The 59,121-nt window shown below is 41.0% G+C and overlaps 4 protein-coding genes and 1 long non-coding RNA gene across 7 annotated transcripts; 2 read left to right on the top strand and 3 right to left on the bottom strand.

Moving 5' to 3' along the window:
• Nucleotides 1-3,379: 3,379 nt before the first annotated feature.
• LOC142372685 (tubulin alpha-1B chain-like) lies at nucleotides 3,380-6,653 on the bottom strand. The gene is made up of 4 exons (XM_075455631.1): nucleotides 6,543-6,653; nucleotides 4,771-4,993; nucleotides 4,523-4,671; nucleotides 3,380-4,425 (listed from the first exon to the last, which is right to left on the bottom strand). Exons 1-4 carry the CDS (start codon nucleotides 6,543-6,545, stop codon nucleotides 3,445-3,447), a joined length of 1,356 nt encoding a protein of 451 aa, XP_075311746.1. The 5' UTR covers nucleotides 6,546-6,653; the 3' UTR covers nucleotides 3,380-3,444.
• A 660-nt stretch (nucleotides 6,654-7,313) lies between these two features.
• c22h18orf54 (chromosome 22 C18orf54 homolog) lies at nucleotides 7,314-27,828 on the top strand. 3 transcript variants are annotated; one of them, XM_075456181.1, is made up of 15 exons: nucleotides 7,314-7,567; nucleotides 8,684-8,819; nucleotides 9,886-10,042; nucleotides 10,854-11,021; nucleotides 14,524-14,674; nucleotides 15,434-15,488; nucleotides 15,575-15,770; nucleotides 16,752-16,828; nucleotides 17,093-17,195; nucleotides 17,278-17,364; nucleotides 19,633-19,696; nucleotides 19,787-19,838; nucleotides 23,378-23,542; nucleotides 26,195-26,241; nucleotides 27,567-27,828. In XM_075456181.1, the coding sequence occupies exons 2-15, from the start codon at nucleotides 8,685-8,687 to the stop codon at nucleotides 27,718-27,720; spliced, it is 1,611 nt and encodes a 536-aa protein (XP_075312296.1). In that variant the 5' UTR covers nucleotides 7,314-7,567; nucleotide 8,684; the 3' UTR covers nucleotides 27,721-27,828. The 3 variants fall into 3 exon arrangements, with proteins under 3 accessions (XP_075312296.1, XP_075312295.1, XP_075312294.1); XM_075456180.1 differs by having other exon boundaries at nucleotides 7,314-7,679; nucleotides 8,681-8,819; XM_075456179.1 differs by having other exon boundaries at nucleotides 7,315-7,679.
• A 1,146-nt stretch (nucleotides 27,829-28,974) lies between these two features.
• On the bottom strand, nucleotides 28,975-30,664 carry LOC142372848 (tubulin alpha-1B chain-like). The gene is made up of 3 exons (XM_075455839.1): nucleotides 30,427-30,664; nucleotides 30,179-30,327; nucleotides 28,975-30,071 (listed from the first exon to the last, which is right to left on the bottom strand). Exons 1-3 carry the CDS (start codon nucleotides 30,545-30,547, stop codon nucleotides 29,091-29,093), a joined length of 1,251 nt encoding a protein of 416 aa, XP_075311954.1. The 5' UTR covers nucleotides 30,548-30,664; the 3' UTR covers nucleotides 28,975-29,090.
• Nucleotides 30,665-35,854: 5,190 nt separating this feature from the next.
• Nucleotides 35,855-58,863, top strand: wdr91 (WD repeat domain 91). Its single transcript, XM_075455289.1, has 18 exons — nucleotides 35,855-36,046; nucleotides 36,612-36,771; nucleotides 37,742-37,921; nucleotides 37,992-38,199; nucleotides 40,394-40,476; nucleotides 41,463-41,566; nucleotides 45,971-46,142; nucleotides 48,876-49,079; nucleotides 50,318-50,505; nucleotides 50,593-50,647; nucleotides 51,619-51,714; nucleotides 51,850-51,944; nucleotides 52,425-52,578; nucleotides 54,016-54,124; nucleotides 56,005-56,117; nucleotides 56,242-56,349; nucleotides 56,580-56,669; nucleotides 58,527-58,863. The coding sequence occupies exons 2-18, from the start codon at nucleotides 36,649-36,651 to the stop codon at nucleotides 58,689-58,691; spliced, it is 2,247 nt and encodes a 748-aa protein (XP_075311404.1). The 5' UTR covers nucleotides 35,855-36,046; nucleotides 36,612-36,648; the 3' UTR covers nucleotides 58,692-58,863.
• LOC142372402 (uncharacterized) lies at nucleotides 44,367-46,137 on the bottom strand. The gene is made up of 3 exons (XR_012768235.1): nucleotides 45,948-46,137; nucleotides 45,687-45,835; nucleotides 44,367-44,491 (listed from the first exon to the last, which is right to left on the bottom strand). It is a non-coding gene; the product is annotated as an uncharacterized LOC142372402 (long non-coding RNA).
• Nucleotides 58,864-59,121: the final 258 nt, after the last annotated feature.

Below are 59,121 nucleotides of genomic sequence, written 5' to 3'. Positions count from 1 at the left end.
GCTATTCTTTTATTGTTTTTATTTGTTCTTACTTATTCTTCTCTTTATTTATTACCTGCTGTAAAACACTTTAGTACATCGTAATGATTGTTTGTAAAGGGCTGTATAAATAAAGTACAAAATAAAATACATATATATATATATATACATACCTTTACATATATCTTTATATATATATATAATATATATATATGTAAAGATATAATTACACATCTGTGTTTCAGGTGTTGGAAAACATCTGAAATGAAAATGATGACCTACAACGGGATTCTACATATCTAAAATCATAAATCTATATCTTTAAAATCTGTTTCAGATGCCCATGTTGCTTATTCCAGATATAAATGAGCCTGACTGTGGTGTGTCCTGGGACAAAAAGAGCATCGAAGACAGAAAAGTTCACTTTTCTAATGACAGATATCTTCCACACATGTGCAGCTGAGCTGTTGAATGTTGCAGCTGACACTTTTATAGCTTTGGCTGCTTTAGTGAAACGTTTGACACTGCAAATGTAATTTCTTTCTGTTCTGCTTTAGAGGGTTAGGGTCCTTGTACCGGACTATTTTCAGCTTTTATTTCCATTGTTTAGCCACTTATTGCTGACCTATCAGTTATTAAAGCATTATTAGGCGCTAACCGCAGAGGATGAACCAGTGCTGCATCTACACAGATGTTTCCCCTTTTCATCAGTTGTAGCTCTGAGAAAAAGCCAAAGCAAACACAGTTTGACCCACATTAAAGAGCTTTTAGCTGAAATCCTGGCCCATCTCAGCATGGTGGACACCAGCCGACATCCAAAGAAGAGCTTTGGGATGTCCTTCAGGAAGCCTGGACAACTATTCCTGAAAGAAATTACACAAAACAGACGTCCAAGCTCCATTTGTAGTCCTTATATACCACATTTCCAGTTATCTTGCCCCATTTTCCCATCATTTCCTGCATCCGTGTCCTGCAGAATGTGAAGGTGTCCAAAAGGAAAACACAAGTCAGGTTGGATTTAGGTGTAAAAGGGTTTAAACACCAGCTGCCTCTGGGCGCGTTTCTGGTGTCTGGACTTGGAGGCAGAGTGATCCCTCCCTACTCCCTACCCCCTCCACCCCCTCACCCTGCACTGACGTCACCTGCTCCGTTTTAAAGGGGCCTTCTGCAGCCAGGAAGCTTAATCTGAAGTTTTCACATGGCTTCATGGGAACGCTGTCAGTGGAACTCTTTCTCCTGGTCGCCTGCCTGCTCTGTGCACACCACAGGAAGCAATCTGTCATGGAGAACCGCTTCAGTTTTAAAGAGTCGAATGAACAACTGAACGAATAAATGTTCAGTATTTTAAACAAGGCATCTTTATTTATAAAGGGCATTTCATACCACAGGCAACTCAGTGTGCTTTACATAAAGACAAGGCATTTAAAAGAACAGCATAAAAACAAGCAACTTAAAGATAATTTTAAAACATTTAAATTAAATTAAAAAAAAAATTTAAAATAAAATTTAAAAAAATAGAATAAAAATTAAAACAGTTAAAAGCAATCAAAGAAGAGGGAAAAAGAAAAATATAAACTGAACCCAGATTTCTCCTCTTTCAGCAGCATCTACCTGATTATTAAAGCTCATCAGGAAACACGAAGAAAAACTCTATATATAGTAATAATGTCCGTGGTGTGGAGGTCCCCCTCAGCTGAAAACAACCCTTTTCACCTTGATAACACGTCCATTGGGTGTGTTTTATGCTGCTTATCAGGGCCTCTGCTCTGAACCTGCAGCGCCTCCATCAGCCTCTGGAGGACGAGGTCAGACGGACGCCGTGTGGAGGCACCAGCCGGGTGGGGCTCACTCGGCGTCGGAGCCAAAATGGCCGACACAACCAGTTCTGTGTGTGACTGTTTTGCATGAAATGAGATTGTGTACACCTCCGTGTCTCGGTGCTGAGATGTGTGCTTATCCGAGGTGATCAGTCACTCCTGAACCTGGTAACTCTTATGGGCCCGATCCAAACTCTCACCTTCGTTTTGCAGAGATACCGCGTCTCTTTTTCTGATAAAAGCTCAGGAGTGGTGATCCTCCAGCCCTTCAGATGATCTCTGAAACACAAGCAGAACCCGATCCATGTCCTTAAAAACAGAAGGAACAGGGCTGATGGTGAGGAACTGGCTCAGGCCTTCCTGAGGTTCAGCAGGCTGCATCAACACTTTAAAAACTGGAACCTTTCCACACAGACGGACTCCTAACTCAGATTACTGCAGCAGGGTTCTGTGCTGTAAATCAGAATAATACAATAATAAATAAATAATAAAATCAGAATAATCCCACTAAATAAAGATGGTCTGAATTGCATTAAAACAAAAGCAGTTTTATATGCTGTGTACTGGTTCCTGGAAGAGTTAAAGGACCCAATAAACCAGGAGGTGGGGTGCAGATGAGTCCACATTCAGGTCCCAGTGGGGCTGCAGGAAGGAGCTCACAGGAGGAGGCAGAAGAAACCACTGATGGTGGATATGTGAAGGAAAATTAGAAAGCTGTAAATGCTTGTTGTTGCTCACTTCTTTTACTGGTCTGAGGCTCCCAGCGGGCCTCCCTGAGGCTGGTTCTGTGGGTGAAATCACTGATTAAAGTCTGGAATGAATGCGTAAAGGGGAAGCTAATAACTTTCTGCCTTCAGTGACTCATTCTGAAGTCGCGGCTCAGATAAACGTCCGGTCGGAGAAGGCAGAACGGATGATCAGAAACACATTATTTCATATTAAAAACAGTCACATGACTGAGCTTCTCTCCAGAGAGTTCTGGGAACCATGACAACCAGTTTGGAGGAATCAGCTGTGAAGGATTTCAGAGCTCAGTGAGATGGATGAGGGACAGAAAGTCTTCAGCAGAACTTTGTGGTTCCCCTCATTAAGCACCCGGATGAGGTCATGTGCTTCGTGCTGCCTGGCACTGAACTCCAGAGTTTAACCAGAGACCGACGGGTCAGACCAACTTTGTTATTTCTAGTTTTATCAGAGATTACAGCAACGCTGGAACCTTTAACTGTGGAGTAAAATGTTCTGTTTCAGAGTGAACCGATAGATGAGGAGAGGTTTTATAAAGTTAGTTTGAAATCAGCCTGTTGGCCGTTAAAAGTCTTTTTGTCCACTTACCGAGACTCAGTTCTGGGTCCATCTGCAGAGACTTCCATCCATCTTCAGGGGGTTCATGTAACCCCAGATGTTGGCTTTTAAATATAAACTGAAAGTCTTTACCTGAGGTGTTCTGCAGAGAATGCAGCAGAGCAGGTTTTAGACCTTACTGAGCAGAGATGTTTCATCGTTTGAATAAATGAGATCAAACTGAGACAGAATGAACATGCTTTAAATAACATTTATTACCAACTCTACAGAAGACTGAGCCGACATCTGGAACCGAAGCGGCAAACATCTGAGTCCAGAACACGTTTCAGAACATGTGGAAAGCGTCCTAATACTCCTCCCCCTCCTCCTCCCCTTCCCCTTCAGCAGAGTCCAGGCCCACCTCTTCGTAGTCCTTCTCCAGAGCAGCCATGTCCTCCCGGGCCTCAGAGAACTCCCCCTCCTCCATGCCCTCCCCCACATACCAGTGGACGAAGGCCCGCTTGGCGTACATCAGGTCGAACTTGTGGTCCAGGCGAGCCCAGGCCTCAGCGATGGCGGTGGTGTTGCTCAGCATGCACACGGCTCTCTGCACCTTGGCCAGGTCTCCTCCAGGAACCACAGTGGGGGGCTGGTAGTTGATGCCCACCTTGAAGCCGGTGGGGCACCAGTCCACAAACTGGATGGTGCGCTTGGTTTTGATGGTGGCGATGGCGGCGTTGACGTCTTTGGGCACCACGTCGCCGCGGTACAGGAGGCAGCACGCCATGTACTTACCGTGGCGAGGGTCGCACTTCACCATCTGATTGGCCGGCTCGAAGCAGGCGTTGGTGATCTCGGCCACGGTGAGCTGCTCGTGGTAAGCCTTCTCGGCGGAGATGACGGGGGCGTACGTGGCCAGAGGGAAGTGGATCCGTGGATACGGCACCAGGTTGGTCTGGAACTCCGTCAGGTCCACGTTGAGGGCGCCGTCGAAGCGCAGAGAAGCGGTGATGGAGGACACGATCTGACTGATCAGCCGGTTCAGGTTGGTGTAGGTGGGACGCTCGATGTCCAGGTTCCTGCGGCAGATGTCGTAGATGGCCTCGTTATCCACCATGAAGGCGCAGTCCGAGTGCTCCAGGGTGGTGTGGGTGGTCAGGATGGCGTTGTAGGGCTCCACCACCGCAGTGGAAACCTGCGGAGCCGGGTAGATGGAGAACTCCAGCTTGGACTTCTTCCCGAAGTCGACGGACAAACGTTCCATCAGCAGGGAGGTGAAACCAGAGCCGGTGCCACCACCAAAGCTGTGGAACACCAGGAAGCCCTGAAGGCCGGTGCACTGGTCCGACTGAGGAAAGGACGGAGCAGACAGCAAACATTACTTACAGGAATGGGATTCACTTTCATGTTCTAATGATCAGCTTTGAAATTAAGAGTTCACCCACCAGCTTCCGGATCCTGTCCAGAACCAGGTCAATGATCTCTTTTCCGATGGTGTAGTGCCCACGGGCGTAGTTGTTGGCAGCATCCTCCTTGCCAGTGATCAGCTGCTCTGGGTGGAACAGCTGGCGGTAGGTCCCGTTGCGCACCTCATCTGGGCAGGGGAGAGAGGAAAAAGTTAACCGCGAGTTTCAGACATATTTAGAGTCAGAAATGTGTCCAAATCAGTTTCAGACCATGAAATGACACTTACCAATGACAGTGGGTTCCAGGTCCACAAAAACAGCTCTGGGGACATGCTTCCCAGCTCCAGTCTCACTGAAGAAGGTGTTGAAGGAATCATCTCCTCCTCCAATGGTCTTGTCACTGGGCATCTGTCCATCTGGCTGGATCCCGTGTTCAAGGCAGTAAAGCTCCCAGCAGGCATTGCCAATCTGGACCCCGGCCTGTCCTACGTGGATGGAGATACACTCGCGCTGGAGGAGAGAACATTACATCAGTGAATCAGGTTCCTTCTTCATTTGGAAAAAAAAAAAAAAAAAAAGCAGATATATACTAAATTAAGTAAAAAACATGATGTTTTATGACAGTTACATTGCTTTGATCTAAAATGGACAATTATAGAAGCATAACCAGTTTGAAACTGCTCTCTCTCAACAGCTTTGTGACGTCTTCCCGGTAGTATTGCGATAACAGTCAAATTTAGGGGCGTAGCACCAAATTTGGGGCCCCAAGAACAACCACTACCATGTCCATGCATATTTGAACCAACATCGACCCTATGTTAGGCTTTTGGGACACTTGTATAGGCTAATAGTTATTATGAAAATAAATTTAAGACAAATATGGCTTCTATATCACAATTACGTGGTAGCCAACAAAATGAGAGATTATTTTTTAATTATTTGACTACGGCTGCTATCACAGTGGTATGCAACGGAATGGGAATAGTATAATCAGTTACCTGTAGGCTGTAATTTTGACATTTGGGCTCACCTTTCTTGGGAAAGAAATCAGTCAGCAGTTGCTTTCCTTCATTTTTTTTCCCTCCATCTCTCTTTTGCTGCCTCTGCCTTTCTTTTCTCAAAGCCTGATTTTTTTTTTGGATGACATCTTTCAAGTACCGGCTTCTGCTTAATGCCTAATAATGAAGGGAGTGAAATTTATTGCGCATGTACAATCAAAAGTCCGCCAGAAGGCGGACTAAACCAATGCGCATTGATAATGGGGGCGTCTGATATAGATTATTGCCTATTTGCAGGCTGGAATATACATTTCAACAGATGTATTTCCAGAGGACATTGGATTTCCATAAATTTCCAACATATAACATTAACATTATCTCAAAAATGATTTTTAAAAAACGAAAGAAGAAAATTTCCTTTAGGGCCCCCGCTGTAGGCTGGACTCTGTGAATCAGTCTGACTTTTATCCCCCGTTCGACGCCGCTGGTCATATTCAACGGTGGTTTCTATGGTTTCAGGCGCCATCAGCAACTCAACTGTCAGGTTGAAACACAGGCTTCAACCAATCAAAACCCCTCAATTGATCGCGTGCCAGGTCTCGTGACCAACTGCCGCAATGCAGACAGTTGGGCCCGTTCACATTCAAACTTGAGGCCGCCGCGTTCGAAGTGAGACCGTTGACCCCCTTTATCACCAAAGTGTGAATCCTGCTTAAAGTGATAACCGTTAGCTACTAACCAGCCTAACCATCGAAAAACGGTTACTACCATCGATTCATGACGTCATCAGCCAAAGAGTGTCCCTTACAAACATGTTTTTTTTCATCCTCCCATTCATTCAATAAGGCCATCGTTGCTGCCAACTGCCGTAACGGCCATTGCTCACAGGGGTATAATCATTTGCAGCTAAAATGCTGACGAGCCGGCGGTTGGACTGCAAACTCCCTTTATTCCGCCCGTTTTTCAATCCCTGAAATCTGCTTTCGTTCATTCTTCTCATCTGAACTAAACCTAAACCGATCAAAATAATTTGAAAATAAAAAAAAATCATTTGTACTTACCATTTTTTGTTTAATTGTAGTCGTATTAAATAGCAACAGAAAAAGCTTTGATGTGATGTCTTACAGAGCGACGTTTATGATGTCGATGTAAGAAAAATGGCCAAATCGCAGCGCGTTCGCGCTTTTTTGTAGGCAGAAGATACCACTACGCTGGCGGGGGAGTTGGCCTAAACCACTACGGACAATACAGGGGAACAAAGTTAGCTAGAAATACATGTTAAATACCTGATCAAAAGTGAAATAATTCTCTTGTCAATATCCGTTTGCTATTTCTGAATGGGACTGTGTGGGGAGAAATTTTATGTTTGAAAATGTGTTTTCAGTTCCCGTGAACTTCCGGTTTGTCTGGCAGTTTTAAAATATCAAAAATAAATATCAACAAAAAAATCAACAACTGACAGACAAGTACATGAAGCCATGAAGCTAGGCTAATTCTTCTTCTTCTTGTAATTTATTGGCGGTTAGCATCCGTAATGTTGCATTACCGCCACCAACGGTACAATTATGTAACTGCGGGTGTGCAGCGTCGACGAAAGAGTGACAAAATCAAATAAAAAAATAAATAGACAAATAAATAAACAATTCACTAAATAAAAAATAAACTAAATCAAGCCAGGCTAATGTTTGGCAATAACGTTTATTTTGATTTTTTTTTAAAGGGAAAAAAGGAGGGATGTTATACGCATGCGTAGTGTGAAAATAGAAATATAAACTTCCGCTCTATAGGTGACGTCAGTTTCAACGGAGACGGAGCATTTCAGTTTAGAAGCCTTCAAAAGATGTTCGAATTTAATTAAAAAAGACAGAAAGAAAACTTAACCAGGAGTTAAAAGAATACTTGAAAAAAAAAAACACTGAGTGGAGACTGCGTCTGTTTTTTTCCCCTTTTTCCTCCACCATCTTGTCTGCAGGCATGTTTTACTTGTTCCAACTGATTTCAGACCAGCTAAATGTCTAACTTCCCCCGGGAGCCTTAAATTCACCGCTTTTTCAGCAACCCTTGTTGCAGAGGACTGGAAACGGATGTAAGACATTTTGAACTACAAGACGTTGGCATCTTATTTTCGTTAGATAGTTATTCACTTGTTGTAACTGCTGCGTCCGAACACTTTTAACCCAGCTAGGTTAACGGCAGTGGTGAGTGAACTTTTTGAGATTTTATTTAGTCAGCTCACTTCTGAAGAAGATCATTATTAGAAACTGTATTGTTTGCTTTAGCCAGTTTCTAAGCTACCTGGTTGTTATGGCTATGCGATAGTTTATTTCTTAAACTAACTATTCTGAAATTTAAACAGCTTTGTCTCAAACGGAGATATTAACAAAGTAGAAAATATTTGGCACGTATTCATAGAGGCTGTAACTTCTTAGTTAGCTATTAAACCATGTATACTTCATGTATACTTTGGGATGTGCATATGATGACAGAAGGACCTCATTTAGGGGAGGTCAGTTGTTGAAACGCCTTATTTGATGGATTTATACTTTCTCCATAAGAATACAAGCTTCTAAATGTACTATTATTACTGTTGTTTTTATTAGAATTAGTAGTAGGCAAGGCAATTTTATTTGTAGAGCACAATTCGTACACAAATCAAATCAAATTTATTTATATAGCACATTTCGTGTACAGAACAATTCAAAGTGCTTTACATAAAATAAAAGCATTGCAGCAGGGAGTGGAAGAAGCATTAAAAATACATAAAAGAATATAAAGAGAAACAAATAAAATATTTTAAATGAATTTAAAAACAAGCAACAGTCTAGATAAGTCAAAAGATATTTCATGCATAGACACATGAGAACAGGAATGTCTCTAACCTGGATTTAAAAATGTCTCCATTTGGTGAAAGTTTAATCTCCACTGGCAGTTTGTTCCACTTGACACAAGGCAATTCAAAGTGCTTTACAGCTACATAAAATCACAAGAAGGCAATAAAATAATCCCAAAAAAAACCCCAAAACATAAAAAATTAATTAATTAATTAATTTAAAAGCAAAGAGTGCAGATGTAACACATTTCAGGTGTCATATGCACGGCTAAACAGAACTGTTTTCAGCCTGGATTTAAACATGGTCAGAGCTGAGGCCTGTCTCACATCTTCTGGACTGATATTGACGTGTTATTCTTGTCCTGTAAGCAGCATGGAGTCCAGCAGCACGGTTGGTGATTCTCTGTCTCCGGAGTCAACCGTTACCTCCCTGATGTCGAGCTCGGGCCATCTGAGGAGCAGCCTGCGGCCCCCTGAACACGACACCAGCTTCAGATTCAGAGACAAGGTTCACAGTGCTCCTGGTGCCTCTGTTGACGAAGTTCTTCCCACCTAAACACCTAAATAGTGATTTATTTTTTTATTTTTTTATTCTGAAAGCCACTGTGGGAGTTAAAATCCCTCAAAGTTGACAGATCAGATTCTGCATGTGGTTTTTCATAAAAAAAATTATAATATTATTTCATATATTATTATTATTATTATTATTATTATTATTATTATTATTATTATTATTATTATATTAATATTATTGTAATTATTATATAATTATAAATATATTATTATTATTTTATATTATATTATTATAACAATAAATATTATTATAATTATTATATAATTATAAATTATAATTCTCCTACTTAATTCAGTGTTTCAGTCTTTTTTTCCTCCTGTTTTAAAGTCAGCCGTACACCTGCCTCTTTGCTTCTTGTCGTTAGGGAGGGACGATATGCTTTGGTCACGATTCGATTTGTATCACGATTCTTGATAATTGCGATTCGATATAATCAGTAATTGCAATTTTCTTCCTCCTTAAAAAAACAAACAAGTTGAATCATAGACTTCTAGAATGAATGTCGTTCCCATAAACGATGCACATCAGTCTGTGTCAGTCAGTCCAGCAGCCGACATTTATTTCAACTGAGACAAAAAGAGGCATTTTTTAAAGTTTACAGTTACAAAATGAATTGAAATGTCCACACAGCACAAATGTGGGGTAGTTTTTTTTAAATGCTAGTTTTAAAATGTAGCACTCTGAGGTCATTAAATTGATGTAAAGTGCTTTGTAAATAAAATATATTATTATTAGTTTTAACATAACTTAATGTGATGAATTGATGAAGTTTATCTGGACACGGATATGACGTAATATAATCGATTCCGGGGAGAAAAATCGATTTTTAAAATCATCCCATAAAAAAATCGCGATATGTCCATGAATCGATTTTTTTCACCCACCCCTGCTTGTCGTGCTTCCTTTATGCTTCCTTCTCATCATATGGCACACATCTCATCCTGTTCCTTTTAGTGATGTGAAATACTCAAACAAACTTTTGTTTCTGTGTTAACTGCAGGACTACGATTCGGCCTCGGCGGCGCTTGACGCCTACATCGCTGACTTTGAGCGGAGTTGTCAGAACAGCAGAAAGTTGACAGGAACACTGGTCCTGCCTCATATCCAGCCCTGCACACCCAGCAGGCCCAGATTAGCGACGCCACGGAACAAGGATGGTGAGACGTCACTTAGATCGGGTGGTAAATTAATCACAGTAATGCTGTTTCTGCCCGTACCACCCTCAGTTAGTCCCTACATGACTGCTCTATGTCTTCATAAAACCACACTTTGTGCAGCATACAGCTAAAGTGATCATCACCATCACTGTAATCTCTGCTTTGGATTTGAAGTACAGTGAAGTTGGCCACTGAAAATCATTTCCTTTGTCGCTCATTTAAAGACAAAGTGAAAAACCTTTTGGTTAAAAAACTAAAAAAGTGAATTTTTTTGATTTTACCAAAGTTGATTATGCTGTTTAGTAATTAAACACGACACACTCTGTGATAAAAGCTGTTCAAGACTTTAGGTCACACCTTTAATATGGCTGGAGTTGGAGAATATGTATAAAAAGGATGATTTAGGCCATGTTAGTGACCTGCTGTGCACATGACTCAGTGTTAGAACATCTGCTTTGATCTGCTGAAATCAGGTAAAGTAATAAAAAAAAAGTTTTAAAAAAAACAGCAGTAGTGCTGTTACTGTCATAGTTATTTATTTTCTGAAGCATTTAAATGCAAAATTCTGCTTTCAGTTTGTCAAGCTGCCAGATATGAAGAATTCAGTTCAACCTTTAGATTATCCATCCATTTTCTATACCCACTTAACCTAACTTATGGTCATGGGGGGGGGCGGAAACTCAGTCACATGGTCAGTGAACAGTTTGTTTTATTTTTCGCAGAGTGGTTATTTCCATATTTTCTGCCTGGGATAGAAATCCAGCCGTACGATGTCCTGAGTTTTTCAGCTGATGTTTGTTTCCGTCTGTAGTTCTCAGGGAACGTTTGACGGACAGGGAGCTGGACTTCCTGCATCTCCCTGTGAGCTCCCTCCATCACCATGGCAACCGTGACAGGCTCTCCATGACGACGGACGAACTGTTGACCATCCCTAATGATGGCTCAATGCCCGTCACCCACACCTCTGCCTTCATACAAGGTCTGCAAACCTCTGTTATCATCCAGATGTTTTCCTCTGTTATCGTCCAGATCTGTTATCATCCAGATGTTTTCCTCTGTTATCATCCAGATGTTTTCCTCTGTTATCATCCAGATCTGTTATCATCCAGATGTTTTCCTCTGTTATCATCCAGATCTGTTATCATCCAGATCTGTTATCATCCAGATGTTTTCCTCTGTTATCATCCAGATGTTTTCCTCTGTTAACATCCAGATCTGTTATCATCCAGATGTTTTCCTCTGTTAACATCCAGATCTGTTATCATCCAGATGTTTTCCTCTGTTAACATCCAGATGTTTTCCTCTGTTAACATCCAGATCTGTTATCATCCAGATGTTTTCCTCTGTTATCATCCAGATCTGTTATCATCCAGATCTGTTATCATCCAGATGTTTTCCTCTGTTAACATCCAGATCTGTTATCATCCAGATGTTTTCCTCTGTTATCATCCAGATCTGTTATCATCCAGATGTTTTCCTCTGTTATCATCCAGATGTTTTCCTCTGTTATCATCCAGATCTGTTATCATCCAGATGTTTTCCTCTGTTATCATCCAGATCTGTTATCATCCAGATCTGTTATCATCCAGATGTTTTCCTCTGTTATCATCCAGATCTGTTATCATCCAGATGTTTTCCTCTGTTATCATCCAGATGTTTTCCTCTGTTATCATCCAGATCTGTTATCATCCAGATGTTTTCCTCTGTTAACATCCAGATCTGTTATCATCCAGATGTTTTCCTCTGTTAACATCCAGATCTGTTATCATCCAGATCTGTTATCATCCAGATGTTTTCCTCTGTTATCATCCAGATCTGTTATCATCCAGATGTTTTCCTCTGTTATCATCCAGATCTGTTATCATCCAGATGTTTTCCTCTGTTATCATCCAGATCTGTTATCATCCAGATCTGTTATCATCCAGATGTTTTCCTCTGTTATCATCCAGATCTGTTATCATCCAGATGTTTTCCTCTGTTATCATCCAGATCTGTTATCATCCAGATGTTTTCCTCTGTTAACATCCAGATCTGTTATCATCCAGATGTTTTCCTCTGTTATCATCCAGATCTGTTATCATCCAGATGTTTTCCTCTGTTATCATCCAGATCTGTTATCATCCAGATGTTTTCCTCTGTTAACATCCAGATCTGTTATCATCCAGATGTTTTCCTCTGTTAACATCCAGATCTGTTATCATCCAGATGTTTTCCTCTGTTAACATCCAGATCTGTTATCATCCAGATCTGTTATAATCCAGATGTTTTCCTCTGTTATCATCCAGATCTGTTATCATCCAGATGTTTTCCTCTGTTAACATCCAGATCTGTTATCATCCAGATGTTTTCCTCTGTTATCATCCAGATCTGTTATCATCCAGATGTTTTCCTCTGTTATCATCCAGATCTGTTATCATCCAGATGTTTTCCTCTGTTATCATCCAGATCTGTTATCATCCAGATGTTTTCCTCTGTTATCATCCAGATCTGTTATCATCCAGATGTTTTCCTCTGTTATCATCCAGATGTTTTCCTCTGTTAACATCCAGATCTGTTATCATCCAGATGTTTTCCTCTGTTATCATCCAGATCTTTTATCATCCAGATGTTTTCCTCTGTTAACATCCAGATCTGTTATCATCCAGATGTTTTCCTCTGTTATCATCCAGATCTGTTATCATCCAGATGTTTTCCTCTGTTATCATCCAGATCTGTTATCATCCAGATGTTTTCCTCTGTTAACATCCAGATCTGTTATCATCCAGATGTTTTCCTCTGTTATCATCCAGATCTGTTATCATCCAGATCTGTTATCATCCAGATGTTTTCCTCTGTTAACATCCAGATCTGTTATCATCCAGATGTTTTCCTCTGTTAACATCCAGATCTGTTATCATCCAGATGTTTTCCTCTGTTAACATCCAGATCTGTTATCATCCAGATGTTTTCCTCTGTTATCATCCAGATCTGTTATCATCCAGATGTTTTCCTCTGTTAACATCCAGATCTGTTATCATCCAGATGTTTTCCTCTGTTAACATCCAGATCTGTTATCATCCAGATGTTTTCCTCTGTTATCATCCAGATCTGTTATCATCCAGATGTTTTCCTCTGTTATCATCCAGATCTGTTATCATCCAGATGTTTTCCTCTGTTAACATCCAGATCTGTTATCATCCAGATCTGTTATCATCCAGATGTTTTCCTCTGTTATCATCCAGATCTGTTATCATCCAGATGTTTTCCTCTGTTAACATCCAGATCTGTTATCATCCAGATGTTTTCCTCTGTTATCATCCAGATCTGTTATCATCCAGATGTTTTCCTCTGTTATCATCCAGATCTGTTATCATCCAGATCTGTTATCATCCAGATGTTTTCCTCTGTTATCATCCAGATGTTTTCCTCTGTTATCATCCAGATCTGTTATCATCCAGATGTTTTCCTCTGTTAACATCCAGATCTGTTATCATCCAGATCTGTTATCATCCAGATGTTTTCCTCTGTTATCATCCAGATCTGTTATCATCCAGATGTTTTCCTCTGTTATCATCCAGATCTGTTATCATCCAGATGTTTTCCTCTGTTATCATCCAGATCTGTTATCATCCAGATGTTTTCCTCTGTTATCATCCAGATCTGTTATCATCCAGATGTTTTCCTCTGTTAACATCCAGATCTGTTATCATCCAGATGTTTTCCTCTGTTAACATCCAGATCTGTTATCATCCAGATCTGTTATCATCCAGATGTTTTCCTCTGTTAACATCCAGATCTGTTATCATCCAGATCTGTTATCATCCAGATGTTTTCCTCTGTTATCATCCAGATCTGTTATCATCCAGATGTTTTCCTCTGTTAACATCCAGATCTGTTGTCATCCAGATCTGTTATCATCCAGATGTTTACCTCAGATATAATCCAGATGTGTACCTCTGTTATCATCCAGATGTTTACCTCTGTTATCATCCAGATTTGTTATCATCCAGATGTTTACCTCTGTTAACATTCAGGTGTTTAACTCTGTTATAATCCAGATGTTTTACTCTGTTGTCATCCAGATCTGTTATCATCCAGATGTTTACCTCAGATATAATCCAGATGTGTACCTCTGTTATCATCCAGATGTTTACCTCTGTTATCATCCAGATCTGTTATCATCCAGATGTTTAACCTCTGTTAACATCCAGGTGTTTAACTCTGTTATAATCCAGATGTGTACCTCTGTTATCATCCAGATGTTTACCTCTGTTATCATCCAGATGTTTAACCTCTGTTAACATCCAGGTGTTTAACTCTGTTATAATCCAGAGGTTTACCTCTGTTATCATCCAGATGTTTACCTCTGTTATCATCCAGATGTTTCCCTCAGCTCTGCCTCCATTCGAGCCCTCAGACATAGCGCTTTGGGTTCATGAACCCGTTGTCTTCACATAAGTCCTCGTCTCTAAGTTCCTGTCTTGTCCCACCTGCTGTTCCAGGCCTCCTGACCCAGTCTGGAGCCTCCAGGTCCAGCCCCCCCTCCACCTGTCCCGCCCACAGAACCTGCGCTGGGCCCAGCGGTGGCCACGCTGCCCCCCCCCACATGAGCCAACACCACGCTCTGCCTGCCAGGACACCCAGAAGTCACAGGTTCGTGCTGCTTCTTATCTAATTTATCTCCAGTCCAGGCTTACCCAGGATCAGCCCCACCCAAACAAAGTGGCAGCAGCCGGCCACAGATTTATAACTATTATATTATATTATTATAGATTATATTATTATTTATAATTTATAATCCCTAATTCAATACGAGTCCCATTCATATAAAGCCAATTAAAAAACCTTGCCTAGCTGAGGAAACCTGCAGCTTTCCTTGGATCTGAACTCCCATCTGAGCATGCACAAGCTGACATTTCTACTTATGTTGATTATTATTCAGCTGAACCATAAAAATGATGAATATTTGGTGTGAGGAGAGAGAGCAAAATAAAGGATACGTAACATAAGATGAACCTTCCTTCGTCCCACAGAGGGGAAACTCACAGTACTTCTCAGTATGAGCACGCCTTCATTTTGGTTTCAAATCTTTTTTATTATTATTTCCACAATGAATATACAAGTAACAGTGATACATTGAAGATGAGTATCACAACGATAACAATAATACCCTCCACAAAACAACCCCAAGGTTGGGCTAGTGTAATTCTAAATGGTATCAAAGTTTTGTAAAAGTACAACATTTACATATAAGAAGAAAAAACATTTACAGAAATCTTGAGGTAGAACATTGACCCGACTACGACTTGTGATTCTTTCTGTTATCTGACTGCACACATTGTCCTATTCCTATTATCTTCTTCTTCTAGTTTTAATTGGCAGTAATCCAACTTCCTTTCTCTTCTTCTTCAGGTGCAGAGGAAGACCGAAGGTGGCCACTTTCAAACCGACTGCGGACACCTCTTCTGTATGTTGTTTTATTCATTTTTCCTTTAACATATGGAGCAAACATGTGGAGAATAATGAGCCATATGATCCTTTTCCATCCGGCAGGCTGCACACAGAGCGGCGAGGCCAGCGTGGACAGGCTCAGCGCTCCACCTTCCTCACTGGTTCACCAGTAACAAGGCTGACATGGACTGCTCTGACATCAGCAGCGTGCCTGACCTGATGTATCCAGCCTGGATCCAGAGCTGTGGTGTCAGTGAACCGACTCTGGCCCCCCCGTCAGAGCTCTGGGATGACCACGGTATGATGCTGCAGCTCCAAGGTGGTGGTGTTTCTGCTGCTGAGGTGCCCCATGAATCGGCTTCATGCCTCATAAAAAAAGCAGACCCTCTTTTAGTGGCACCCAATCCTGGTTGTTATCAGAGTTTATGCTAACATTAGCATCACTGGCTTTCAGAAAGACTTTCTTTTTGTGAACAAACACGCATACAGAAGCACAGTACGCCTCATGTCAGATTCTTTCTTTGTTTTTTTATATGTTCTTATTAACCTGAGTCCTTTAACACATTATATTCAGCCTTAAAATGCACATTTAAAACTTTTCAGATGCTTATTTCACAATTAGATGGATTGATGGATGGATAGATACATGGATGGATGGATGGATAGATAGATAGATAGATAGATGGATGGATGGATGGATGGATTGATGGATGGATAGATGGATGGATGGATAGATAGATAGATAGATAGATAGATAGATAGATAGATAGATAGATAGATAGATAGATGGATGGATTGAAGGATGGATGGATGGATAGATAGATGGATGGATGGATGGATGGATTGAAGGATGGATGGATGGATAGATAGATGGATGGATGGATGGATGGATAGATAGATGGATTGAAGGATGGATGGATAGATAGATGGATGGATGGATTGAAGGATATATTGATGGATAGATAGATAGATAGATAGATAGATAGATAGATAGATAGATAGATGGACACTTTCTTCATCTGGAGAGAAATTCTGGGTATGGCCAAAGTTAACTTAGCTTAAATTAGCTAGAAAGCTCTGATTTAAAGATAAATAAATTAAAAAAGGTGTCAGGAATTAGTATCAGTAATTTTCTGCCTTTATTCTGAACACTTTTCACCTGAAGAAGCTTTTTTCAGTAAAGTGTGTTCTCATTGAAAAGAGTTTTCAGTGGAAAAGCTGCTCAACAAAGCTGGAAAAGCATCGTGTTCTTTTCTGATGATGTGTTTTGCTCCTCCAGGTGCTTCTAGAATCCGAGCTCCATCCTGGTTATCTGACCTGGAGAAGGACGGTGATGCCCACCAGACACCTGCGCAGGTGAGGGGGCAGCACTTCAGCAGCTGGTATCAGTTACTAACTCCTCTGGTCTCAGAAATCATACCTGAGGAGGAAGCAAAGTGATGCTGTGTTCACATAGCTGAAGGCCTGCTGACCAGCTTTTACAGAGTTTCTCACCAGCAGCCTTCAGAGGTTTCATTTCAACGATAACAACCTTGAAATGTGAAAGAACTTTGGCCTCCAGGTCCAAATGATCTTCTGTGCTTGGGTCATAATACAGTTATCTGTGTGATGTGTGCTCAGGGCCAGCAGACGCTCAGAGACCTGAGGCTTCAGCTGGCTGAACACATTTCTCTGCTCTCTGCAAAGAGAAGCAGCTCTGACGTCCTCACAACCCTGTTCAGAGGTGAAGAAAACAACAAAATGATTCAGAATGTGAAATAAAACATACAACAGGTCATGCATGTGACAGGCGTGTCCTCTCACAGATAACAAGATCGAGTCACTGATTCAGAAGGCGGATCAGGTGTTGAACTCACTGAGTTCTGGAGGACCGGAGACTCTTCCAGGTCCAGGTGAGTCTAACTTTTATTTTTTTACATTTAACTGGAAAATATTTAACTGGAAAACATTTAACTGGAAAATATTTAACATAAAATATTTAATTGGAAAATATTTAACTGGAAAACATGTAACTGGAAAATATTTAACTGGAAACATTTAACTGGAAAATATTTAACTGGAAAATATTTAACTGGAAAACATTTAACTGGAAAATATTTAACTGGAAAATATTTAACTGGAAAACATTTAATTGGAAAATATTTAACTGGAAAATATTTAACTGGAAAACATTTAACTGGAAAATATTTAACTGGAAAATATTTAATTGGAAAATATTTAACTGGAAAATATTTAACTGGAAAACATTTAACTGGAAAACATTTAACTGGAAAATATTTAATTGGAAAATATTTAACTGGAAAATATTTAACTGGAAAACATTTAACTGGAAAACATTTAATTGGAAAATATTTAACTGGAAAACATTTAACTGGAAAATATTTAACTGGAAAATATTTAACTGGAAAATATTTAATTGGAAAATATTTAACTGGAAAATATTTAACTGGAAAACATTTAACTGGAAAACATTTAACTGGAAAATATTTAATTGGAAAATATTTAACTGGAAAACATTTAACTGGAAAATATTTAACTGGAAAATATTTAATTGGAAAATATTTAACTGGAAAATATTTAACTGGAAAATATTTAATTGGAAAATATTTAACTGGAAAATATTTAATTGGAAAACATTTAACTGGAAAATATTTAACTGGAAAATATTTAATTGGAAAATATTTAACTGGAAAACATTTAACTGGAAAATATTTTACTGGAAACATTTAACTGGAAAATATTTAACTGGAAAATATTTAACTGGAAAATATTTAACTGGAAAACATTTAACTGGAAAATATTTAACTGGAAAATATTTAATTGGAAAATATTTAACTGGAAAACATTTAACTGGAAAATATTTAACTGGAAAATATTTAACTGGAAAACATTTAACTGGAAAATATTTAACTGGAAAATATTTAACTGGAAAACATTTAATTGGAAAATATTTAACTGGAAAACATTTAACTGGAAAACATTTAACTGGAAAATATGTAACTGGAAAATATTTAATTGAAAAATATTTAACTGGAAAATATTTAACTGGAAAATATTTAATTGGAAAATATTTAACTGGAAAACATTTAACTGGAAAATATTTAACTGGAAACATTTAACTGGAAAATATTTAACTGGAAAATATTTAACTGGAAAATATTTAATTGGAAAATATTTAACTGGAAAATATTTAACTGGAAAATATTTAACTGGAAAATATTTAACTGGAAAATATTTAATTGGAAAATATTTAACTGGAAAATATTTAACTGGAAAATATTTAACTGGAAAATATTTAACTGGAAAATATTTAACTGGAAAACATTTAACTGGAAAATATTTAACTGGAAAACATTTAACTGGAAAACATTTAATTGGAAAACATTTAACTGGAAAATATTTAACTGGAAAATATTTAACTGGAAAATATTTAATTGGAAAATATTTAACTGGAAAATATTTAACTGGAAAATATTTAACTGGAAAATATTTAATTGGAAAATATTTAACTGGAAAATATTTAACTGTAAGACCAGTAAAATGTGAAAAAGACATTTTATCCTTTTCCGGTTCTGTGATTTGGCGTCAGCCCGAGGATCTTACAGCTAGCAGCTGCCATCTTGGGATCTTTTACAACTTTTTACTGAAATACTTTATCGAGTGCTTCAAAACTCTCATCCCATAATAGTTTCAGTTCAGGACAAAGTCTGTGGGTGTGGTTACCAATCTCTGGTGTCCTAAAGAATCTTCTTGTTAACTTCCACCTGAACCATCTCCTATTGGTGTTGCCATGACAACGCCCATTTCACGTCCCCATCCGTCTTTAATCTGAAGAGTTTCATTAGGACGGCCGATGATTTTCCTCTTTCCACAAACAATTTGTCATTTTTATCAATAATCCGGGACTTTTGACCACTTTGTTACAGAATTCCCTGATTTGGAAGAATCTGAAAAAGTCTGTTAAAGAGTATAAATTCCTTTCTTAGACATGCAAATGAACTGAAATACCCATCTGTGCATAGTCAGCGTCTGTGCTCTGACTATTCAAAGTATTTCCAGGATGTTTTGGTGTTGATGCTGCAGTTGGAATGAGATCAAACGGAGATTTATTTATCTGAAGGCGCAGCAACACAAACTGATGCAGTTGTTTTTGTTGTCAGTGAGGAGTCCGGTCAACACCGAAGACCTGCTCTGCTCACCCCCACACTGTCCTCCACTCACTCCGTGAGACTCCTTTACAATCCCATTCTGTTAGTTTTGACCTCCTTTCACTTCCCTCACTGACACACGTGTGATGATGTGTTGAACCTGCAGAGACTCGGCAGCAGGGGGCGCCACTGAGGCTCCGGCTGACACAGAAGAGCAGGTGGGTGTTCTGCTGCTCCCATTTCACTCAGTGGCTGTGTTTCAAACCGCATACTACATACTACATACTGCATACTACATACTGCATACTGCATACTACATACTACATACTACATACTACATACTGCATACTGCATACTGCATACTGCATGCTACCTACTGCATACTGCATACTACATACTGCATACTGCATACTACATACTGCATACTACATACCGCATACTACATACTACATACTACATACTACATACTACATACTGCATACTGCATACTATATACTGCATACTGCATACTGCATACTGCATACTACATACTGCATACTACATACTGCATACTGCATACTACATATTGCATACTACATACTGCATACTGCATACTGTATACTACATACCGCATACTGCATACTACATACTGCATACTCCATACTGCATACTGCATACTGCATACTACATACTGCATACTACATACTGCATACTACATACTACCATACTGCATACTGCATACTACATACAATATACTACATACTGCATACTACATACTGCATACTACATACTGCATACTGCATACTACCATACTACCATACTACATACTGCATACTACATACTGCATACTACATACTGCATACTACATACTACCATACTACATACTGCATACTGCATACTGCATACTACATACAACATACTACATACTGCATACTACATACTGCATACTACCATACTACCATACTACATACTACCATACTACCATACTACATACTACATACTGCATACTACATACTGCATACTACATACTACCATACTACATACTGCATACTGCATACTGCATACTACATACTGCATACTACCATACTACCATACTACATACTACATACTGCATACTACCATACTACCATACTACATACTACATACTGCATACTACATACTGCATACTACCATACTGCATACTGCATACTACATACAACATACTACATACTACATACTGCATACTACCATACTACCATACTACATACTGCATACTACATACTGCATACTGCATACTACATACTGCATACTACCATACTACCATACTACATACAGCATACTACATACTGCATACTGCATACTGCATACTACATACAGCATACTACATACTGCATACTACCATACTACATACTACCATACTACATACTACATATTGCATACTACATACTGCATACTACATACTACCATACTACATACTGCATACTGCATACTGCATACTACATACAACATACTACATACTGCATACTACATACTGCATACTACCATACTACCATACTACATACTACATACTGCATACTACCATACTACCATACTACATACTACATACTGCATACTACATACTGCATACTACCATACTGCATACTGCATACTACATACAGCATACTACATACTGCATACTGCATACTACATACTGCATACTACCATACTACCATACTACATACTGCATACTACATACTGCATACTGCATACTACATACAGCATACTACATACTGCATACTACATACTGCATACTACATACTGCATACTGCATACTACCATACTACATACTGCATACTGCATACTACCATACTACCATACTACATACTGCATACTGCATACTACCATACTACATACTGCATACTGCATACTACATACTGCATACTACCATACTACATACTGCATACTACATACTGCATACTGCATACTACATACTGCATACTGCATACTGCATACAACATACTACATACTGCATACTACATACTGCATACTGCATACTACCATACTACCATACTACATACTGCATACTACCATACTACCATACTACATACTGCATACTACATACTACATACTGCATACTACCATACTGCATACTACATACTGCATACTGCATACTACCATACTGCATACTACATACTGCATACTGCATACTGCATACTACCATACTGCATACTACATACTGCATACTACATACTACATACTGCATACTACACACTACATACTGCATACTACCATACTACCATACTACATACTGCATACTGCATACTACATACTGCATACTGCATACTGCATACTACATACTGCATACTACATACTACATACTACATACTGCATACTACCATACTACATACTGCATACTACATAAAACATACTACATACTACATACTGCATACTACATACTACATACTGCATACTGCATACTACCATACAACATACTACATACTGCATACTACATACTGCATACTACATACTACATACTGCATACTGCATACTACCATACTGCATACTACATACTGCATACTGCATACTACCATACTACATACTACATACTACATACTGCATACTTCCATACTGCATACTACATACTGCATACTACATACTGCATACTGCATACTACATACTGCGTACTGCATACTACATACTACATACTGCATACTGCATACTACCATACTACCATACTACATACTACATACTGCATACTACCATACTACATACTGCATACTGCATACTACATACTGCATACTGCATACTGCATACTACCATACTACATACTGCATACTTCCATACTGCATACTGCATACTACATACTACATACTGCATACTGCATACTACCATACTACATACTACATACTGCATACTTCCATACTGCATACTACATACTACATACTACATACTGCATACTACATACTCATCGATCAGACAGTATGCAGAGCGTTTACCCACAATGCATTTCGCTCCTGCCCGAGCCGAAATCAGCCGGCCTGAAGCTGATTTCGCTTAAGCTCTAAACTCTGTAAACTTTAGCAACATTTGAAACATTTTCAGGTGAGAAAGTAGTCGTTTAGATCCCCAACGTGTTGAAAACCTGACAAAATACCGGCTGTTTACCATTTTGTTCCCACGAATTCGGCGCTACTAAAGCTAGCCGCAGTGAGCAACGCACTTCCTGTTATTTTCACAAAATAAAATACCCGTTGCCTTTTATCACAGGGAAAGCCATTACCATACAATTGGTGCTTTTGTTTTGAAAACAGGAAGTGAACCTACCCTCGTTGCAGCTAGCTTGAAACTGACGTTTTGACAGGAAATGACGATCGGCGACGTCACGGTACGTTGCATCTTGGGTAGTTTGAGTATGAGTAGTAACCTCATGATGCATACCCAACATTTCGGAGAATCTAGTATGCATCCGAGAACTTAACAAAAGTTAAAGTTAGTAGGAGTAGTGGGAGAAGTGGGCGGTTTCGAACACTGCCAGTATGTTTGCATGAACTGTTGAGTTGTTTATTTGGACCCCCGTCATCGCCCTACTTCTGTACCGGACTTCGATGATGATAAAAGTTTGTTCGACACCATAACGCTGTGGTCTGTGTGGGAAAAGATTGAAGACTTTCTGCTGCTTCTGACTTTTTCTGAAGGGGATCATTGTACATTTAAGTGTATTTGCCAATCTTATAAAAGAAATATGGAAATATGTGAAGAGGAGCAGCTTTATTGAGAAGTTGGCTGGGTTAATATACACTTACTTTTTTTTCATTCCCAGGCGTGGGACTGTAGTTCCCATGGAAACAGCTTCTGGAAGCAGCCTGGACCAGTGGAGGCTCTGAAGCAGATGCTGTTCAAACTGCAGGCTGTGGAAGCAGAGCTTCAGAGGAAGCAAAGAGAGCCGGCAGCCGTCTCTGAGAGCCTGCAGACACCAGTGAAACAGGTCGGAGAGATAATCTGATCACCGCCTTTTTTTTGGGTTCCAATCCGATTCCGTTACCTGAATTCAGATGTCTGCCAACATTTGGTCTTTGGCTTGAAACAATAAGATTCAATCATTCTTTAAAAGTCCCGGAAAGTTACCAAGTTATATCTGTGTCAGAATGGAGGGGGCGAGGCGTGGAAAAGGACACGGATGCGGACCTCAAGAAAAGGAAACTTGATTTATTTTTCAAAAACAGGTCAACATAAAGCGCGGCTGAGCCGGATAACAAAACTAGACTGTGGAAAAATGACATGACTAAGGCTGAGACAAAAAACAAAAGACTTGACATGAAAGTACTTAACTTGGCTTGGCTGTGACCGTGGTGAAGGGTGCAAGGATCTCACAAAGGCTGTGTTCGAAACCGCATACTACATACTACATACTATATACTGCATATTCATAGATCAGACAGTATGCAGAGCGTTTACCCACAATGCATTTCGCTCCTGCCCGAGCCGAAATCAGCCGGCCTGAAGCTGATTTCCCTTAAGCTCTAAACTCTGTAAACTTTAGCAACATTTGAAACATTTTCAGGTGAGAAAGTAGTCGTTTAGATCCCCAACGTGTTGAAAACCTGCAGAAATACCGGCTGTTTACAATTTTGTTCCCACGAATTCGGCGCTACTAAAGCTAGCCGCAGTGAGCAACGCACTTCCGGTTACAGTATTTTCACAAAATAAAATACCCGTTGCCTTTTATCATTGGGAAAGCCATTACCATACAATTGGTGCTTTTGTTTTGAAAACAGGAAGTGAACCTACCCTCGTTGTAGCTAGCTTGAAACTGCCGTCAGAGAGTCTCTATTATGAGGAGAGGGAAAACTGGCGGCTTTTTCCGGGTGGTACTGCACTCTAGGGGCGCCAACGAAGCAGTGCAGAGCACGCCGAACTCTATGGTGGTACTATGAAATCCACCTTAGATGCAGCCATTGCTTTTGATAGAATTTTTTATATTTTTTTATTTTAATTTTCCTAAAGACAGGATAAATTATCCTTTCAAACGGCACTTGGTTTGATTTTTTAGACTCACTAGATTTGTTTAAAATATACATTTATTGTCAGTATTGCATCCCGAGTGACGTCACGCATGTGGCATCACTTTACGGCATGGTCAGTCCTAGCGCTGAGCTAGCAGAGAGGTGTTAGCTCAAATAGTTACAGATTTCAGCACAGCCCTTTTACATACTCTCTGACTAGCCTCTGGTTTAGCTTTGGTTGTTGTTAGCGGCACCAGGTTAGCACTCTGGCACAGTGGACGAGTGCCGTAAAGCAGCCGGTCGTAATCTGCCGTGCGTTCTTCAGATTCCGTTAGCTAGATGCTAGCGGAGACTGACTCGCAAATGCCAGACCTGTAAGAAAACAGAAAGCTGTAACTCCCAGGTTATTGTACTTTTGATATAAATCTACATCCCTCTGTCAGAAATCACAGTATTATTTTCAGGTTTCAGCCGCTAGCGGGGACATTTTTTGAGTTATTAGCGCCAGCCCTATGGCCAATGGTCATTCTGCACTCGCTCGCCAGCGCCCCCAGAGAAAATCAACTGAACTGCAGCCAAATTTTTTATAATGGGGCGAATAGGAAGTGGAACGGCTGTCTGTAAAAGGGCTGTGCTGCCGTTTTGACAGGAAATGACGATCGGCGACGTCACGTTACGTTGCATCTTGGGTAGTTTGAGTATGAGTAGTAACCTCATGATGCATACCCAACATTTCGGAGAATCTGGTATGCATCCGGGAACTAAAAAAAGTTAAAGTTAGTATGAGTAGTGGGAGAAGTAGGCGGTTTCGAACACAGTCACAGAGTAAGGATCTGACAAAGTGCATGAACAAACCAGGAGCTTAAATACTGTGGAGGGTGAGTTAGTGCAGCTGATGATAAAACTGCATGTGGCTTGAATGAATGTGATGGGAGAGCAAACAGAAACTGTGGGGAAAACATGGCAAAACTAAATACTAAACAACTAAAAACGTGGCAGACATGACAGCTTAATTTCTCAGCAGGTAACAGCAGCGCGTTTAACTGAAGCCGTTAAATCCAGCAATTAAAAATGCAGCGTCGGTAACGGTGTGATACAACTGCACACGGTTCTACAGTAAAACAAGTAAAAGATTATGAAATAAATATGGATTTGACATCTTTTAAACCATCTTTTAACATCTTCAGACAGTGTTTAGCTTTGCTAATAAAGTATAATAAGAATACTATATTACAAAATACTGTGTTACCTCCACTAAGAACTAAGTACTACGGTAACTCGTTGATTTAACTGAGGTATAGCTCATCACTAACTAATTCTGCTAACTAAACTTCCATTATAACAGTGTAATCAGTTATAACACCAGACGATGGAGTTTGGATCCACGAGGATTAGGACATGGATTGGTGACATCAGCCCGATATCCTGATTCTGAATTAGGTTAAAGGTAATAATAAGGTAATAGATCCCTTATAACTCTGTCAGCTGGTCAGTCAGGCTGCATGTTCGTGTGAGAAGTTTGTGGGAAATCTACAAAATATAAAGAAAACGACTGATTTATTAAGAGATTTAAGGTGTAGATGCTGTGAATGTGAGAGGTATTGTGATTAAATCGAGTTGTCTTTGTGTTGCAGTTGGCTGATTGTGCGGCAGAGTTTCCTGGGAGACCCTCACTGCAGAGGTAACTGACTCTGATTCAGTTTTATTTATAAAGCGCCAAATTACAACAAATGTCATCTCAAGGCACATAGATGTGTATAGAATGGCTAGATGTGTTACGTCTGAGGTGAGATGGACGGGAAACAGTCAAACCTGAGGTAACCTGAGTTAAGGTAAGTGATCTGCTCTGACGCTATTATCTCACAGAAATCTCCACGATTTTACACTATTTTACATAATAAAAGACCCTGTGCGATATTTGATTTATTCGGTCATCTGTGCAATAATTCACGTCACTACTGTGCAATATATTTTCTATTTATGGTCAGACTATGTGCATACAATGTGTAATTAACACAAGTGTAGTGCAATTTGGGCAATAACTCAACCATATTGCTATAACTTATTTTATTTAACTCTCTTTACTTTGTATATCTTGTATAGCCTATATTCTTTTTTACACTTTGTTTTAGATTATTCTATATTAATTATATTTTAATTATATATTATATGAATTATTCTATATTATACTGTATTTTAGATTTATAGAGATCTTATGTGTGTGTTTGGAGCTACTGGGGACTTGAATTTCCCTGAGGGAGTCATCCCAAGGGATAAATAAAGTTGAGTCATGAGGCAAATAAACCTGAAATATTTACGTTTTTATTTAAAAAAAATAAATATGGACTTCGTCTGTAGTGTGATAATTAGCTTACTACTTTGATGTTTATAATAACCTAAACGTTTGAGAATTAAGCAAGTTATGTCTCGAATGTTTCACCATCAACACAATGTGGTCGGCGAGAGAGCTGCCTGTGGTAAGATGGCGGCCATCCGCGGACGTTCGACTCCGTTGCCCAGCAACGCGGACGCGATATTCTATACATATCTATGTCAAGGCATTTCAATAATACAGTCCAATTCAAGCCAATTAGAGTTCTATTCATTGTAATCATGATCCATCCATCCATCCATCCATCCATTATCTATACCGCTGAATCCGTCGATCGGGTTGCGGGCGGGCTGGAGCCTATCCCAGCAGTCAATGGGCGAGAGGCGGGGTACACCCTGGACAGGCCGCCAGTCCAATCATGATCCAATCAAATCCAATTAATTAAATTCAAAATGAGTCCAATTCATTCATACAGAACCAATTATAAAACAGTTTCCTGATAACTGAAGGCTCTGCCTCCCATTCTACTTTTAGGATGTATTTTATTTAATTTATATAAAATTATTATTTATCAAATAAAATAAATAATTTTATAAAAATAAAATATTATTTATAAAATTTAATTAATTTTTGGATGTGCTGTTTGCAGTATTGATGGATGATTCTGTCCTCAGAGCGTTGCACCACCTGAGCTGCCTGAAGCTGCTGGTGGAGGAACCCCAACAAAAAGGCAGAAAAGAGGGAGAAGAGGAGAAGGATGAAGACGAAGGACGGTTCTCTTCTTCGTCTGCTGATGGACCGATCTGCTCTCAGCAGGAACCCTCCTGAAGCCGTCCTTCATGTCCGTGTGCAGATTCCGTGCCAAACCTGAATGGGAATGAAGTGTAACATGGATGTGTGTAAATAAAAGTTATTATTCCAACCCCGAGACTTTAACAGGCTCAGGACAGCTTCTTTCTTCCTACACACAGTGCAGCCAGGTTGTTTCTTAAAAGCTAACATTAGCTTCTTAGCACACGTTAGCATAGCCATAGTGAATGCTAACATCACTTTGTATAACATGGCACCTGTTAGATGTTGCAGAGGTAAAAGTGGGTCACGCAGCATGAACATGTTTATAAGAACAGGTGTTAGAAACTAATGGTCTGCTGATGACCTTTAAAGGGACAGTTCGCCTCTTTTGACATGAAGCTGTGTAACATCCCATATCAGCAGCATCATTTCTGAACATCTTCTTACCCCCTGCTGCGTCCTGTGAGCAGAGTTCCAGCCTCGTTTTGGTGCTGATGAAGGTAGTCCGGCTAGTTGGCTGGGGTTTAAAAAATAAATATGTCCTTTCATGCCGTTTTATCAAAACATAAACATTTTTGATTGTTATTTGAGTGCCAACATGCACAGCTCGGCATTCAACATTAAGTTAAGTTCTGCTTTACTGCCCAGCCCTGCACTACACACTGCATTTTCCATTGGGATAATGCACCATAAACAACACAGAAAACAAACTTACCCTGGCGAACACCAAAACACAATCATTCTGTAGACGTTTTACTCCCAGTTTGCTAATCCATCCGCTGTGGTAATAGTTGTATGGCTCCAAACTTTTGTGGGCCTTCATCTGTTGCTTGGTGTAGTTAGACGTCTGGAGAACCAGGTAGCTCGTTATGTCCACAGCCTCTATATTCGGCAAATCGTTCTGGTCTTGCGAAAATTCTCATTAAGTATGTGTCATGCCCAATGTATTTCTCAACTAACGCCAAATACCTTTCCCTATATGCCGGCTCCAAACCACTACAATATTCACTCATCTTCATGTTGGTGCTGCTGTAGTCAAGCTTCCTGCCCACCAACTTAAATTTGCGCGCTCCCGTGATGACGTAACTGAAACCCTCCTGTTCTGGGTCCATCTGCAGAGACTTCCATCCATCTTCAGGGGGTTCATGTAACCCCAGATGTTGGCTTTTAAATATAAACTGAAAGTGTTTACCTGAGGTGTTCTGCAGAGAATGCAGCAGAGCAGGTTTTAGACCTTACTGAGCAGAGATGTTTCATCGTTTGAATAAATGAGATCAAACTGAGACAGAATGAACATGCTTTAAATAACATTTATTACCAACTCTACAGAAAACTGAGCCGACATCTGGAACCGAAGCGGCAAACATCTGAGTCCAGAACACATTTCAGAACATGTGGAAAGCGTCCTAATACTCCTCCCCCTCCTCCTCCCCTTCCCCTTCAGCAGAGTCCAGGCCCACCTCTTCGTAGTCCTTCTCCAGAGCAGCCATGTCCTCCCGGGCCTCAGAGAACTCCCCCTCCTCCATGCCCTCCCCCACATACCAGTGGACGAAGGCCCGCTTGGCGTACATCAGGTCGAACTTGTGGTCCAGGCGAGCCCAGGCCTCAGCGATGGCGGTGGTGTTGCTCAGCATGCACACGGCTCTCTGCACCTTTGCCAGGTCTCCTCCAGGAACCACAGTGGGGGGCTGGTAGTTGATGCCCACCTTGAAGCCGGTGGGGCACCAGTCCACAAACTGGATGGTGCGCTTGGTTTTGATGGTGGCGATGGCGGCGTTGACGTCTTTGGGCACCACGTCGCCGCGGTACAGGAGGCAGCACGCCATGTACTTACCGTGGCGAGGGTCGCACTTCACCATCTGATTGGCCGGCTCGAAGCAGGCGTTGGTGATCTCGGCCACGGTGAGCTGCTCGTGGTAAGCCTTCTCGGCGGAGATGACGGGGGCGTACGTGGCCAGAGGGAAGTGGATCCGTGGATACGGCACCAGGTTGGTCTGGAACTCCGTCAGGTCCACGTTGAGGGCGCCGTCGAAGCGCAGAGAAGCGGTGATGGAGGACACCATCTGGCTGACCAGCCGGTTCAGGTTGGTGTAGGTGGGACGCTCGATGTCCAGGTTCCTGCGGCAGATGTCGTAGATGGCCTCGTTATCCACCATGAAGGCGCAGTCCGAGTGCTCCAGGGTGGTGTGGGTGGTCAGGATGGCGTTGTAGGGCTCCACCACCGCAGTGGAAATCTGCGGAGCCGGGTAGATGGAGAACTCCAGCTTGGACTTCTTCCCGAAGTCGACGGACAAACGTTCCATCAGCAGGGAGGTGAAACCAGAGCCGGTGCCACCACCAAAGCTGTGGAACACCAGGAAGCCCTGAAGGCCGGTGCACTGGTCCGACTGAGGAAAGGAAGGAGCAGACAGCAAACATTACTTACAGGAATGGGATTCACTTTCATGTTCTAATGATCAGCTTTTAAGTTAAAAATTAAATTAAATTCACCCACCAGCTTCCGGATCCTGTCCAGAACCAGGTCAATGATCTCTTTTCCGATGGTGTAGTGCCCACGGGCGTAGTTGTTGGCAGCATCCTCCTTGCCAGTGATCAGCTGCTCTGGGTGGAACAGCTGGCGGTAGGTCCCTTTGCGCACCTCATCTGGGCAGGGGAGAGAGGAAAAAGTTAACCGCGAGTTTCAGACATATTTAGAGTCAGAAATGTGTCCAAATCAGTTTCAGACCATGAAATGACACTTACCAATGACAGTGGGTTCCAGGTCCACAAAAACAGCTCTGGGGACATGCTTCCCAGATCCAGTCTCAGTGAAGAAGGTGTTGAAGGAATCATCTCCTCCTCCAATGGTCTTGTCACTGGGCATCTGTCCATCTGGCTGGATCCCGTGTTCAAGGCAGTAAAGCTCCCAGCAGGCATTGCCAATCTGGACCCCGGCCTGTCCTACGTGGATGGAGATACACTCGCGCTGGAGGAGAGAACATTACATCAGTGAATCAGGTTCCTTCTTCATTTGTAGTAGTATGATGACACTTTTATCTTATTTGATTTTGTTGTATTTTATTGCTTTCGCTGTTCTTTTATTGTTTTTACTTATTCTTCTCTTTATTTATTACCTACTGTAAAGCACTTTGGTACACCGTAAGGATTGTCTGTAAAGGGCTGTATAAATAAAATACATTTACATTTGGAAAAAAAACTGCAGATATATACTAAAGTAGGTCAAAAAAGGATGTTTTATGACAGTTACATTTAGCAAAACTTAGAAATTAACAATTATTTAGCATCAACAATGGCCAATTATAGAAGCATAACCAGTTTAAACTGCTCTCGACTCTCAACGCGCTTTGTGACGTCTTCCCGGTAGTATCGCGATAACAGTCAAATTCAACGGTTGATGTTTCAGGCATAGATGTGTATAGAATGGCTAGATGTGTTACGTCTGAGTTTAGAACGTCCGCACAAGTCGGCCATCTTACCAAAGGGTGAGATGGATGGGAAACAGTCAAACCTGAGGTAAACTGAGTTACGGTAAGTGATCTGCTCTGACGCTATTACTCTTATCTCACAGAAATCTCCACGATTTTACACTATTTTACATAATAAAAGACTCTGTGCGATATTTGATTTATTCGGTCATCTGTGCAATAATTCACGTCACTACTGTGCAATATCTTTTCTATTTATGGTCAGACTATGTGCATACAATGTGTAATTAACACAAGTGTAGTGCAATATGGGCAATAACTCAACCATATTGCTATAACTTATTTTATTTAACTCTCTTTACTTTGTATATCTTGTATAGCCTATAATCTTTTTTACACTTTGTTTTAGATTATTCAATATTAATTATATTTTAATGATATATTATATTAATTATTCTATATTATACTGTATTTTAGATTTATAGAGATCCTATGTGTGTGTTTGGAGCTACTGGGGACTTGAATTTCCCTGAGGGAGTCATCCCAAGGGGTAAATAAAGTTGAGTCATGGGGCAAATAAACGTGAAATATTTATGTTTTTATTTAAAAAATAAATAAATATGGACTTCGTCTGTAGTGTGATAATTAGCTTACTACTTTGATGTTTATAATAACCTAAATGTTTGAGAATTAAGCAAGTTATGTCTCGAATGTTTCACCATCAACACAATGTTGTCGGCGAGAGCTGCCTGTGGTAAGATGGCGGCCATCCGCGGACGTTCGACTCCGTTGCCCAGCAACGCGGACGATACATCTAGCCATTCTATTCGTATCTATGGTTTCAGGCGCCAATAGTAACTCAACTGTCAGGAAACACAGGCTTTTCAACCAGTCGCAATGCAGACGGTTTGGCCCATAAACATAATATATAATATATATAATATAACGTATATAATACATAAATATATAGACATAATACACACACACACACATATATATATATATATATATATATATATATATATATATATATATATATATATATATATATATTATGTCTACGGTTAGGCCCGTTCACCATTAAACTTGAGGCCGCCGTGTTCGAAGTGAGACCGTTGACCACCTTAATCACCAAAGTGTGAACCATAACCGTTAGCTACTAAAGCTCAGCCTAACCGTCGAAAAACCTTTACTAGCATCGATACATCAGCCAAATAGTGTCCCTTACAAACATGTTTTCTTACACAGTAGTAAATGGTTTCTATATACATCCTCCCTTTCAATTAATTAGGCTACAGTTGCTGCCAACTGCCGTAACGGCCATTGCTCACAGGGGGTAGAATCATTTCTAGCTAAAATGCTACGGCGGTTGGACTGCAAAATCCCTTTATTTCGCCTGTTTTTCAATCCCTCAAATCTGCCTTCGTTCATTCTTCCCTTCCTGAACAAAAAAAAAGCAAGACGGGACATCTCCTAAAAAAACTTTACTTAAAAAATATATTTACATATTTAACACGGCGCTGATTTAAGAGCACTGACTGTCGGTCGGTTTGATTAGCAAATCACACCCAAATACATAAAATCAGACCTCATATATGGCCAGCTAAACTCTCAACAACTTTCAAAATGTTCTTACCATTTTTGTTGAGTTATCGTCGTGTCCAACTTTAGCAGAAAAATCCTCGATGAGAAACTTCTCAATAAGAAACCTTCTCAGAGTCAGGCCGACCGTTAGTCGATGTGAGAAGAAGTTCAATCAGACCATACCACTCCACGGACGGGGGGGGGGGGGGGGGTTAGGCTAAACCAATAGCAGCAATACAGGGGCTCAAATGTATTTAACCTGCTTAGAGGAAAATAAACTTGAATAAATAAATAAATCTGTGTAAAGCACTGGGTATGTTGTAATATAATGTGATTATTTTTTTATATGATTTAACGCCTATTATTTTTAAGTTAGATTTACTTTTTCGCGCCTTGCCGCCATATTGCCTTAGCAACAAGGTCACAGGGTTCTGATTGAAAGGTTAGATCAATAAAACAGCAGTCCTTTCATGCCGTCAAGGACATATGGCAGAAGATGACATTGCGAGAGACCATTGTCCCAAAAAAACCCTCTGGTTTACACAGCTTCAGTGGTGTAGTCTAAGTTGAACGCAGGTATACGGCGTATACCCACCTCTTTTTTGGGGGGATTTCCGTATTGAGAATGAGGAGTCACGTGACTCCGGTCGGCCGGTCGGCCATGTTGGCAGAAGAATCTATTGGTTGCCAGGGGCAACGCCATTAACTTAACGGATATCCTCCCGCATTTGTCATTTAGGCAGGGCAGAGACGAATACAAAAGAAAGAAAGAAAGCAAAGCAATGGAGAGAGATAAGGCGAAAGAAAAGGGACCTTACAGGGACAACCTAAAATGCTCCGTATACCCACTTAAAATTCGTTTTTCAATATTTAGAATAGCACAGCCACGTTTCATCAACTACCACTTCTAATGGAAGCCTTGTTATAATTTAACAATACAACGACAACACTTCAGAATAGCATTCATTCGGAAATTGCGGCAGTCAATCAATCTCCCAGGGATTCACTATCAGTGTTTTGACAATAACGTCCCTTCTTTGTATTAGTTGAAAGCGGTGATTCTCTAACGCACAACAGCGCCCCCTATAGGAGTGGAAGGTGGAAAACTAAAATGGATGTGTGTGTACATATATATTTTTTTTATGTATATTACATATATAAACGAATGTAATACATATATATATATGTTACAATTAATTAATTCTGACAGCCCTTGTGTATATATATATATATAAAACAACCTGTCTCAAGATGTGATGGTGTTCTGCTGCTTTAAAACAATCACTCTGTTAGGCCTCGCTCTATGAGGGATGAGTACAAAGATTAAGTGCCACAGGGAGTCCCATTGCCACTGAGATACACACCACACAGTCCACACAATCAAAGTGAGTTTATGATGTCCCTCATCCTGTCCCTCATGCATGCAAGGGGCAGGTAAGTGCAAAGCTGCGACCCCACAAACATGTTTGTCCCTTAACACAGCATTATAAATGTGCTGTTACCAGAATGGCAATGACCAAGTCGTAGTGCACTATTAAAAGCCCTGTGTTATGTCATAGTATTGTAGTACTATGGTACTTAACTTTTCAATGACTATTACAGCGCGCCACTGGAGGTACGGCGTGCATTAAGGGGCTACTATTGGTCCCGAGGGGTCCCGAGTCCCGACCCCTAGTTTGTTACCACAGGCCTATGACTGGCCAACTACACAGTATACCCACCTCAAAAAGGTAGACTACACCACTGGGTTTACAAGTTCCAATCTGCGAGGGGCAGAGAAGTCCAAGCTCAAGGTTGGAACAGGAAACTCAAAACATGGCGGCAGGAACGTCACTTCCGGCTGCCACCGCTGCTGCCCTGTTAGTGGAAGCCAACGCTGATCATCCACTCACTGACTCAAGTGTTTTCTTGTTTTTTTTAACGTTTTTCTTTCTGTGTAAAGGTCTTATTCACAAACGCAAAACGTAATAATAATAATAATAATAGAATGATAATACTAATTTCCTTTAACACAGTCTTCATATAAATACATATATTTACATACAGTGAACACACATTTGACAATCAGAGTCAAGATGACTGAACATAGGAGCAGGTGTAAAATATTTGTGAAAAAATGAGCTTATATGAATAGTTTTTTTTTATTTAAAACAAACCACACTTTCAGCCCATCTGGTTGAAAGAGGAACTTTTGGGACCTCTAATTTCTGGTTATAAAACTGAAAGGTTGGAAAGATAAGAAACCTTAGTCTGAGGCTTGAAGAGAGGCCAACCACTGGGCTCAAAACTCTTCTTAATGCTATATTCCTAACAGACAACGGAGCAACGAAGGCTCTAAATCAGCCTTAACGTCTGCCTAAGTTGTAGAGCAGCTGGAGTTTGGAGTGAGTGAACAACCATTTGCTTGCTTGCAGCAAACAGCAGTTGCACATCAATGCAGCCGTTTGAAAAGAAGAAAATTGAGCTCTTTCTAAATATCAATAATGAGCATGTTTTTAAGCAAGGCTTTTATTTTGTGAAATCTGTTGCTCACAGGCTTTTATTTTGTAAAAGTCTGCTGCTGTCTGCTGTGGAACAGGAAAAGAAAGTAATCACCAAACATGGAGAAGGGTACGGAACTTTTACTCGGCCATTTTCATGTTAAAGTTCTTCCAGACGGCGGAGTCGACAGAACCAAAGTCATCTGTAAACACTGCCAAGTTGAATTGTCTTCTCAGCGTAGTAGTTCCAGTCTAAAATATCACTTAAAGGCAAAACACACAACTGATAGCAGCAAGTCATTCAAGGAAACAGACAGTGGAGCGAGGCTTCTACATAAAAACTACAGAAAGATGCTGATGTTAAAAGTGTGTTTGCACAACAAATGTTGTAGAATAGAAAAGAAATAGAAAAATACTTTATTTATCCCCCAATGGGGGAAATTCAAATGTTATGGCACTTTCATTCATATGGCAGCACATTTAAAATAAAGCTAAAAGCTAAAAGCTATACACTACTTTTGGTAGTCATGTGATTAATTAGGTTAAACATTTTAATCGTTGCCCAGCCCTAGTTTTCATGATATGAAAATGTTTAAACTGAAGTAATACCTAGATTGGCCAACAGATGACGCTCCAGGTTTCTGAGTGCGGTCATGTGGCTACGTCACATGACCGTCAGGAGGACAAACAGGAAGAGAGTTTCTTTTGTTGATGATATTTTTATGACAGAGGAACAGCTCTCTTCTCTGCTGGGTGCGCGGATGGAAAATAAACTTTAGTGACTTTTTTCATGTTCTCAGTTTTGTTTCGCGGCTGTTTTCTAATCCGGAAACACCCGAACTCCATGTGACTCGGTTTTAATCCTCAACGAAGGTACGTGGATAAGAAACTGCAGCATACAGTTTATTATATCAAGCAAATGCGATTTATAAGAGTCAAAAGGAAGAAAAGATGACTGAGATATTAACTGTAGAGGCGGCGGAAAATACCGACATGAAAGCCAGTGAATTTGGATATATTTGAGCAGTTTGCAGTGTTGAAGAGATGCAAAGTTTTACGTAGTGACTAATTACAGAAATCGTTGGATTAATTGAGCTTCTTTAAAAGTGCTCGTTGCTCTGTTGTTTGTTCACGAAGCGTTTTTACTTCATATACATCACATCTGGAACACTCAGTGTGTTTAAGTCCAGGCTGAAGACACACCCATTTTCAGCTGCATTTGAATAAAGCTCCAAATCGGAAGGTTGAGTTTCAAAACTTAATCACATTTTAACTCCTGATTTGATCTATTGTTCTTATTTCTTTCTCTTTTTAAAAAAATTAAATCGTGCTTTTTATTTCTACTGTTTTAATGTCTCTGTAAAGCACTTTGAATCACCTTGTTGTTGAATTGTGCTGTAACAAATAAACTTGCCTTATATGTCATGCTGACACACAGGGGCAGCCCAACTGTATGAAACTCGGGGTCAGAGGTCATGGGCTCTGCGGTGGAAAGGACGGACGAGCACGTCAGGGAGTACCTGATCTACCGCGGCTTCACCAGCACGCTAAAACACCTCGACAGCGAAATCAAAACCGACAAGGAGAAGGGCTTCCGGGTACGGACAGAGATAGGTTAAAGGGACAGTTCGCCTCTTCTGACATGAAGCTGTGTAACATCCCATATCAGCAGCATCATTTCTGAACATCTTCTTACCCCCTGCTGCGTCCTGTGAGCAGAGTTCCAGCCTCGTTTTGGTGTTGATGAAGGTAGTCCGGCTAGTTGGCTGGGGTTTAAAAAATAAAGTCTTTTGCTTCTCAAAACAATATGCGTTCAACAGAGTAATACATTTGCATCACAAAATGGTTCTCCAGGAAAAAGTCAGAGCTCACAATCTCTTGGCCCTATTTTCTGTCCCTTCGTATCACTGCCTGCTGCCGCCTGCCGACAGCCGCGCCTGTTACGGTGTTTGCTGCTCGGAAGCGGGGGACTGCTCAGTCTGGACTTCGGTCTGCACAGCAGGTAAACAAAAGAAAAGGAAACAAAAGACAAGTAAAGGACTGCTCGGTCTACACAGCAGGCAGTGATACGCAGGGAGAGAAAATAGGGCCAAGAGATTGTGAGGTCTGACTTTTTCCTGGAGAACCATTTTGTGAATGCAAATGTATTACTCTGTTGAACGCATATTGTTTTCAATTCATTTTTATTTATATAGCGCCAAATACAACAAATGCCATCTCAAGGCACTTAAATAATAAAGTCCAATTCAAGCCAATTGGAATTCAATTCATTGTTATCATAATTATTTACAAAATAATCCCATTTGAGAAGCAAAACGCTTTATTTTTTAAACCCCAGCCAACTAGCCGGACTACCTTCATCAACACCAAAACGAGGCTGGAACTCTGCTCACAGGACGCAGCAGGGGGTAAGAAGATGTTCAGAAATGATGTTGCTGATATGGGATGTTACACAGCTTCATGTCAGAAGAGGCAAACTGTCCCTTTAACCTGAATGATTTGTTCAAAGCTTTTGGAGAGTGACAGATTTGAAGAGCACTGATGTGTGTGGCTGGTTTGCATCTGCAGGTGGATAAGATCATCGATCAGCTCCAGCAGTTCGTCCAGAGCTTCGACCTGTTCGGTTTGAAGGAGTACTGGCTGTACCTGGACAGACGCCTGTTCTGCAGACTGGAGGACGTTTACAGGTCCACCGTGAACAAACTGAGAACCAGCCTGTACAGATACTATGTCATCACCACCATCCAGGTAACCAAACGCCGCGCGCTCTAAACGTTTGAGAGGGAGCGGCATTTTAAAAGTTCTGTCTTTCTTGCAGAAAGGAAACGTGGAGAAGACTCAGGAGTTTTTCCAGAAGCAGGCGTTGGAGCTGCAGGGTCAGGCCGAATGGCGCGACTGGTTCATCCTGCCGTTCATCCCCGCTCCCGAGCAGAGCGCCGCCTTCTCGCCGTACTTCTCCCGCCAGTGGGCCGACACCTTCCTGGTTTCCCTGCACAACTTCCTGTCGGTCCTCTTCCAGTGTATGCATATCCTCCAGCCGAGTCCACTGTGCTGAACTCTGAGTTCTGATTTGTGGCCAGATCACATAATATGGTAGAATGATCTGAAAATGGGCTTTTTGGATGTTAAAATGAGTTATTTACACGTGCAAATAGTGCAGATCCTCCTCCATGTAGTCAGGCATGTTGTACCTCTGGGTTAGTGATGGGAAACTCGATTCCTTTTACTGACTCGAGTTTGTATGAGTCATCGAGTTTTCAAGTCACTTGAATCAATCACCCAGAGTGTGCGCCACGGAACGTACAAACAAGTTCCAAATCATTGTGAAAAAGGTTAAAAATATAGAAGGCGAAACATTTTTCTTTTTCTTTCTTTCTCTCTAAATAAATTCAAATAACCCAAACAGCCAATAAATTAACATTCAGTGCGAAACAGTGCAAAATTATTATAAAATGTATGAAACTGTGCACATATAGAACATTTAAATAACCTAAACAATAGTGCAAAAATAATAATATTCTAACATTCAACACTGCACCATTATAATAAAATAATTATGTACAGAATGAATGAACTCCCGCTTCCTTCAAAATAAAGCCGGGAGGGAGCGAGTGAGCTGCCTGTGAACTGTGAGTCGGGTATGAATCACGAATCCTGAATCACGAGTCCTGAGTCCTGAGTCCTGAATCGTGAGCCCTGAATCCTGAATCGTGAGCCCTGAATCAGGCGTCCTGAATCGTGAGTCATGAATCGTGAGTCCTGAATCGTGAGTCCTGAATCGTGAGTCCTGAATCGTGAGTCCTGAATCATTAGTCATGAATCTTGAGTCCTGAATCTTGAGTCATGAATCGTGAGTCCTGAATCATGAGTCCTGAATCTTGAGTCATGAATCTTGAGTCCTGAATCATGAGTCCTGAATCGTGAGTCCTGAATCATGAGTCCTGAATCACGAGTCCTGAGTCCTGAATCGTGAGCCCTGAATCCTGAATCAGGCGTCCTGAATCGTGAGTCCTGAATCGTGAGTCCTGAATCGTGAGTCCTGAATCATTAGTCATGAATCGTGAGTCCTGAATGGTGAGTCATGAATCGTGAGTCCTGAATCGTGAGTCCTGAATCATGAGTCCTGAATCGTTAGTCCTGAATCATTAGTCATGAATCTTGAGTCCTGAATCTTGAGTCCTGAATCTTGAGTCCTGAATCGTGAGTCATGAATCGTGAGTCATGAATCGTGAGTCATGAATCGTGAGTCCTGAATCGTGAGTCATGAATCATTAGTCATGAATCGTGAGTCATGAATCGTGAGTCCTGAATCGTGAGTCCTGAATCATTAGTCATGAATCTTGAGTCCTGAATCTTGAGTCCTGAATCGTGAGTCCTGAATCGTGAGTCCTGAATCGTGAGTCATGAATCGTGAGTCCTGAATCGTGAGTCATGAATCGTCAGTCATGAATCGTGAGTCCTGAATCGTGAGTCATGAATCGTGAGTCATAAATCGTGAGTCCTGAATCGTGAGTCCTGAATCGTGAGTCCTGAATCATTAGTGATGAATCTTGAGTCCTGAATCGTGAGTCCTGAATCATGAGTCCTGAATCGTTAGTCCTGAATCATGAGTCCTGAATCGTGAGTCCTGAATCGTGAGTCCTGAATCGTGAGTCCTGAATCATGAGTCCTGAATCGTTAGTTCTGAATCATGAGTCCTGAATCTTCAGTCCTGAATCATGAGTCCTGAATCTTGAGTCCTGAATCGTGAGTCCTGAATCGTTAGCCCTGAATCATGAGTCCTGAATCTTGAGTCCTGAATCATGAGTCCTGAATCCTGACTCCTGAGTCCAGTTTTAGCAGCCGTAATGAGGTTGTATGAAGTATGTCACCTAAATCATTCGCACTTTTGTTAGAAAAGTTATTTTTCACTGTTTTTCCATCCAGTTTTGAGGTAAATTTAAACCGCAACACATTTACTGACTAGAAATTAAACTTAAAGTCAAGATACGGAGAAAAATGGAAGAAGGAATTTGTTTAAACTCGCCGTATGTTTAGCCTCTGAGGGCAGAAACACCCCCCCAACCATAAACTCTTTGTAGAAAAGGGCAGATCTCTTCTGTGAAACTGTGCAGCTTTGTCAACAGTTTCTAACGTGCAGCTTGAAAATAAGCAGAAATGGAAACTCTTTTGGAAACTTTTTGTTGATTCGCTGATTTCTGGCCCTTAACTGATCTCCACCTCAGCCCGTCCTCCTGAGCTTTGATGCCGAAGTCCAGAAGATGACCAGCGTGACCGAAGACAATGAACAGCTCCGTCAGCGGGTGAGACTAAACCCACTGAATTATTCACACCATCCTGGTACCAACTTCACTTCTTCTTCTTTTTTCTCTTATTTTGGTGAATGTCTTTGTGAAAAAGCTTCTAGTTTGGTTTAAAAGTTTAATCTTTTATTCCAAAACTGGTCTTATTCACATGTGTAAAGCTGAATTATGGTTCAGCTTTAAATAAAATAACACGGTTTACAAACCCAGCACTGATTAGCCCAACGTGTAACTAATTATAGATATCACAAGTTGAATTCCATCATTTATTTAAAGGGATAGTTTGCCTCTTTTGACATGAAGCTGTATGACATCCCATATTAGCAATATCATTTATGAACATTGACTTTGGCTGTGTTCGAAACCGCATACTTCTGCTACTACTCCTACTAACTTTCTGAGTTAGTATGCGAGTTTGAGTAATCAGAAGTTCCCGGATGCATACTAGATTCTCTGAAATGTTGGGTATGCATCATGAGGTCACTACTCATACTCAAACTACCCAAGATGCAACGTAACGTGACGTCGCCGATCGTCATTTCCTGTCAAAACGGCAGTTTCAAGCTAGCTACAACGAGGGTAGGTTCACTTCCTGTTTTCAAAACAAAAGCACCAATTGTATGGTAATGGCTTTCCCTATGATAAAAGGCAACGGGTATTTTATTTTGTGAAAATAACAGGAAGTGCGTTGCTCACTGCGGCTAGCTTTAGTAGCGCCGAATTCGTGGGAACAAAATTGTAAACAGCCGGTATTTTGTCAGGTTTTCAACACGTTGGGGATCTAAACGACTACATGAAGCAGGGGACTGCTTCATGTCAAAAGAGGCGAACTATCCCTTTAAGTCTCATTGGCGTGGAAAGGTTAATTCTTCAGTTAAAGATGCTCTTTCCTCCTGTTTCACGCTGAGGTTCTGATCACAATGTGGGGTTCCTGTATATTCCTTCTGTTCGCTGGTGTCTCAGCGTGTTTTTCTTCTCTCCTCCAGCTGTTCACCCTGCAGAACAGGGACCAGAGAGACGGAGAGGAGATGGTCCTCCACAAGCTGCCACCTTATGTCCAGAACATGGACCGACTGGGAGACACTGAGCTGTGAGCCACTAACATCTCTGTCTTTACTGCTGACTGACTGCACCATAACTGCCTCTCAGTTTTTAATTTGTACTGCTACTCTAAAAGAAAAGAGAACACGCAGAAACTGCTGGTGACGCACGATGCTAACGTCGGTGCTAACATTGATGCTAATGTCTTTGCTAACATCGATGCTAATGTCGGTGGTGACGTCAATGCTAACGTCGGTGCTAACATCGATGCTAATGTCAGTGCTAACATCGATGCTGATGTCGGTGCTAACATCGATGCTAATATCTTTGCTAACATCGATGCTAATGTCGATGCTAACATCGGTGCTAACATCGATGCTAACGTCGGCGCCAACATCAATGCTAATGTTGGTGCTAACATCGATGCTAATGTCGGCGCCAACATCAATGCTAATGTTGGTGCTAACATCGATGCTAATGTCGGTTCTAACGTCGATGTTAATGTCGATGCTAACGTCGGTGCTAACATCGATGCTAATGTAGGTGCTAATGTCGATGCTAATATCGGCGCTAATGTCGATGCTAACATCGATGCTAATGCTGTCAGAGTAGGGTCACTGCTACATTTCACAGAATCACACAAGGTTTTAACAAACATCAAAGCTTCTTCTGCCTCCAAAGTCTTTCCAACACGAGTCATTCGCACCACATCGCGTACACAACTGTGTGGGGGGCGCAGAAGCTGTTTTTTTGCAATGTTTTAAGCGTCTTTTAACCTTTTAGTCAAAGCACTTCAACAGTATGGTTAGAGAGGGCACATGTGTTCAGTCTGAAAGCTCTTACAATGTTAACCAGAGCAGAATTTCTGCAGTTCTTTCAGATAACAGAATAACTTCTGCAGAGTTATCGTGTTTAAAGGTTTAAAAATGTCTGTTGTGTTGAACTTTGTTAGCTGCATATCATAGTGTAGCCCACCTGCTGGGCGGTGATGCTGCTAACTACTGCTAACTCCTGCTAACTACTGCTAACTCCTGCTAACTCCTGCAGAGCCGAACAGCTGAAACTGTCTGAATCCTCAGCTGATGCCAGGCATGTCAGGTTTAATGGGAGGACGCTTTGTGTTGTGCTTTTATCTGTTTCTGTTTCTGTTCTGGTGACTTTTTAAGCACTTTACATCAACCAAAACGCTACTTTGTGTAATCTTATTAAACATATTTAAACAGCTTTTAGCTAAATTATTGTTAATGCTTCAGTATTTAGACTGTTACAGTGTTCACACTGTGTCTGTCTGATGTTTATCACAAATAAACAATTCACCTGATGAATTGTTTTTTTCTTGTCAGTACCATCTATTCTCACCAGATGAGCCGAGGGGTTCACTCACTTATGGAGGACGGCAGGTTGATGAATACAGGGCGTTCTGAACTTAAGACCAGTTAACGATAACATATGATCCTTACTGGAGAGGAAATCAGTTTTTAAAGAGATTTAAAGAGACTTTTCAACGGGTTCTTCTCTCAGGTAATTTCAAAGTACAGGGCTTTAGTTTACCAGAAGACAAGTCTGGGTACAAGGGGGCCACATCACAGCCAGAGACAAAGGATGTGTTCGAAACTGCATACTTCTCCTACTACTCATACTAACTTTTTGAGTTAGTATGCGAGTTTGAGTAAGCGAGAAGTTCCCGGATGCATACTAGATTCTCCTAAATGTTGGGTATGCATCATGAGGTTACTACTCATACTCAAACTACCCAAGATGCAACGTAACGTGACGTCGCCGATCGTCATTTCCTGTCAAAACGGCCGTTTCAAGCTAGCTACAACGAGGGTAGCTTCACCTCCTGTTTTCAAAACAAAAGCACCAATTGTATGGTAAAGGCTTTCCCTATGATAAAAGGCAACGGGTATTTTATTTTGTGAAAATAACCGGAAGTGCGTTGCTCACTGCGGCTAGCTTTAGTAGCGCCGAATTCATGGGAACAAAATGGTAAACAGCCGGTATTTTGTCAGGTTTTCAACACGTTGGGGATCTAAACGACTACTTTCTCACCTGAAAACGTTTCAAATGTTGCTAAAGTTTACAGAATTTAGAGCTTAAGAGAAATCAGCTTCAGGCCGGCTGATTTCGGCTCGGCAGGAGCGAAATGCATTGTGGGTAAACGCTCTGCATACTGTCTGATCGATGTAGTATGCGGTTTCGAACACAGCCAAGGACTCCAGATAGTTTGGAAATGGCCTTATAACCCTTCTCAGGTTGATGGGCAGCGACAGCTGACCTCTGAGATCGTTGCTGGTGTCTTTCCTCCTTGGCATCGTGTTAACACACACCTTAATAACTGACAGAACTTCTGAGGACCGTGGGAGGAAACATGAAGAACATGCTCACTCCTCACATAGCTGCTGCAGCGTTGATGGAAACCGGAAACCTCTTTGCTCTGAGACGACCTTTCGCCCCTTTTAATGGGACACCCCGTGGATAAAAAGGGAACTTTATCAGACTAAAGTGTCGATGACGACTCACATAAAGCATCCATAAATTCCTTAAGAATCCAAACTTCTGGAGTTCACATTTTAAAGGCCAAGTTGAATTGCTTTTATTGTGACGGTTTTGTCATCAACATGTCAGTCCAAACAGACAGAATGAGGGTCATCGTAACGGTCAGCCCTGACTGGTTCGGTTATTTAAACCCAGAAAGTTCACCTACTAATCCGTTCCCTAATAAGTTCCAGGTCTGTTTTAATGCTCTTTATGTGGGCGTCTCCCAGTCTTCTCTCAGTCGCCTTCAGCTGGTGCAGAACGCTGCTGCCCGTCTTTAACCAACACCAACAGACGTGTGCACATCACTCCTGTTCTGAACTCCCACCGTTGGCTTCCTGACCTTTAGAGAACTGATTTGAAACTTTTAATGTTGGTTTTTAAAGCTCTTAACGACCTCGCCCCGTCGTATTTATCTGCACAGTAAAGAATTTCCCTGTAAAATAACAGTAAAATATGTTATTTTACAGTGCAAGGCAATTTTATTTATAGAGCACAATTCGTACAGTAGGTAATTCAAAGTGCTTCACAGCTACATAAAATCACAAGAAGGCAATAAAATCATAAATTAAAAAAAAAAATAAATAAATAAAAAAAACCATTAAAAATAATCATTAATGAATTAATTGAGTGCAGATAAAATACTTTCAGGTGTCATATGCACAGCTAAATAGAACTGTTTTCAGCCTGGATTTAAACATTGTCAGAGTGCAACTAATGTTATTTATTTTAACAGCATATTATTGTTTTTTGGATTACAGTATGACCGTAGAACAATGGCAGGTGTTGTAGTTATTTTACAGTGCAACTACTGTTATTTATCAAACAGTATAATTGTGTTTTTTGTGTTACAGTACATGACGGTAGAATAATGGTAGGTGTTTTAGTAATTTTACAGCGCATCTACCATAATTTATTTAACAGTTATAATAAAGTTTTTTGGATTTGGACATCAAATCATTACAAATACTGTTTTACGCTGTTAAATCACAACTATCTGCTGGTGTTGTTAAATGACTGATTTAACTGTTAATTTACATGTGAGGGATGAATATTCAACATTTTTTTTTACAATTATTGTAAAATAGAGTCGGATACTGTTGTAAATCCAGCGTAAATACACAGCAGTTCTTTACAGTGTGAGCTTTGAACAGTCCTGGCAGAGCTCTGAGGTAAATGTGTGTTTTTAAAGCTCTTAACGGCCTCGCCCCGTCGTATTTATCTGAGCTTTTAACAGTCCTGGCAGAGCTCTGAGGCCAGCAGATCAGTTTCTGCTGGAAGTGCCCAGGTCAGAATACAAACCCTGGGGTGAGCGAGCCTTTTCCCAAAGCTGCCCCCAGGCTCTGGGATAAGCCCCCCGTCCAGCCGCGTCTTATTTCTGACCTGGGCCTCTTCAGATCCAGGCTAAAAACCTGCTTATTTAGGATGGCTTTAATACCCAGTAGCATGATGACACTTTTATCTTATTTGATTTTGTTGTATTTTATTGCTTTCGCTGTTCTTTTTTTGTTTTTACTTCTTCTTCTCTTTATTTATTACCTGCTGTAAAGCACTTTGGTACACCGTAAGGATTGTCTGTAAAGGGCTGTAGAAATTCAGTACATTTACATTTACAGAGTGCAACAACTCACGGTTCCTGCTTCCTTTTAAGGGCGTTCGCTTGCTTTGTAGAAGATGGATTTTAATGGTTATAACGCAGGTTTTTTCATCCATCTGGTTGGTTATCTGGTCAAATATGACACACGCCGTCATAAAGGATCGGAAGGAGAAGAGTTTCGTCCTATAACACCCATGAAAGAGAGCTCAGCATCTAGGGCGTCTCCATAGCGATGAAGACGATGACTTTTACAGCTTTGGCTCATGTTGAACTGGCGCAGCGCGGTTTTGCTAACCTTTCCTCCCCGTGCTGTCACAGGGACTTGGTGTCGAGCCAGCGAGCCGTCAACGCCACCAACACTCCTTCCAGAAACTTCTTCTCCACATTCCTGCCACAAGGCAAGCGCGCTCCGGGGAAACCGCCTCAAGTCGCCGCGGCATCTTCACCGAACCAGGCAGCCGTGGGCAGAAAGGAGCCGTCGGCGAATCAGGTGAGAGCAGGAAGCTGCCAGATTCCAGGGCTGTGTTCAAAAGTGCATACTACATACTGCATACTACATACTACATACTGCATACTACATACTGCATACTGCATACTACATACTGCATACTACATACTGCATACTACATACTGCATACTGCATACTACATACTACATACTGCATACTGCATACTGCATACTACATACTACATACTGCATACTGCATACTGCATACTGCATACTACATACTGCATACTGCATACTACATACTACATACTGCATACTACATACTACATACTGCATACTGCATACTGCATACTACATACTGCATACTACATACTGCATACTACATACTGCATACTGCATACTACATACTGCATACTGCATACTACATACTGCATACTGCATACTGCATACTACATACTACATACTGCATACTGCATACTACATACTGCATACTGCATACTACATACTGCATACTGCATACTACATACTGCATACTGCATACTGCATACTACATACTACATACTTCCATACTACATACTGCATACTGCATACTGCATACTACATACTACATACTTCCATACTACATACTGCATACTGCATACTACATACTGCATACTGCATACTACATACTGCATACTGCATACTACATACTGCATACTGCATACTACATACTGCATACTACATACTGCATACTGCATACTACATACTACATACTGCATACTGCATACTACATACTGCATACTGCATACTACATACTACATACTGCATACTACATACTACATACTGCATACTACATACTGCATACTACATACTACATACTGCATACTGCATACTGCATACTACATACTACATACTGCATACTGCATACTGCATACTACATACTACATACTGCATACTACATACTGCATACTACATACTGCATACTGCATACTACATACTGCATACTACATACTACATACTGCATACTACATACTGCATACTACATACTACATACTGCATACTACATACTGCATACTGCGTACTACATACTACATACTACATACTGCATACTGCATACTACATACTACATACTGGATACTGCATACTACATACTACATACTGCATACTACATACTACATACTGCATACTGCATACTACATACTGCATAATAAATACTACATACTGCATACTACATACTGCATACTACATACTGCATACTACAAACTACATATTGCATACTACATACTGCATACTCATCGATCAGATCTTCAGTCTTCAGAGCGTTTACCCACAATGCATTTCGCTCCTGCCCGAGCCGAAATCAGCCGGCCTGAAGCTGATTTCTCTTAAGCTCTAAACTCTGTAAACTTTAGCAACATTTGAAACATTTTCAGGTGAGAAAGTAGTCGTTTAGATCCCCAACGTGTTGAAAACCTGACAAAATACCGGCTATTTACAATTTTGTTCCCACAAATTTGGCGCTACTAAAGCTAGCCGCAGTGAGCTAACGCACTTCCTGTTATTTTCACAAAATAAAATACCCGTTGCCTTTTATCATAGGGAAAGCCATTACCATACAATTGGTGCTTTTGTTTTGAAAACAGGAAGTGAACCTACCCTCGTTGTAGCTAGCTTGAAACTGCCGTTTTGACAGGAAATGACGATTGGCGACGTCACGTTACGTTGCATCTTGGGTAGTTTGAGTATGAGTAGTAACCTCATGATGCATACCCAACATTTCAGAGAATCTAGTACGCATCCGGGAACTTCTCGCTTACTCAAACTCGCATACTAACTCAGAAAGTTAGTACGAGTAGTAGGAGAAGTATGCGGTTTGGAACGCAGACCAGGAAAAGGTTTCAGGAGTGTGCTCAGGTGCTGATGATGGCTCTGTTGAAGGGAACTGAAAAGGCTTTTAGCTTTGGGAATCTTCTCGTCTGTGTGGAAAATCATTGAGTATCTAAAGTCCAGCCGCAGGGTTTGAACGACTCAGTTTAAGAGCTGTTATTTCTTGCATTTCATCCACAGTTTTTGCCTTTTTTGTTGCAATTTTTCCATCTCAGTTTTGGCGCAGAAGCACAGCACTCATATTTAATAGTTCCCGACATGAAGATGATTCGTGAACTTGCATCGACTCAGACTTGGAAAACAAAGTTCATGGTGTTGTCACTTTATAACCAGCATACAATAGAGCAGAGAGGGGCTTTGTATCTGTATTTAGCACCAGTGTTAGCTCGATTCTCTCATTTGAAGCTCAAGAACAAGCTGGAGAAATCTCAAGGTAAACAAAGTATTTATTGGTGGTCACAAGTGAAGTATATCAGCGCTGGACTTGGAGGGACAGACGTCTCACAGGACATCCGTCAGACCAAGCCCCGATTTCCGGAAACATTTCATATTTATATGACCCTTTATTTCACTAAGACTTAAACTTGACAGAGTGTAATTGGACATGAGCAGGTTAAACACCGTCTTCGTCTTGTTCTTTGGATCAGCCAAACAATATGTGTGTGTGAATGTTGCTTTAAGCGTGTATCTGCTTTTCCAGGCTAATTGTTTTGTCTCGTTATGCTATCTTAGCGTCTTGGACCATTTAAGGTCATATATTGTGTTCAGAGTGGAAAAGTACAAACTAGGAACATGGACTTTTTAACATGCATTCATAATGTCTAAGAACAAAGCCAATTTTAACACCAGGTAGTAGTTTTCAGTAGGCTTCACACTAACCGTTGAAACCTTCCACGGTTTCTTTTTTCAGGCAGCAAAGTCGAAAGAAGCGCCTCAACCTAAGGAAGTAAAGCCGGCTCCCAGCCAGCCGTCAACCAGCGACTCTGCAAATTCCCAGTTTCAACCGTCTGCAAATCAGACAACGAACCAGGCGACGAACCTGATTCCCAGACACAGGAGAATCCAGGACCACGAGAAGGAAAGAAAGGAGCTTTTCTCCAAACCACCGCTGCAGGTACCGTAAGGCTGGTGCAAAAAAATATCCTACATGTTCGAGTATATTTCTACGGAAGCCCAGAGCGGACGTGGTACGTATAAACTTTTTTTTGATGGTTTTCTCGAGATAACGAGTTAAGTTACCGATGGTTTTCGAGGCCACTTTTTCTCCCCAGTCCGCCCCTGTTGATATGTGTTTATATGTGTTTCTGGCAAAGGTTTTTACCCATTTTTACCCCCCTTTCATTGAAAACTGAATAAAGTAGCCTATGAATCAAACATGGAATGTGGAGCGTTTGTGAAAATGCACAAAGCAAATCCCGCTGGTGTGACGAGCATATGAAGAATGGAATCAGGTTTAACACACACCAATCATGCCGATATCGTTTTCTCGAGATAACGAGTTATTTATCTCGTTTTCTCGAGATAACAATAACGGCATCTCTCGTGCATCATTGAGTAACCATGGAGACGGCCTGCTCCCCTCAGCCGGTCACTGATGAAGTCGACTATCAGCTGGATCACTGAGGTGTAAACGCCTGCTGAGCTGCAGTCGAGCCGGCCGTCTCCTTAAAGGACGCCGGCTGGTATGAAAGTTATCTCTACAAGACAACAAACTGCAGTTTCAGCTGTTAGACCTCGACAGAAGTAAAAATCTGATGTGTTGATCTGTGTCGGGTTCTCCTAAATCTGACATTTTCAGCTTGAGTCCGTTCTTGGAAAGGTTTTAAGAACTCCGAGAAACTGATCATGAGTGTTCAAGGAAAGAGAGTGAGCTCGAAAACCATCTCTAAATTAACTCGTTATCTCGAGAAAACCATCAAAAAAAAGTTTATACGTACCACGTCCGCTCTGGGCTTCCGTACATATTTATGCTCTGAACCATAACTTCACACAAAGAGGGGCTGTCACACCTGCCAGAACAATGCTAATGCTAACAATTATAATGCTAACAATGCTAATGCTAACAATGCTAAGTTACAGACCAGAGACAGTTGGTTATTTATTTGGACATTTTTCCCATTTATGACTGAGTTGGCCTTTCTAGCTTGAGAGCAATTAGCATCTTTGGCTAATTAATTGTGTTACTGGTTAGTGTCACTGGTTAGTGTTACTGGTTAGTGTTACTGGTTAGTGTTACTGGTTAGTGTTACTGGTTAGTGTCACTGGTTAGTGCATCTCACCAGGCTGTTCCGTTTAATCCAGAAATGACCTCTCTTCTCCAATCGATTGAAGCTGTCCTGCCTTTGTGTGCAGACACCGGAGAGGAAAGGGGAGGCCGGGGATGGGGAGCCACCCGAGACCCCCGCCGAGCCTCCAGACTCCTCGAACAACGGGAGCTGTGGGGCGGCAGCAGAGGCGGGAGACCTCTCAGCGGAGCAGCCGTTCATCAAGCTCAGCCAGGAGGAGTACGGGGAGCACCACTCCTCCATCATGCACTGCAGGTTTGCCCTCTGCACTCTCAGCCTGAAGCCAGATCAGACATGAAATCAGAAGGTAAAACTCTCCTGTTTTCTCACGCTGATATCCAGGGTCGACTGTTCTGGTCGCCGGGTTGCCAGTTTGGACGTTGACGGAGTCATAAAGGTGATTTTTTTTTTTTTGGGGGGGGGGGGGGGGGGGGCGGGGTGGTAGTTAGGGATGGGAATCGAGAACCGGTTCTTGTTGAGAACCGGTTCCCAGTGTTTCAATTCCTTGGAATCGTTTGGCGATTTTGCAAGCGATTCCCTTATCGATTCCAGTGGGCGCGAATGACGTCACCACGCAGCGTTGCGTTGCGAGTCCAGCGCAGCCAGCAGCCAACAGTAAACATGGCGCCCAAGCGGTACAAACGCTCAAAAGTTTGGTTACACATCCCTAAAAAAGACGACAACAGGGCAACTTGCAAAGTGAATATTTCACCAAAGGGAGGAAATACTACCAACATGCAATAACTATGAATGAATGTCGCGTTTTCGATCTGCTCCGGACTAACGTTGGTGAATCTGAACCCAGCAACGTTAGCAACGTTAGCATGTCCTCGGCTAACACTGCAGGTAACTAACTAACTAACAAACACTGCCTATCATGTTAGCACCATTTGCCTGATAGTAAAAGCTGCTGTTAGTAACGGTTAAGGCTAAATGAATGCCTTCTCAGGCATTACATTTAGATGAAATCATGAGAGACAGAGCCTGACTGGCTCAGAGCCAGAGGCTGGTGGTACTACCCCCAGTTCACCTCTACCTCCAGCTTCTCCTTTCACCAGAGCAGGAAGAGTTAAATTACCCAGGCCAGGATAGACCAATGTGGACCTCACCGTTGTTGGGTTTGTAAGGTCAGGACTCGTGTTACTTCTAAACTAATCAAAGTTGATGCTAATCGAACGGTTTGTTGTCCTTTTTCTCCAAATGAGAATCGATAAGGGAACCGACAAAGAACCGAATCGTTAAGCAGAATCTAAAATGGAATTGGAATCATAAAAATCTTATCAATTCCCATCCTTAGTTGTAGTACATAGAAAAGAAAGATTCTGCTAACTGTAACGGAAACATAAATAAAGCCTTCCTCTTCCTCAGGTGTGGTCGTTCAACCCCATCATGCAGACCAAGGCCACCATCATGTCCAAGTCCCCTCTGTTGTCTCTGGAGTGGGCCACCAAACCGGACAGGCTGGTAAAGACACAAAGAGCATTTATTAAACCTGATCAAGGAAACAGCCTTTCACATTGTTGCTCACAGTTAGCAACACGATGCTAACCGAAGGCACCATAATTCCAGAGTTGGACTAATGCATGTGTGTGTGGTCAGTTGTTACTAGGCAGTGGTGTTGGCACGGTGCGACTCTACGATACGGATGCAAAGAAGAATCTCTATGAGATGAACATTGATGAGACTCATCCACGGTAAACCTGCCTGTTTGGATTAAATCACTTTACTTCAAAGTCATGTTATGCTGGGAGTACAAATATAAATCCACATAGTGAAAAAAATGGCACAAAAACCCACTTAACCCTCCTGTTGTCTTGCGGGTCAAAAGTGAGCCACTCATTATATATGCCAGCTGTTGCAGAAAAGCTCAAACACAGATGGAGTTGTGCAGCCTTTACTTGTGTTGTGTTTTGTTTTTATTTACAGAAACCACGCTGAATGTAATAAAGCTAATGCTAGCATGCTAACATGCTTGGAACAACAGCGGCGTGCTAATGTTTAGCATGTTTAACACATTTTGAATTGATGTAGAAACATCGAATGAAGAAGGAACAGCAGTGAAGACATTTTATTTTAATTGTGTTTAAAACTTTTTGACTTGATCAAGTGGATAAGAATAAGCTTTTAGAATGGTGTTCTATCTGTTGGTAACGGCCCTTTTCTTTGTCTCTCAGCATCCTGTCTTTAGCTTGCAGTCCCAGCGGTTCTTCGTTTGTCTGCTCGGCCGCGGCTCTCAGCCGATCTGGAAATGTTGAGTCTGCTCCTCGGCTTCCTATTCCAGTGTCTGGTCAGCTGCTGCTTTGGGACACCAAGACTGTCAAACAGCAGGTGGCTAAGCAACGATTCAATTCTATTCAACTCAGTTTATTTATGTAGTGCCAGCTCACAGGCACTTCAAACAAAGAAAAAACTAATCTAATTAAATCCAAATATATATAATATTTTATGATTATAATACAATTATAATTAGGGCTGGGCAACTATTGAAATATTTAATCAAATTAATCACATGATTTACCTGATTAATCACGATTAATCGCATTTGTACGCAAAATCCTAGCCTGGCTGACGCGTCCACATCTCGATGAGATGGTGGTCTGGGAACTAGGTGTGCATTTTCTCGTATTTGAGGCGTGGTTTACGAATGCCTAGAGCCGTTTATTGGGCGCTACGAATGTCTATCAAATGGCGTCTGGTTCTTCCCATGCTGCTTTGCGCACGATTCATAGCCAATTGTATCACTTATACCAGATGATGACAGAAATTCGACGAGGAAGAAGAAGAAAAAAAGTAAAATAAAAGTAAACTTGCGTTCTAAGCTACTTAAAACACTTTCTAAGGCTGCATCGAACGGTAACGTTGTGTCCGCTGCCATGTTGGATTAACACTAGCTTCGGTGTCGCGCATAGACGTCGTCATCGTCTTGCTGCCCCCCCCGTTCTGTGATTGGTTCCCTAACTCAGGCAAAAATAAGGGCGGTGGTTTCCAGGCTGCCTTTGCAGTGAGAATGAAATCGCGCGCAAAGCAGCATGGGAATTCCCAGGCTAGCATAATCCCAAAATGAATCCAAAAGTAGTCTATATTTTAGTTTTATTTAGTCACATTTAGTTTTATTTTAAATGTGCTGCCATATGAATGAAAGTGCCATAACATTTGTTGTGCAAACACACTTTGAACATCAGCATCTTTATGTAGTTTTCTGTGCTGCGTGTCGTTCCCCCTCTCTCTGCCTCCTGCTTCCTGTCTCTCTGAACTTTCCTATCCATTAAAGGCAAAAAAGCCCCCCCAAAAATGATTTTTTTTTTTTATATATATTTTTTTTAAAATAAATAAATAAAAAATGCGTTAATGTGCGATAAAATAATTATCGGCATTAAATAATCAATGCGTTAACGCGATAATAACGAGTTAATTCGCCCAGCCCTAATTATAATACAATTATAATTCGATTCAGTCCAGTTCGTTGTATCCAGTTAAATCCAAACTCTACATCCATATTATGCCAGCTCATTAAAAAGGAAGGGTGGCCTCTGCCTGGACTGGCTGGGACTGAGAGGAAACCTTCCAGAAAAAAAGATCAAAACAAAGTTTATGACAATGAAAGTGGCAGAAACAGATGTAGAGAGTAAAAATAAGTTAATAACATAACATCATAAACTTAATAATGACGTTCTGACATAATTAGAACCTGATCATCCTGATTGTAGCATTGATTTGAGCATGTTTTGCATTAGCTTTACTCTGTGTGCTGTTCCCTTTTCTCAGCTCCAGTTCTCCCTGGAACCTGAACCAGTAGCTATTAACTGCACGGCCTTCAACCACAACGGAAACCTTCTGGTGACCGGAGCTGCTGATGGAGTCATCCGACTGTTCGGTCAGTGCCGACCCTCAATCCTCCCCAAATATCTTTACACTGAGGACAGGAAAGACCTGTTTCCAAAAAATCTCAAAGTCTGTCTAAACCTTAAAGGGACAGTTCGCCTCTTCTGACATGAAGCTGTGTAACATCCCATATCAGCAGCATCATTACTGAACATCTTCTTACCCCCTGCTGCGTCCTGCTGACAAGTTATTCATGTTACAGGGAGCGGAGATTCAGCAGATCAGCAGAGTCTGAGCACTAAGAACCACCGTGTGACAGAAGCGTCTCAATCTGTTAAACATACAGCTGTCCACAGAGACTCTGTTAAAGGGACAGTTCGCCTCTTCTGACATGAAGCTGTGTAACATCCCATATCAGCAGCATCATTTCTGAACATCTTCTTACCCCCTGCTGCGTCCTGTGAGCAGAGTTCCAGCCTCGTTTTGGTGTTGATGAAGGTAGTCCGGCTAGTTGGCTGGGGTTTAAAAAATAAAGCGTTTTGCTTCTCAGAACAATATGCGTTCAACAGAGTAATTTATTAATTAATTTATTACTAGTAGTTTATAGTTGCCATTACAATTTAGTCTTTTGATTTATTGTAATTTATTTCTCGATTCATTGCTTGATTATTGATTTTTGTGATGTTGTTTTTTTTCTTAGTTTTTTTTTCTCTCTCTCATTAATCCATTTGTTGTTTTATCCTGATAAGATACATTTAATGTAGTTTATTTATCTTAATGGTGAGGTTCTGGATAAGCCCTCCCAGGGTTTCTAACCTCTCCAGCACTGATTCATTGCAGCTTATCATTTATTATCTATTGTATATTTATTTATTTATTTTATTATATTTATTATATTTATTTATTTTATTATATTTCTTTCTTTTATATGATATACTCTTGTTTGTAATGTTTTATTAAAGTGCAAAAAACAATAAACAATACATAATAAATAAACAATAAATAATACATTTGCATCACAAAATGGTTCTCCAGGAAAAAGTCAGACCTCACAATCTCTTGGCCCTATTTTCTCTCCCTTCGTATCACTGCCTGCTGCCGTCAGCCGCGCCTGTTACGGTGTTTGCTGCTCGGAAGCAGAGGACTGCTCGCTCTGCTCGGTCTGCACAGCAGGCAGTGATACGAAGGGAGAGAAAATAGGGCCAAGAGATTGTGAGCTCTGACTTTTTCCTGGAGAACCATTTTGTGATGCAAATGTATTACTCTGTTGAACGCATATTGTTCTGAGAAGCAAAAGGCTTTATTTTTTAAACCCCAGCCAACTAGCCGGACTACCTTCATCAACACCAAAACGAGGCTGGAACTCTGCTCACAGGACGCAGCAGGAGGTAAGAAGATGTTCAGAAATGATGTTGCTGATATGGGATGTTACACAGCTTCATGTCAGAAGAGGCGAACTATCCCTTTAAGAGAATGGGCTCAGTTGTGGACACCAGTCCCCCGATCTCACTTGATATTTCACGTTCTTATCACAGCGGAGAAATAGCAACGTTACGAGCAGCTCCGCCGGTGTTTGGACAGAAAACTTCTCCCTAACTGAACCAGCACAGATTATTCATGATGATTATTCATCATCATACGCAGCATTTAAGGCATTTAACACAAATAGTGTGTCGTGCAAAGATAGATTACAATGAATCATCAAAAGAAGGATAAAGGCTGTAACTGCATATTGTACAATAGATCTTTGGGATTTGTGTTTTTCACCAAATGATTTGTAGAGAGAACTTCTTTTGCAACAGAATCTGTCAAATATTTGATTTATATTTGCATCTAAGATGCTAAAGTTGTACTTGTGTAAATCTTCCTGTGACTTTGCACATGGACGTGTCAGGAAACCGTCCTCTGAATTTGAATCTGTGCCTTCTGCAGATATGCAGCGTTATGAAAGCGCTATGAGCTGGAGAGCTCACGATGGAGAGGTTTACAGCGTGGAGTTCAGCTACGATGAAAACACCGTTTTCAGCATCGGGGAGGATGGAAAGGTGTGTGAAGGCGGGATTTAAAAAACCTTCTTTTAAATGTCTTCAGTTTGAATGAAGACATATAATAATTTTTATTATTATTATAATAATTTATATTATTATATGTCTGTGCGTGTGTGCTCAGTTCATCCAGTGGAACATCCACCGCTGCGGCGTGAAGCAGTCGGAGCAGATCCTACCTCAGGACGCCACCGGGCCCTTCGTCCTGTCGGGGTACAGCGGATACAAACAGGTGACCGGCGTTACCGTGGAAACGGCTGCTTCCCTCCATCACAGACCGATTCGGTTTTTAAAACAACCGATTTAATCAGAGAAATGAACTGGAACTAAACGGTCCAGCTTTTCCATATCACATCATTTCATCTTATCTGATCATTAATCAGGAAAATGAAAGAGAATAAAATGAGTTTAAAGTGTTTAATGTTTAAAGTGTGTCTGAACTCTCTGTGAACTTTTCTAAAGGTTCAGGTTCCCAGGGGTCGACTCTTCGCCTTCGACTCAGAGGAACAACACGTCTTGTCCTGTTCCAGCAGCGGAGGACTCATATACAGAGTATGTTTAACCTCACGCTCATCAGCCTTAACACACCTTTCTTCTTCTCTTAACCGTTTCTTTGACAGCATTTGAGCTAGTTGTAAATGTTTGGCTACTTAAATCAAGTAATCAGGTTTTTTTCTTATTCATACAGAGCTGTTAAAGGATAAGACCGGTTTTTTGACATTGGGCCCTTGATTTCACATTATAACATGATGTTCTACTCACCCCTGCTTGTTGTTGAACATTTGGAGCTGTTCCGAAGATATTCGAGAGGCGTCTGGCTGCTCTCTTGAGATATTCGGCCATGAAACGGTTTCCTATGGGCAAGCTCATACAGGCACAAACTATGCTGTTTATAATTTATTAATTACTGTACATTAGCACTGATAACGTGGAGGTGCGTCGCTTACTTAAAAAAATCCGGGTTATTGTAATTTTGATTTTATTGTCGTAAAGTGGGTGTTACTGACGTCCTCGTCGTGCTACTGCCACAGACAGCCCACAGACCTGCTGCCTGTTTATTCATTCGGCTAAAATTCAAAATTAGTAACCCGGATTTTTTTAAGTAAGCGACGCACCTCCACGTTATCAGTGCTAGTGTACAGTAATTAATAAATTATAAACAGCATAGTTTGTGCCTGTATAAGCTTGCCCATAGGAAACCGTTTCATGGCCGAATATCTCAAGAGAGCAGCCAGACGCCTCGCGAATATCTTCGGAACAGCTCCAAATGACCAACAACAAGCAGGGGTGAGTAGAACATCATGTTATAATGTGAAATCAAGGGCCCAATGTCAAAAAACCGGTCTTATCCTTTAATTACATCTATTTAATTTTTATTAGGGCTGGGCGAGTTAACTCGTTAATTATTTAACGCCGATAAATATTTTATCGTGCATTAACGCAGTTTAAAAAAAAAAGAACTGGGGGGGGGGGGGGCTTTTGAGCCTTTAATGGAAAGTTCAGAGAGACAGGAAGCAGGGGGCAGAGAGAGGGGGAACAACACGCAGCACAGGGCGGTCCGATGCGGGAGTCGAACCGGGGCCAGCTGCAGCGAGGACTATAGCCTCTGTACATGGGGCGGCTGCTCAGCCCACTACGCCACGGACCCCCCCTGTTTTATTATTTATTTTATTATTGTAAAAGTCTGCTACTCACAGGCTTTTATTTTGTAAAAGTCTGTTGCTCACAGGCTTTTATTTTGTAAAAGTCTGCTACTCACAGGCTTTTATTTTGTAAAAGTCTGTTGCTCACAGGCTTTTATTTTGTAAAAGTCTGCTACTCACAGGCTTTTATTCTGTAAAAGTCTGCTGCTGTCTGCTGTGGAACAGGAAAAGAAAGTAATCTTTGGATCCACCAAACCTGGAGAAGGGTACGGAACTTTTACTCGGCCATTTTCATTTTAAAGTTCTTCCAGACGGCGGAGTCGACAGAACCAAAGTCATCTGTAAACTCTGCCAAGTTGAATTGTCTTCTCAGCGTAGTAGTTCCAGTCTAAAATATCACTTAAAGGCAAAACACACAACTGATAGCAGCAAGTCATTCAAGGAAACAGACAGTGGAGCGAGGCTTCTACATAAAAACTACAGAAAGATGCTGATGTTAAAAGTGTGTTTGCACAACAAATGTTATGGCACTTTCATTCATATGGCAGCACATTTAAAATAAAGCTAAATGCTAAAAGCTATACACTACTTTTGGATTCATTTTTGGATTTTGCGTACAAATGTGATTAATCGCGATTAATCAGGGAAATCATGTGATTAATTAGATTAAACATTTTAATCGTTGCCCAGCCCTAGATTTTTTGTATATTTTGAGCAAACATTTGTTTCTGATCTGTTTACATGTTGCCTGCTCTCCATCTTCCAGTTGACCAATGGGGAGCCAGCCCTGGAGAGGGTGCTGTCTCTGGGCGGGCACAAAGCGCCGGTGGTGACGGTCGACTGGAGCTCGGCGGTGGACTGCGGCACCTGTCTGACGGCCTCCATGGATGGAAAGATCAAACTGAGCACGCTCCTGGCGCAGAAGTCGTGACTGAGGACCCAGAAGAGGAAACCTGAAGGAGTCAGAGGTTATCAGAGTTTGAGTTAAACTGATTAACCCTCCGGAGTAACTGGTGCAGCATCTGTTTCATGAGATAGTAACCGTGGAAACGTATCAATGTGTTGCCATGTTGGAATCGGCATTAAAATCCGACTGAAAGTCACATCTGAGCTCTGATTGTTGTTTTTTCTTCTAAAAACTGCATTCCAGTAAGGAAAAAAATAACTTCTTAACAGGCTGACAGACTCAAAGCTTCAATATACAGAATTATCAACTTCTTTACATTTATAAACATAAAACTGGGATAAAGCATGAAATAGAGATAGTTGACACACACCAAGTAATAAATACTGTAGGAGCTATTTGTAAAGTTAGTTTCAGTTTTTTGGTTCTGGTTGTAAATTGAATTAGCTAATTATGA

The sequence above is a fragment of the Odontesthes bonariensis genome, chromosome 22 (assembly GCF_027942865.1).
Source record: "Odontesthes bonariensis isolate fOdoBon6 chromosome 22, fOdoBon6.hap1, whole genome shotgun sequence".
NCBI lineage: Eukaryota > Metazoa > Chordata > Actinopteri > Atheriniformes > Atherinopsidae > Odontesthes > Odontesthes bonariensis.
This window is presented reverse-complemented; position numbering and strand designations above follow the sequence as displayed.

Bases quoted from the DNA above. Each gene is read 5' to 3' on its own strand.
- LOC142372685 (XM_075455631.1), bottom strand. The intron at 4,672-4,770 runs GTAAGTGTCATT...TCCCCTGCCCAG, and splicing joins CCTGGAACCCACTGTCATTG to ATGAGGTGCGCAACGGGACC. The intron at 4,426-4,522 runs GTGGGTGAACTC...TCCTTTCCTCAG, and splicing joins TGGACAGGATCCGGAAGCTG to TCGGACCAGTGCACCGGCCT.
- c22h18orf54 (XM_075456181.1), top strand. From the start codon at position 8,685: ATGGAGTCCAGCAGCACGGTTGGTGATTCTCTGTCTCCGGAGTCAACC. The intron at 8,820-9,885 runs GTTCACAGTGCT...TGTTAACTGCAG, and splicing joins GCTTCAGATTCAGAGACAAG to GACTACGATTCGGCCTCGGC. The intron at 17,196-17,277 runs GTGAAGAAAACA...GTCCTCTCACAG, and splicing joins CCTCACAACCCTGTTCAGAG to ATAACAAGATCGAGTCACTG.
- LOC142372848 (XM_075455839.1), bottom strand. From the start codon at position 30,547: ATGCCCAGTGACAAGACCATTGGAGGAGGAGATGATTCCTTCAACACC. The intron at 30,328-30,426 runs GTAAGTGTCATT...TCCCCTGCCCAG, and splicing joins CCTGGAACCCACTGTCATTG to ATGAGGTGCGCAAAGGGACC. The intron at 30,072-30,178 runs GTGGGTGAATTT...TCCTTTCCTCAG, and splicing joins TGGACAGGATCCGGAAGCTG to TCGGACCAGTGCACCGGCCT.
- wdr91 (XM_075455289.1), top strand. From the start codon at position 36,649: ATGGGCTCTGCGGTGGAAAGGACGGACGAGCACGTCAGGGAGTACCTG. The intron at 37,922-37,991 runs GTAACCAAACGC...TCTTTCTTGCAG, and splicing joins ATGTCATCACCACCATCCAG to AAAGGAAACGTGGAGAAGAC. The intron at 50,648-51,618 runs GTGATTTTTTTT...CCTCTTCCTCAG, and splicing joins ACGTTGACGGAGTCATAAAG to GTGTGGTCGTTCAACCCCAT.